We start from the raw sequence: 71764 nt of genomic DNA on the forward strand, positions 1-71764 counted from the left end.
GCTCCATTTCTCTTGCGCGCATGGCACCGTCCGACGCTAGCACTCTGGATCGAACGTCCGAGCGCTAGCAAGTCCCATTTTTTATGTGAAATTCAAGCAACAAAAATTTTTACCATCTGAACCGTGCTCATTAAGACTTTAGTATATGACGTCTTGCCCGTGATACGCTTAAGATACTTTTTACTCCTGCAGGAGTTAAGAATCTCTTGGAATTCCCATCCCATCATAAGTCAGTAGATGGATGGAGAAGTCCTTCCACTACCGGAGACTGGCTCTTTGCCGAGTGCCAGGTGGTTCGCCGAGTGTTATTTTTCGGGCACTCGGCAAAGACGCCTTTGCCGAGTGTTTTTTTTTGACACTCGGCAAAGAGGCTATTTGCCGAGTGTTTTTTTTAACACTCGGTAAAGAGTCTCTTTGCCGAGTGTTTTTTTATGACACTCGGCAAAGAGCTTCTTTGCCGAGTGTTTTTTTTGACACTCGGCAAAGAGCTTCTTTGCCGAGTGTTATTTTTTTTACACTCGGCAAAGAAAATTTCAAAGCACATTTTGAAGCAGTAAATTAATTCAAATGAAAAAGTTTTCAACTACAAAGTTGTATAACTCATCAAGATGTACAATGTTTGTTTTGATCTTTTCTTCATACGACAAAGTGAAAATAAATTTGTTCACAAATCTAACATATCTCTCTTGTAGTTTATGAAACTACAAGAGAGATATATAAGATTTGTGAACAATGTTAGAACGACCATGTCGGATGAACAGATGACCAAACAACCAAAATAAACTTTATAGATCTCGAAAAGTTATGAAACATTGTAGTTGACAACTTTTTGATTTGAAAACATCTTGTCATGCAAAACTGTGTTTGAATTTCAAAATTTTAAAATTCAAATTTTGTAAACTACCTCGGTTGGAAAAACTTCCTAAACTAAAAGTGTAGATCTCGAAAAGTTATAAAACTTTGTAGTTTACAACTTTTTGATTTGAAAACATCTTGTCATGCAAAACTGTGTTTGAATTTCAAAATTTTAAAATTCAAATTTTGTAAACGACCTCGGATGGAAAAACTTCCTAAACTAAAAGTGTAGATCTCAAAAAGTTATGAAACTTTGTAGTTTACAACTTTTTTATTTGAAAACATCTTGTCATGCAAAATTGTGTTTGAATTTCAAAATTTTAAAATTCAAATTTTGTAAACGACCTCGGATGGAAAAACTTCCTAAACTAAAAGTGTAGATCTCGAAAAGTTATGAAACTTTGTAGTTTACAACTTTTTTTATTTGAATTCGTTTAGGGCCTCAAACATGCAATTTACACTCGGTTTAGTATAATATATTGGGAACTAAAACGAAATCCAGACACAAGTGAGAGTGTGGTGTAGCGGTTGAGGATGTACGTGCACAGCGAGAGGTCTCGGGTTCGAATCGCGTCGGCCACGTAGCCATGAAATTCACGCGAAAAATGTCGTAGATGGGTGGGCGCTGGCCGGTGGGGGCCTCCATCGATAAAAAAAATTCTATTTTTTTTGGGTAAAAATTCCTATTTTTTTCGGGTTTTTTTTTCGATTTCAACTTTGCCGAGTGTCGGGCACTCGGCAAAGGCTTTGCCGAGTGCCCGATAAAAGACACTCGGCAAAGTTGGCTTTGCCGTCATTTTTTTTGGCGAGTGCTGTTCGCCGAGTGTTACACTCGGCGAACTATTTGCCGAGTGTTTCGGGCACTCGGCAAACTCAAGGAGTCCGGTAGTGTTCAACAGCCTCTGGCCATCCTATGAACAAGTCAGATGTATAATAAACAAAATCTCATGTAGAATTAAAATAATTTATATTCTAAAAGTACATAGGACTATACAACAACATTTCTGCCCACCATATTGAGTTATTTATTACTCCACGCGCGCGCCAACATGTGTATGCTCATACCAAATGAAGTTGTCACTATCTCCACATAAGAGTATGACTAAATAGGAAACTATATATATGAAGTGGGATGTGTTTTGTGCAACATGTGAAGGTAAAACTGTATAAACTAGAAGGATACCCCACATGTTGCCACTAGACTTATTTAGAGAAAACCGTACCGTTTTATGTATCAGTTAATCCTACATGTTTTTACGTCCATTCTTATCAAAATCATGCAATGCAATCAAAGAATCCAATAAAAAGCTAATAGAATTAGATCAAATTATAAGGTGATGCAATGACAAAAGAAAAAGCAATATATATATGCATGCTTGTGTTGTAACATGGCTTTGGCGGGTGGCGAAGGCCCCCGACAGCGAGGTGTCGCCAAGGCGTCTTCGACCGTCTTAGGGCGGAGACCCGGCGCTATCTAAAGGAACTTTTCCGGCTATGCTCGAAGGGTGCTGAATCTCCTTTCCATCGCGGACTCCGCCAAGGCCAGGCACGCATGCCGCCGACCGCTCAGGCGGGCGTCTCCGGTAATACGGGCGGAGGCCGCCTTATCTCTAAACTAATCAAACAAACGATCTTACCTAAGTATGTGCAGGTACTCAAGCGCAGGCGCTCGCGGTCCGCGCAAACGCGCCAGCATGGCCCCTGCGCGGCCGGGCGGAGACCTGCGGATGATGTCTCCGCCCGGACCGGCAGAGACTCTCCAAGGCGACGACACGCCCCTGAAGGCGGAGGCTAGCTGCGAGAACCATGGCCCCCGTGTGGCCGGGCGGAGACCCACTGGTAATGTCTCCGACCGTCCGGCGGAGACCCGCCGAGGCAGCGGCGCGCCCATGGAGATGAAGGCCAGCGCCGGGGACCCTGGCCTTTCGGCCGAAGACCGAGGTATAGTGGGCCGGCTGCTCATGGAAGCCCATCACTTGAAGACGGTATGGCAGGATTGCCTCGCGAACAAGAGGCTAGCGGCAGAATATTTCAGGAATGTACTGTAGCAGTTGAGCGGCATTGTAATAAATTCTGTTATGTAGTAGTTGAGTGCTATAAATAGAGGACACTTATAGCCGTGCAGGTTGGTTGGTGCACGAATTAATGAAACCATAGCTTTCCGTGTCATTCCCTTACTCACCACTCTCCCCCTTACCGTTCCTATCCCGAGCCTCCGCCCAAGGGCGACGTCAGACGGGCGGAGGCCTCGGTCTCTTCCACGTTGTTTGAAACCGCTAGTTTCAACAGCTTGAATAGCTTGCATAAAGAGGTTGAAAGTTAGTAGGATCAGGATGACATGGTTATTAGTGAGAGATAATGTGGATGACTTGTATGTTGAAACAAAACTTGTAATGGGGATATCTGATACTCATGTAAAATATATCTGGAGGCAAATTTGAGTGTCAATATAATGGCTTTTTCCTGGGGCCACATGTCCGCTGGTCAGCTCATTTGCCACCCAAATACAAAGAAAACTGCAGCCGGGCCTATTTACTCCTGTCTCTCCTATTCTAACGGTAAACGCGTGGTTTCAAAGGCGTGTGTTAGTTACAGGTTAATGGCTGCCGTTGCCTCATGCATGCTTTCCTGGGAAAATCCAAGAGCAGCATGCCCTCCCACCTCCCGCCAAATGCGGCCAATGGCAGACTTTCCCTCCGGATTCAAATATATCCCTCCTCTCGTTTTCAACCTCCCGTCCAAACTTTTGGCCACCACCTCTCCACCCTCCTTCCAAGGGCCACCATGAGGGCGCCACTCCTCTCCTTCATCCTCGTCCTGGCTGTCGTCGCCACCGTGCCCCTGGTCCCGGCGGTGGTGTGCATCTCGCGGTACGAGAAGTATGAGAGCAAAGTTGAAGAAGCAGGCGGATATGGACCACCGGAGAAGGCTACCGAGAAGCCCATGGAGCAGACCATGGACGCGCGAGCCACACCAGCGATGACCGCCAACACCTACGACCAGAAGAAACCCATTGAAGAAGCTGACACGGACACGGCCTCCACTACGAAGGTAAAGAAAGATAAATCTGATGATTCGGATGAATCTGCTCCTAGGAAGGTAAAGAAGGCAAAGAAGGAGAAGTCTGATGAGTCTGTAGATAAGAAAGAAAAGCAGAAATCTGATTATTTGGATGAATCTGTATCTTCCAAGAAGGAAAAGAAAGAGAAATCTGATGGTTCTGGTGCATCTTCATCTTCTAAGAAGAAGTCTGAAGAAGAAGCATCTCTCAGTAGGAAGGAGAAGAAGTCTGGTGGTTCAGACAAACATGCATCTGGAAAGAAAGAAAAGCAGGGCAAGTCGGATGATTTGGACAATACATCTCCCAAGAAAGAAAAGAAGGAGAAATCCATCGATTCGGATGCATCTGCATATCTTAAGAAGGAGGAGAAGAAATCTGGAGCGGACGAAGCCACGTCTCTTAAAAAGGAAAAGAAGGAGAAGAAGGAGGAGGAGAAGAAATCTAGTGATTATTTCGAGAAGGAAAACAAGGAGAAATCCGAGGACTCCACGCCCGTTGACGCCTCCGCTGATGACCGCGACGCATATGTATCGAAAAGTGTCCAAACATAATGATTATTATGTTGCAAAGACTAAGTGGTTATCTTAAATGAGATATTTTATGCAGCTGACGTGATCAGTGGATATGAGAGGGGATGGGAGGATTGGAGAAACGCTGGAATCATGAGCATGTGAGCTAGGAGGTCGGTGAAATAAGATGGAGCGCTTTGCTATGTAATTGAATACCTCATGCGCTCGCTTTTTTTTTTGAGATTCTCATGTACTCACTTTAAATCATATATATAAATAAAAAAAGTTACTAATAGATACAAAGAGGATTGGTTATGCGGTCCGATGTTGGTTTTGCACATGGACATCCCGAATTTGCTTGTTTTTTTTTTGCGACAATGAGCTTCTATTGATTATGAAGCAACATGATTACAATCTTCGGTCTGCATATGGACGATACATGTTGGGGCTAATTGCCACTCACCCAACGTGTTGTCCTCTGAGACTTGCTTAGCTAAACTATGAGCTACATGATTTTATATCGATGTTGCAAAAGTAGATTGGGATATTGCAAAAAGTAGATTGGGATATTGCACATGTTGTAATGGGAATGTACGAATGTTTCAAGTGTATGTCCTAAATGTTTCATCTGTATCAGATGTATGTTGCAAGTGTTTTATCTGTATATTGCAAAAGTAGATCTGGATATTGCAAATACATGCATATTTTAAGCGTATGTTTCAAGTGTTTTAGATGTTTCATACGTATGTTGCTAGTGTTTCATCTCGGATGCTGCATATGTTTGCAATGGCTTTTAAGTGTTTCAGATATATGTTGCGGTGTTTGGGCAATTTCGAACATATGTTGCAAGTATCTCATCTGGATGTTTCAAATGTGGATCGGTGTTGCACATGTTGCAATAAGACCCACCAGCCGCAGCTGCTAGGGCGTCGCCGAGCAGGTGCAGATGGGCGCATGAGAAACCGAGCGGGAGCTTGAGAAGCGGAGGGGCGCGAGCGGTCCCCGCGCGCGGTCTGGCAGCTTGGTTTAGATCCGAGCGGCATGGGCCCACTACTGGGGCGCCGCTGAGGGGGCGCAGACAACTGCGTGAGAAACCGAGCGTAGGCGTGGTGACCCATGCAGTGAGGTGCGCTAAAAACAGGTGGCGCACACTCCATTTCTCTTGCTCGCATGGCACCGTGCGACGCTAGCGCTCTGGATCGAACGTCCGAGCGCTAGCAAGTCCCATTTTTTTTGTGAAATTCAAGCAACAAAATTTTTTACCATCTGAACCGTGCTCATTAAGACTTTATTATATGACGTCTTGCCCATGATATGCTTAAGATAGTTATTACTCCTGCAAGAATTAAGAATCTCTTGGAATTCCCATCCCATCATAAGTCAGTAGATCGGTGGAGAAGTCCTTCAACAGCCTTTGGCCATCCCATGAATAAGTCAGATATATAATAAACAAAATCTCATGTAGAATTAAAATAATTTATATTCTAAAAGTACATAGGACTATACAACATTTCTGCCCACCATATTGAGTTATTTATTACTCCACGCTCGCGCCAACATGTGTATGCTCATACCAAATGAAGTTGTCACTATCTCCACATAAGAGTATGACTAAATAGGAAACTATATATATGAAGTGGGATGTGTTTTGTGCAACATGTGAAGTTAAAACTGTATAAACTAGAAGGATACCCCACGTGTTTTCACTAGACTTATTTAGAGAAAACCGTACCGTTTTATGTATCAGTTAATCCTACATGTTTTTAGGTCCATTCTTATCAAAATCGTGCAATGCAATCAAAGAATCCAATAAAAAGCTAATAGAATTAGATCAAATTATAAGGTGATGCAATGACAAAACAAAAACCAATATATATATGCATGCTTGAATAGCTTGCATAAAGAGGTTGAAAGTTAGTAGGATCAGGATGGCATGGTTATTAGTGAGAGATGATGTGAAAGACTTGCATGTTGAAACAGAACTTATAATGGGGATATCTGATACTCACGTAAAATATATCTGGAGGCAAATTTGAGTGTCAATATAATGGCTTTTTCCTGGGGCCACATGTCCGCTAGACAGCTCATTTGCCACCCAAATACAAAGAAAACTGCAGCCGGGCCTATTTACTCCTGTCTCTCCTATTCTCACGGTAAACGCGTGGTTTCAAAGGCGTGTGTTAGTTATAGGTTAATGGCTGCCGTTGCCTCATGCTTTCCTGGGAAAATCCAAGAGCAGCATGCCCTCCCACCTCCCGCCAAATGCGGCCAATTGCAGACTTTCCCTCCGGATTCAAATATATCCCTCCTCTCGTTTTCAACCTCCCGTCCAAACTTTTGGCTACCACCTCGCCACCCTCCTTCCAAGGGCCACCATGTGGGCGCCTCTCCTCTCCTTCATCCTCGTCCTGGCTGTCGTCGCCACCGTGCCCCTGGTCCCAGCGGTGGTGTGCATCTCGCGGTACGAGAAGTACGAGAGCAAAGTTGAAGAAGCAGGCGGATATGGACCACCGGAGAAGGCTACCGAGAAGCCCACGGAGCAGACCATGGACGAGCAAGCCACACCAGGTCACCAGCGATGACCACCAACACCTACGACCAGAAGAAACCCATTGAAGAAGCTGACACGGCCACGGCCTCCACTACGAAGGTAAAGAAAGAGAAATATGATGATTCGGATGAATCTGCTCCTAGGAAGGTAAGGAAGGCAAAGAAGGAGAAGTCTGATGAGTCTGTAGATAAGAAGGAAAAGCAGAAATCTGATTATTTGGACGAATCTGTATCTTCCAAGAAGGAAAAGAAAGAGAAATCTGATGGTTCTGGTGCATCTTCATCTTCTAAGAAGAAGAAGTCTGAAGAAGAAGCATCTCTCAGTAAGAAGGAAAAGAAGAAGTCTGGTGGTTCAGACAAACATGCATCTGGAAAGAAAGAAAAGCAGGGCAAGTCGGATGATTTGGACAATACATCTCCCAAGAAAGAAAAGAAGGAGAAATCCATCGATTCGGATGCATCTGCATATCTTAAGAAGGAGGAGAAGAAATCTGGAGCGGACGAAGCCACGTCTCTTAAAAAGGAAAAGAAGGAGAAGAAGGAGGAGGAGAAGAAATCTAGTGATTATTTCGAGAAGGAAAACAAGGAGAAATCCGAGGACTCCACGCCCGTTGACGCCTCCGCTGATGACCGCGACGCATATGTATCGAAAAGTGTCTAAACATAATGATTATTATGTTGCAAAGACTAAGTGGTTATCTTAAATGAGATATTTTATGCAGCTGACGTGATCAGTGGATATGAGAGGGGATGGGAGGATTGGAGAAACGCTGGAATCATGAGCATGTGAGCTAGGAGGTCGGTGAAATAAGATGGAGCGCTTTGCTATGTAATTGAATACCTCATGCACTCGCTTTTTTTTTAGATTCTCATGTACTCACTTTAAATCATATATATAAATAAAAAAAGTGACTAATAGATACAAAGAGGATTGGTTATACGGTCCGATGTTGGTTTTGCACATGGACATCCCGAATTTTCTTGTTTTTTTTGCGACAATGAGCTTCTATTGATTATGAAGCAACATGATTACAATCTTCAGTCTGCATATGGACGATACATGTTGGGGCTAATTGCCACTCACCCAACGTGTTGTCCTCTGAGACTTGCTTAGCTAAACTATGAGCTACATGATTTTATATCGATGTTGCAAAAGTAGATTGGGATATTGCAAAAAGTAGATCAGGATATTGCACATATTGTAATGGCTATGTACGAATGTTTCAAGTGTATGTCCTAAATGTTTCAGCTGTATCAGATGTATGTTGCAAGTGTTTTATCTGTATATTGCAAAAGTAGATCTGGATATTGCAAATACATGCATATTTTAAGCGTATGTTTCAAGTGTTTTAGATGTTTTATACGTATGTTGCAAGTGTTTCATCTCGGATGTTGCATATGTTTGCAATGGCTTTTAAGTGTTTCAGATATATGTTGCAGTGTTTGGGCAATTTCGAACGTATGTTGCAAGTATCTCATCTGGATGTTTCAAATGTGGATCGGTGTTGCACATGTTGCAATAAGACCCACCTGCCGTAGCTGCTAGGGCGCCGCCGAGCGGGTGCAGACGAGCGCGTGAGAAACCGAGCGGGAGCTTGAGAAGCGGAGGGGCGCGAGCAGTCCCCGCGCGTGGTCTGGCAGTGTGGTTGAGATCCGAGCGGCGTGGGCCCACTACTGGGGCGCCGCTGAGGGGGCGCAGACAGCTGCGTGAGAAACCGAGCGCAGGCGTGGTGACCCATGCGGTGAGTCGCGCTAAAAAAAGGTGGCGCACACTCCATTTCTCTTGCGTGCATGGCACTGTCCGACGCTAGCGCTCTGGATCGAACGTCCAAGCGCTAGCAAGTCCCATTTTTTATGTGAAATTCAAGCAACAAAATTTTTTACCATCTGAACCGTGCTCATTAAGACTTTATTATATGACGTCTTGCCCATGATACGCTTAAGATAGTTTTTACTCCTGCAGGAATTAAGAATCTCTTGGAATTCCCATCCCATCATAAGTCATTAGATGGGTGGAGAAGTCCTTCAACAGCCTTTGGCCATCCTATGAACAAGTCAGATATATAATAAACAAAATCTCATGTAGAATTAAAATAATTTATATTCTAAAAGTACATAGGACTATACAACAACATTTCTGCCCACCATATTGAGTTATTTATTACTCCACGCGCGCGCCAACATGTGTATGCTCATACCAAATGAAGTTGTCACTATCTCCACATAAGAGTATGACTAAATAGGAAACTATATATATGAAGTGGGATGTGTTTTGTGCAACATGTGAAGGTAAAACTGTATAAACTAGAAGGATACCCCACATGTTGCCACTAGACTTATTTAGAGAAAACCGTACCGTTTTATGTATCAGTTAATCCTACATGTTTTGAGGTCCATTCTTATCAAAATCATGCAATGCAATCAAAGAATCCAATAAAAAGCTAATAGAATTAGATCAAATTATAAGGTGATGCAATGACAAAACAAAAACCAATATATATATGCATGCTTGAATAGCTTGCATAAAGAGGTTGAAAGTTAGTAGGATCAGGATGACATGGTTATTAGTGAGAGATGATGTGGATGACTTGCATGTTGAAAGGGGATATCTGATACTTATGTAAAATATATCTTGAGGCAAATTTGAGTGTCAATATAATGGCTTTTTCCTGGGGCCACTTGTCCGCTAGACAGCTCATTTGCCACCCAAATACAAAGAAAACTGCAGCCGGGCCTATTTACTCCTGTCTCTCCTATTCTCACGGTAAACGGTTGGTTTCAAAGGCGTGTGTTAGTTATAGGTTAATGGCTGCCGTTGCCTCATGCTTTCCTGGGAAAATCCAAGAGCAGCATGCCCTCCCACCTCCCGCCAAATGCGGCCAATTGCATACTTTCCCTCTAGATTCAAATATATCCCTCCTCTCGTTTTCAACCTCCCGTCCAAACTTTTGGCCACCACCTCTCCACCCTCCTTCCAAGGGCCACCATGAGGGCGCCTCTCCTCTCCTTCATCCTTGTCCTGGCTGTCGTCGCCACCGTGCCCCTGGTCCCGGCGGTGGTGTGCATCTCGCGGTACGAGAAGTATGAGGGCAAAGTTGAAGAAGCAGGCGGATATGGACCACCGGAGAAGGCTACCGAGAAGCCCATGGAGCAGACCATGGACGCGCGAGCCACAGCAGCGATGACCGCCAACACCTACGACCAGAAGAAACCCATTGAAGAAGCTGACACGGACACGGCCTCCACTACGAAGGTAAAGAAAAGATAAATCTGATGATTCGGATGAATCTGCTCCTAGGAAGGTAAAGAAGGTAAAGAAGGAGAAGTCTGATGAGTCTGTAGATAAGAAAGAAAAGCAGAAATCTGATTATTTGGATGAATCTGCGTCTTCCAAGAAGGAAAAGAAAGAGAAATCTGATGGTTCTGGTGCATCTTCATCTTCTAAGAAGAAGTCTGAAGAAGAAGCATCTCTCAGTAAGAAGGAAAAGAAGAAGTCTGGTGGTTCAGACAAACATGCATCTGGAAAGAAAGAAAAGCAGGGCAAGTCGGATGATTTGGACAATACATCTCCCAAGAAAGAAAAGAAGGAGAAATCCATCGATTCGGATGCATCTGCATATCTTAAGAAGGAGGAGAAGAAATCTAGCGTGGACGAAGCCACGTCTCTTAAAAAGGAAAAGAAGGAGAAGGAGGAGGAGGAGAAGAAATCTAGTGATTATTTCGAGAAGGAAAACAAGGAGAAATCCGAGGACTCCACGCCCGTTGACGCCTCTGCTGATGACGACGCATACGTGTCGAAAAGTGTCTAAACATAATGATTATTTTGTTGCAAAGACTAAGTGGTTATCCTAAATGAGATATTTTATGCAGCTGACGTGATCAGTGGATATGGGGATGGGAGGATTGGAGAAACGCTGGAATCATGAGCATGTAAGCTAGGAGGTCGGTGAAATAAGACGGAGCACTTTGCTATGTAATTGAATACATCATTCACTCACTTTTTTTTTTGAGATTCTCATGTACTCACTTTAAATCATATATATAAATAAAAAAAGTGACTAATAGATACGAAGAGGATTGGTTATGCGGTCCGATGTTGGTTTTGGACATGGACATCCCGACTTTGCTTGTTGGTTTTTTGCTTTTTGTTTTTTTGCGACAATGAGCTTCTATTGATTATGAAGCAACATGATTACAATCTTCAGTCAGCATATGGACGATACATGTTGGGGCTAATTGCCACTCACCCAACGTGTTGTCCTCTGAGACTTGCTTAGCTAAACCATGAGCTACATGATTACAAGATCTATTGGAATACATCAGAGAAAAATACAGAAAAACAGCACTAAGCTCTCTAATTTCTCTAATGATCGGTACAATAAAAAAAGACGCCAGCCTAACATCACATCTTTTCGTAGCAAGCCAGGGCATGGGCCAATTTTACATGGACCAGGCTAGGCCCAAGTAAACCATGACTGCCATTTAATTTGATCGTTTGCGTCCACAGCTTATATAGATTTTGTTCCCACCGATACAATTTGTACTTGTTCATGGAAGATTCGCCATGTTAATTCGCAAAAGAAAAAGAATTCACTGTGACATCAGCCACGATGAAATTTCTACGCGAGCGGAGATCCGAAGAAGAAAAAGAAGCCATTACGCCGTACAAGCACACATTTCAAATTACGAGAGGATTAAATCCATCCTCCCTCCTTTTTTCTCAATGGGCTTTCTAGCGCCTGCAGTCCGTTTCCTGCACCGTTTGTCCTTCTCCACTTGCATTTATGACAATCAAAATGAGAGGCAGTATATGCCAAGTGTGGAGTGAGGACACAAGTCACACAACCAAGCAACTTGCCCAACTAGTTGCCTTACATGAGAACGACTCGTGCCTATCTTCCAACCCACTTGCTTGCAGCCTCGCAGCATAAGCGTTTGACTGGCTCGTATCACCAGCGCTCCAGAAAATATTTATGCACTGAATAAAATTAAAAAAAAGGTGAAAGGAAAAATAACGTACTGGACTAGCACATATTTTTTTTAATGAATTCTTGGAGAGGACGGTCCAGCTTTAGGCTGCAATGCCGTATATAGACCTCGCCGACAGCACGTCGTTGTATGTTCAACTCTTCTACCTTAATTAAAATGATGCGTAAATCTTTTGAGTATTCGAGAAAAAAAAAAGAATTATCAGATAGTTGAGAAAGAGGCCAGTTTTTCGTTTGCACCCTATATATCTAGCTAGCCCTTCTTTTAGTTGTTCTCCAGCTTTACATCCGAATATAATCAATCCTTAATTAATACTAAAGAGGTAAAATTTCTGGTCACTTTAGATTTTCGTCCAGCTTAATCTAATCCTAATCGGAGTCTCACAGGGCGTCACGGGTCATCAGGTCTAATATTATACTTCAACCTATTTTTCGTCCGGCCTATTCAAATCGTCTGACCCAACTACAAGCCCACGCCCCGCTCTCTTCCGCTCCTGTCTCTGTATCCGTATCCGTAACGCAAACCCCCCCCCCCCCCCCCCCCCCCCCCCCCCCCCCCCCCACTCCATCCTTCCCCAGAAAACACCGCCGCCGCCCCTCGATTCGGAGAAATCTATGTATATAGGTAGTCGAGCACACCAAGAATGGTGGAGGTCAAGAGCGAGAAAACTATGAGCGAGTGGAGGCTGACTTGGAAGTTGAAAGTGTATAATAACCCGTTGCAACGCACGGGCACTTTTGCTAGTATTTCATACGTACGAGAATTCCATGACATTTTTCTATAAAAAAGATGAAGTATATTCCATGGCCTTTTGCGCTTTGGAAAGTTAAGAGCATCTGCAAAAAAAAAAAAGGAAAAAAGAAAAAAGGACCAAGCGCCGCTAAAATCAAAATCAAACTAGGTGACAGTTAGGTGAAAGTGAGAGAAAAGATGGGTGGGTGGATGACTAGATCTGGATGTGCTTGCAGTCGCAGTCGCAGTCAGCAGTCCGCATCCGTGGCCGCAAAGTTCAGCCGGGTGACTATGAAACGTGGGCCACACAGCGTACACAAGTTGCTGGTGGGTTTCTAGTCTGCTGCTGCGAAACAGTGTGTGAGCAGGGAGGTGAACACATCGCCGCCCTGCTCGCCACACGTTCCTGCATTGCTTGGTCTCCTTGGGCAGATGGCTGCTAGCCAACCATACTTAACTACTGCTACAGTAATGACCTACTACTATTAATTAATTAGTTTACAACTGCTGGATCGATCTGTGGCCTAGCTTGCTGCTGCTCTGGATCAGGTGGGAAAAAAGTTTTTTTTTGATAATTACTCAAATATATATAAAAGCTTTAAAGCACAATACACTGGATTCAAAGTTGACATCATTTACATGGTCACAATTATCACTCTCTTCTTCCATTCTACCGAATTTTTCTTAAGATATATAGGAGTAAAATGCACCGGCGGACTCTAAAACTTGTCGATGGGTGTCTAAAAGTGCACATCTGCATACATGAACTAGCTAGGCTCACACTACGTCATAGGTCCAACGTGTCCAGGCTAGATCCGTTTGCTGACATGGCAGTCCACGCTAGCATCATCGATGCCTGACTAGGCCCTAAACTTGGCAAAGTGTCATATTTAGGTCATCCCTAAACTTTAAAATGCATATTCGCATACATAAACGAGGCCCATGCTATGTCGCAGGTCCAAATAGGTCTAGGCTAGACACTTTTAGTGACATAGCCCAGTATAGGGGGCACTCTTCGGCCTTACCCACAACGAGAGCAATTGTGTCGCCATCCGGTGTGGTCAGCATCGTGCAGCCGCTCCTCATGGTCCTTGTCGGCAAGAAAGTTTGGCAAGGTCTCCCTCGGCAACAGGAGCTCGCTGTCGACAAGGATTCTGCTGCTGGTGACCTCTAGGAGGACACCTTAATCCTTGACCATCGACACAACCCTAATTTGAGCAACCCGATCTCGTCTTCCATGTTGATGTCGCCCCTGGGTGCCATGGCCGCCATGTGGCATTGCGACGCGAGAGGAAGGTACAGAGATGGCGCAAGAGCATGCAATGCTGGCTATGCATTGGCATGGAGGAAGAGGGTGCGAGGTTAGCCAGTCGTGTGGGCGTAGGTGATGGACGACGCGGTCATGAAGTCGAGGAAGAGACAATGAGGGAAGTGGAAGGCGTTGAAGGTAATCACGGACGACTGCAATGCACGCATGAGGCGTGGCAATGGCGCTATCTGGTCTTGCTAGTGCCAGCGTGGACCACCATGTCATCAAACGGGTTAACTTGGATATGTTTGGACCTAAACGACACATTCTGCCAAGTTTATTATTAGGGGTCGGTTTTGGCATCAATGGTGCCAGCGTGGACCGCCATATCAGCAAATAGGTCTGGTCCGAACTCATTTGGACCTGTGACGTATCATGTGTCCAGTTTGGGGCATGGACATAGGCGGAGCTAGCTAGGTGGCACGTTGTGCCATGGACCACCATAGAATATGGATTAGTGTTAAAACTACAGTATATGTGTTCTATAATATAATGAATATTGTATTTAGAACACTATTATTTGGCTCATTACATTTAGTTGGACCACCCTAGCATTAAACCCTAGCTACGCCACTGGGCGTGGATGTGTATTTTATTAGGAGGTTAGGGACTAAATGACATCCTGTGCCGAGTTTAGGAGCTACCGGTGTATTTTATATAAAAAAAATAAAGAAAACAAAAGCATATCCGGACGGTCACATCAGGGTTTCACGGCCGGGGGCGCGGAGACAAAAAGGAGCCGGGCGGGCGAATTATTGGACGACGGGATAAGATAAATAAAGGCCGGCCAGGAAAGGGTCGCGGCGGCGTAACGTACGTAGCCGTCGCCGACCTGATTTTTTCAGAGGACGATGCATGTCGGCAGCCACTTGAGGTGTCAGAGTCGATGCGGACGACGATGGAGCTTGCACTTGCAGTGGCAGTCAAGCCCATGCATGGAAGATGGAGCTGCCTCGCAGTACTGTCCAAGTTTGCAGTTAGGTACTTAGGTACTAAGTACTTAGGTACTTAGGTACTTCTGGCACTTGTGTGCTGTTCATTATTCAGAATAGCTAGATTCCCCTGGGTTTTTGTATTTCGTTTTCTTGTATTCATTCACACCCAACATAATCGTATTCCCTTTCTTTTTCTTCCTTTCTTTTCTTTTTTTGAGAATCCCCTTTCTTTCTCTTCCTGTGGGTATCTTGGAAGGATCTCTCTCTTTTTGTTTCAAAATAGAAAAAGGCCGGCCTTGCTTGTGAGTTGGGCTGCTCGCTAGTTAAGGAGGCCTATCGTGCTGGTCGCGTCACTAGAGCTGTCTGGGCCTTGATCCAACTACGGCTGGACCTCAAATTTTATTATTTAATTTCATCTGTTTATATATTTTTTAATTTAGCAGAAATATACGCTGCCAATTAGCCAATATGGCTTCCTGTCATGATCGTCTCCACTCATATGGCGATCCGTATAAATTTCAGTTCGAGTGGCAGATTTATATACCCTTCCGTGATCAATGCGTCGCAAGAAAGACCATAACTTTTTCGCATGTGCTTGGATGAAGATAAAGTTTTTTTTTTTTAAAAAAATGGTGAAACTGACATGTCTATAGTAGTCCATACACTTTTTTTTATATATAATATATAGCCATCTCTGTGCCGAAATAGTTTACTACATATGTACAAATTAAATCTGATGTATATATATATATATATATATATATATATATATATATATATATATATATAAACACTTGTTTTTGCATCCCATGGTCTAACTAAGCGACGATGCAACGATTCTACTATGCAACCTAGCCTAGCCAGATTTCCTAGATTTCACTCGGGAGGGTAACTAGCACGCTTTCACTGTGAAGAGCAGAAGGATTTACAAGAAAATTAGCAAAGGATAACTGTCGCTTTTACACGAGGAACGGAGTTTCTGGGCAAACTAGCAAAGAAATCGTTGAATCTCTTGCTTGGGAGGGACTCCGTCAGGGTGAGGATGTCGACAGCTTGCCCTAGATCAACTAGCAAGGTTAGGGGGTCACCCTTGGTCATCGGATTAAGTGAGGAGCAACAACATTGGGTTTGGAAGAGATTAGGTGAGAGGTCAAAGGTAGATTTGTTTGCATTTTATTAAGTTGCATTGGATAACTCAATGGTCGTGATCGCCATGTAGTTCTAAAAAGGGGGTGGTGTGTCAAACCTATTACAAACCTTGTCAAAATACAATCTCAAACTCAGACTTGTCAGCGAAACCCAACCAAACCTATTTTTGTGGGGGTGAATCTTCTTGAAACCATAATTTCCTCATCTAGACTACAAATTAGGTATATTCTATATATACTTTTTGATCGTCTCAACGAGAGCAATGCAATGACAAACTACATAATAAACTTTTACAAAGTTGACAAATTTGGTCTCGCCAGTTTACCCAAGAAAAAAACAAGATCAGCCTCAGTCGGACAATTTTAATTGTCAACATATGCCCCCAGCTTTTAAGTGTTTCAGATGTATGTTGCAAGTGTTTTGACAATTTCGAACGTATGTTGCAAGCATCTCATCTGGATATTTCAAAAATAGATCGGTGTTGCACATATTGCAATAGGACCCACCTGCCGCAGCCACCTGCTGCAGCTGCTAGGGCGCCGCCGAGCGGGGTGCAGACGGGCGCGTGAGAAATCGAGCGGGAGCATGAGAAGCGGAGGGGGCGCGAGCGGTCCCAGCGCGCGGTCTGGCAGTGTTGGTGAGATCCGAGCGGCGTGGGCCACTGCTGGGGCGCCACTGAGGGGGCGCAGACAGCTGCGTGAGAAACCGAGCGTAGGAGTGGTGGCCCATGCGGTGGGGCGCGCTAAAAACAGGTGGCGCACGCTCCATTTCTCTTGCGCGCATGGCACCGTCCGACGCTAGCGCTCTGGATCGAACGTCCGAGCGCTAGCAAGTCCCATTTTTTATGTGAAATTCAAGCAAAAATTTTTTTTACCATCTGAACCGTGCTCATTAAGACTTTATTATATGACATCTTGCCCATGATACGCTTAAGATTTGGTCTCTCTAGCAACTATATATACCCCGATATCTTAACTGCAATAATTATTAAAGGCCAAATTAATTTTTTATTTTATTGGACGCAGTGTTTGGAAAAGTTTCATTGGGGAACACCACATGAAACATTGCAAAGCGCCGCTGGATGTAATCGCACACAAAGTAAGTACTAGCTACATTTATATATATAATTCAATTAACACCATCCACGCTTTCAATTCATCGGATCTTTTTTCTCGTAAAAGTGGGTTTTGAGGCAAGAACAGGAGAACAACTATTGCGGATACTATGTTTGCGAGTTCATCATGGCGTACTAAAAAAGAACTCCTGAAGAGAACCTCAAAGTACGTTATATAAATATATTCATATATTCACAATTTTTTTATTGCTCATATATATAAGTAATCACGTGACCAACACACACACACACACACACACATATATATATATATATATATATATATATATATATATATATATATATATATATATATATATATATATATATATATTAATACTTTTCCTTTAACTTTTATTGAATACTCTACGGTTGAAGGAAAAAGTCATATGACGTGACCAACTGAAAGCAATTCAAGAGACCATAGCATGATTTCTTAATGACCAGGTCCTAAACCCCGCCGGCGAGTTCTACAATGACGTGAACGAAACATGGAAGCCAAACCAGATGGAGTGAATTTGATATCCCAAGGATATGATAGAATATACAATGCAAGATTTATTTGTAATATATATATATATATATATGTACATATTATATGTACATAAAATAACATACAATATATGTATATGCATGTAATATATACGTTAGTTTCATACTTTAGTTTGTACAAAATGTTCAAACATTATAAACGTGTAGAATACGTATATTATTAGCAGCGTAGAATGTGTATTCAAAAACCTATTCGAAAACCAAAATGATTCATCAATTGAAAATAGAAACAAAAAAAAACAAAAAAAAAAGAAAACCTTTAGTCCCGGTTGGTAATACCAACCGGGACTAAAGGGCCGACCCACGTGGCCAGGCCAGGAGGCCTCTTTAGCCCCGGTTGGTATTACCAACCGGGACTAAAGATGGACCTTTAGTCCCGGGCGCGAAACCGGGACCAAAGGAGGGGCCCTTTAGTTTCGGATTCATGCTCACGGTTCCAAAACCGGGACTGAAGGGGGTTGAGAATCGGGAGTACAACCCGTTTCTGTACTAGTGTGTCTCTCCTATTCTCACGGTAAACGCGTGGTTTCAAAGGCGTGTGTTAGTTATAGGTTAATGGCTGCCGTTGCCTCATGCTTTCCTGGGAAAATCCAAGAGCAGCATGCCCTCCCACCTCCCGCCAAATGCGGCCAATTGCAGACTTTCCCTCCGGATTCAAATATATCCCTCCTCTCGTTTTCAACCTCCCGTCCAAACTTTTGGCCACCACCTCTCCACCCTCCTTCCAAGGGCCACCATGAGGGCGCCTCTCCTCTCCTTCATCCTCGTCCTGGCTGTCGTCGCCACCGTGCCCCTGGTCCCGGCGGTGGTGTGCATCTCGCGGTACGAGAAGTACGAGAGCAAAGTTGAAGAAGCAGGCGGATATGGACCACCGGAGAAGGCTACCGAGAAGCCCATGGAGCAGACCATGGACGCGCGAGCCACACCGGCGATGACCGCCAACACCTACGACCAGAAGAAACCCATTGAAGAAGCTGACACGGACACGGCCTCCACTACGAAGGTAAAGAAAGAGAAATCTGATGATTCGGATGAATCTGCTCCTAGGAAGGTAAAGAAGGCAAAGAAGGAGAAGTCTGATGAGTCTGTAGACAAGAAGGAAAAGCAGAAATCTGATTATTTGGACGAATCTGTATCTTCCAAGAAGGAAAAGAAGGAGAAATCTGATGGTTCTGGTGCATCTTCATCTTCTAAGAAGAAGAAGTCTGAAGAAGAAGCATCTCTCAGTAAGAAGGAAAAGAAGAAGTCTGGTGGTTCAGACAAACATGCATCTGGAAAGAAAGAAAAGCAGGGCAAGTCGGATGATTTGGACAATACACCTCCCAAGAAAAAAAAGAAGGAAAAATCCATCGATTCGGATGCATCTGCATATCTTAAGAAGGAGGAGAAGAAATCCGGTGCGGACACGTCTCTTAAAAAGGAAAAGAAGGAGAAGGAAGAGGAGAAGAAATCTAGTGATTATTTCGAGAAGGAAAACAAGGAGAAATCCGAGAAGGACTCCACGCCCGTTGACGCCTCCGCTGATGACGGCGACGCATATGTATCGAAAAGTGTCTAAACATAATGATTATTATGTTGCAAAGACTAAGTGGTTATCTTAAATGAGATATTTTATGCAGCTGACGTGATCAGTGGATATGAGAGGGGATGGGAGGATTGGAGAAACGCTGGAATCATGTGCTTGTAAGCTAGGAGGTCGGTGAAATAAGACGGAGCGCTTTGCTATGTAATTGAATACCTCATGCACTCACTTTTTTTTGAGATTCTCATGTACTCACTTTAAATCATATATATAAATAAAAAAGTGACTAATTGTCGACAGAATATGCTCGGCAGTCCACCGAGGGGTATCCACGATGGTAGATTTGTCGATGGGGATGCGCGTAATCAGGAACCAGATGGTGACACAAGGCGCAGAGATAGCGATTTAGACAGGTTCGGGCTATCTGATCGACGTAATACCCTACGTCCTGTGTCTTTGGTGTATTGTATTGAGTACATGATGTCGAGTAGAGGACCCCTGCCTCTCCTTATATACTCTGGAGGGGTAGGGTTACCAGTAAAGTAGCCTATTTAGTACTATACAATGTCTTGCGGTACATGCCGAGCAACACCGCGCATGTCTTTATCTTGTGGGCCGGGCCACCTCCGATGGTGCGGCCCATGTCTTGGGGGCCATACCCCCACAGCTAGTCCCTGAGCCTGACAGTAGGTGACGTAGTCACGTGGTGTCAGGGTCAAAAAGTAGAAGACCAGCCAAGCAGGCAGCCAGTCCGCGGGCGTAGCCTCGAGATGAGAACAAGCACATTCACCGCAAGGTGAAGTGTGCCCACTTAGTTCCCGAGGCTGCTAGAAGATGAAGAATGAATCTTGTAGCAGGGTCAAAGAAAAAGCTTGCTGACGTCGTCTGACATGCGCGTATCAAGACCCCAGACGCGCTGCCCAAGATCAGCACCCTGATCTGAACAGCATAGAGCAACTTGATAGCACACCGATGAGACATAGCAAGATCCGAGCACCGAGGGGTCCCCGACGTAGTTGGCGATGACCGAGCACCGAGGAATCCCCGGCGTAGGCGGCGATGTCTGAGCACCGAGGAATTCCCGATGAAGCTGGCGAGGTGCGAGCACCGAGGAGCGAGGAGTCCTCGGCGTCGCTGGCGATGTCCGAGCACCGAGGAGCGAGGAGTCCCCGGCGTAGGTGGCGATGTCCAAGCACCGAGGAGCGAGGAGTCCCCGGCGTCACTAGCGATGACCGAGCACCGAGGATCGAGGAGTCCCCGGCGTCGCTGGCGATGACCGAGCATCGAGTAGCAAGGAGTCCCCGGCATAGGTGGCGATGTCCGAGCATCAATGAGCGAGGAGTCCGCGGCGTCGCTGGCGATGACCGAGCACCGAGGAGCGAGGAGTCCCCAGCGTAGGCGGCGATGTCCGAGCACCGAGGAGTGAGGAGTCCCCGGTGTCGCTGGCGATGTCCGAGCACTGAGGAGCGAGGAGTCCCCGGCGTCGCTGGCGATGTCTGAGCACTGAGGAGCGAGGAGTCCCCGGCGTCGCTGGCGATGTCCGAGCACCGAGGAGAGAGGAGTCCCTGGCGTCGCTGGCGATGACCGAGCACCGAGGAGCGAGGAGCCCCCGACGTCGCTGGCAATGTCCGAGCACCGAGGAGCGAGGAGTCCCTGGCGTCGCTGGCGATGACCGAGCACCGAGGAGCGAGGAGCCCCCGACGTCGCTGGCAATGTCCGAGCACCGAGGAGCGAGGAGTCCCTGGTGTCGCCGACGATGACCGAGCACCGAGGAGTCCCCGGCGTAGGCAGTGATGACTGAGCACCGAGGAATTCTCGGCGTAGGCAGCGAGGTCCGAGCACCGATGTAGCTGACGACGTCCATGTGGTGAAGTGTGCCCACTTAGTCCTCGAGCACGAAGAATCCGAGCGCTCAGGAGTAAGCGGTGTAGCTGGTGATGAAGCATGAGCGACGAACAGTCTGGTCAACTGGTCGGGCGACGGAGTCCATGAACCGAGCGGTCCGATCCGTTGATCGGTGGGGAAGCCCGAGCACCAGGTGATTCGATCACCTAGACGATGATCCTGCAATACAAACATGTAGAACGGGTAGTACATGATGTAAAAATAAATGAGCTCTGGAGAAAAATCAGCAATGATGATGAAACAGCGTATGCAGTTCGGCGATCAGTTGACATGAAAATATATTTATGTTTAATATAAACCGCCCGAACAGTTAGTGTGTAGCTGAGTCTCCAACCCTAGGTAGCCCATAGTCCATAACGTCGAGCACGGAGCCCGTGCACGTGTAGGAGGTACAGGCGTGACCAAGGAGCCATTGCCGACCACCCATAACGCAGAGCGCGGACGCTCGTAGCACTGTAGGGAGGAGCCGGAGACAGAGCCGTCTCTGGAGGCGTCCGAGCATCAACATGACTGTTCGGGGGTTCGGAAAATTGTTTGGAGAGCAAATATGGAGAAAACAACTCGGAGAAACATTATGGCGATATACAAAGATCGGAGAATATTTAGAAGAATATTAAAGCGTGACTTGGCTTTAGACGGAGCGTCTGGTCGGCGACGTATGGCGTTATCTGGTCGGCGTTGACGAAATTGCCTGGCTCTTGAGCTTTCCAAAGTTGCTGGTGGGCGATGCGGCAGGTGGTCGGAGTCGATCATCATTGCGACGTAGGAACAGAGCATGGGAGAAGGCTCTGCATGTCTCGGCGGCGTCGACGTCGGATCAAGAAGATATACGTACGGCGACAAGCAAGGGAAATTGCTTTGTTCGTTATGCATGCACACATGCACGAGTAGCCTGCTTGTCTTGTAGATCGTACGTCTTGGTTGTTTTGCTTGTGGCTGCATCCATGCTTGTATAGATGCATACGGACTCCATGCAAATCGATCGTTGTTTGTAGGCATTGTTCTGCGGTTAACATGTGCTTGATTTCAGATCGGATCTGGCACGCATCGTCGACGTCATCGTGGCCCATATTCGACGGCTTGCTTTTCGCGCAGGAGCCTGGCCCAGCACCGCGCGTGGTGGAAGCAGGCCACAAGCGACGCGGGGTGGTCTGCGGCGTCGTTGGCGGAGAACATGGCGAGAACGCGGAGCCCTTAACATGCAGCACGGAGTGACGATGGAGACGAGGTCGGAGTCGAGGTCCACCCATGGCCGGAAGGGAGCCGAGGCGGCAGTCAAGTTGACGTTGCCTCTCATGGGATTTTTGGTGTAGAAGTTGTTGAAAGAGGCGTTGATCGAGTTGCGCCGCGTGTCGATGTCGAGCCTCTTTAGGTAAGCTCGGGATGCCGTCCCAGCTGGATGAGTTGCCGTGAACGACATTGATCTTGAGGTACGCCATCTGGTTCGCCATAGAATTAGCGCGCATGGTCCCCTACCTGGCGCGCAACTGTCGACAGAATATGCTCGGCAGTCCACCGAGGGGTATCTCACGATGGTAGATTTATCGGTGGGGATGCGCGTAATCAGGAACCAGATGGTGACACAAGGCGCAGAGACAGCGATTTAGACAAGTTCGGGCCGTCTGATCGACGTAATACCCTACGTCCTGTGTCTTTGGTGTATTGTATTGAGTACATGATGTCGAGTAGAGGACCCCTGCCTCTTCTTATATACTCTGGAGGAGTAGGGTTACAAGTAAAATAGCCTATTTAGTACTATACAATGTCTTGCGGTGCACGCCGAGTAGCGCCGTGCACGTCTTTATCTTGTGGGCCGGACCACCTCCGATGGTGCGGCCCATGTCTTGGAGCGGTACCCCCACACTAATAGATACAAAGAGAATGGAGATACATGTTGGGGCTAATTGCCACTCACCCAACGTGTTGTCCTCTGGGACTTGCTTTAGCTAAACCATGAGCTACATGATTACAAGATCTATTGGAATACATCAGAGAAAAATACAGAAAAACAGCACTAAGCTCTCTAATTTCTCTAATGATCGGTACAATAAAAAAAGACGCCAGCCTAACATCATATCTTTTCGTAGCAAGCCAGGGCATGGGCCAATTTTACATGGACCAGGCTAGGCCCAAGTAAGCCGTGAGTGTCATTTAATTTGATCGTTTGTGTCAACAGCTTATATAGATTTTGTTCCCACCGATACAATTTGCTATGTACTTGTTCATGGAAGATTCGCCATGTTAATTCGCAAAAGAAAAAGAATTCACTGTGACATCAGCCACGATGAAATTTCTACGCGAGCGGAGATCCAAAGAATAAAAAGAAGCCATTACGCCGTACAAGCACACATTTCAAATTACGAGAGGATTAAATCCATCCTCCCTCCTTTTTTTCTCAATGGGCTTTCTAGCGCCCGTCCGAATGCCTGCGCCTGTAGTCTGTTTCCTGCGCCATTTTGTGCGCCCAGTCCGTTTCCCACGACGCTTTGCACACCCACGTGAGCCCCACCCCGCCACGAACATCACGAGAAGAGGAGGGGGGCCGGCGGATGCCCAGTCGGCACCTAGAGGAGAAGGAGACACCAAGGTGAGACAACAGAAGGTGAGGAGGGAGATGCAATACCTTGATCTACTTCTGAAGCATCCAGATGCAACACTTACACCATAGAAAAGAAGATAGATGAAACACTTGAAACATGCTTCTAAAACACTTGCAAAAACACCTGAAAAAACTTGAAACCCATTGCAAATGTACACAATATCCAGATAAAACACTTGCAACATATGAGTGGAACGTATGCAACATCCAAATAAAATACTTGTAACATATGTCCGATAACACAGATGAAACATTGGGAACAGACCTTTGCAACATCGCTAATGCTCCATTGCGGGCGTCCATTCCACAGTCAACCGTGCGGACGCTACTAGCTAGGCTAGGCCTGCGGACTGGCCCATAGGCCTACTTCCTCACCTGGCATACATGGTTTTCTCCCAAAAAACAGAGAGAGCGACATTTTCCCCATCTCGCATTGGCTCCACCTCCACTGCACCGCCTGCCCTTCACTCGCCATCTCCGTGGCTGGGACCACTCGCTGCGGGCAGTAAACCCGCACGATCGAAGCGCTACCTACCCTTGCAACATCTAGATAAAACATCTGCAATATATGTATGAAACATACGCAACATTTAGAAGAACACACTTACAACATATGTCCGAAAAATAGATAAAACATTAGGAACAGACGTTTGCAACATAAGTGTACAACCATTGCAATATTTGTAACACATTCCGATGTACTTTTGCAACATCCATACGAAACTGTTGCAACATACCTCTGAAACAACTGAAACACTTGAAACATGCGCTTTCAGAGTTTCAGTGCAATGCCACCTTGCTGCTTGGACAAATGGAGCTCATCGTTGTGGAGCTCGCCTCGGCGCGAAGCTCGATGCCATAGAGTATGCGGAGGTCATTGGTATGGAGCTCGTTGGTGGCACGGACCTCGGCAGTGGCCGCGGTAGTAAGATGGAGCGTGGCCGCGATAGGAGGCGCGAGTCTAGGTGGGGGAGGCACGCGGTGTGGGCGAGCAGCGCAGGCCGGGGCAGCACTAGCAGAGTCCGTCCCACGAGCCGCGAGCAGGAAAGGTGCTAGCGAGCGGATGTCCCACGAGCGGGGGCGGCGCCAGCAAGCGGACATCCCCCTCCGGTGAGCTGGGGGCACCACGGGCGAGGGCGGCGTAGGCGGAGTCTGTTCGATGAGCGGGGTGTGGCGCTGGCGAGCGGAGTCCGTCCCATAGGAGTGGGGTGCGCAGTGCAGGCACGTTCAGACGGTAGTCACGGGATGGATGCCCGTAACATATCATTATCAATTTACATATAACAACCAGATTAATCACACTAGTGGTTCTCACTACCGGAGGTGGCTTCTTTGCCGAGTGCCTAAGGCACTCAGCAAAGGCCGATATACACTCGGCAAAGCCTTTGCCGAGTGTTACACTCGGCAAAGAGCGCTCGGTAAACAGTTTATCGGCAAAGACCTCTTTACCGAGTGCACTTTATCGGGCACTCGGCAAAGGCTTTGCCGAGTGCCAATCCGACACTTGGCAAAGAAAAGTTGCCGTGATGGCGGCTTTGCCGAGTGTCAAGGTCAAGCACTCGGCAAAGGTACCCGTTTTGCCGAGCGCCGTTGACTTAGACACTCGGCAAAGGTGGCCACTTTGCCGCGTACCGCCAACAAGACACTCGGCAAACATGTCACCTTTGCCGAGTGCCTGGCCCGTGGCCCTCGGCAAAGCATGTTCCCAGGTAGTTCCCAGGTAGTCACTTTGCCGAGTGTCATGGCCATTGCACTCATCAAAGTGACTGAAAACAGCCTTTTTATTTGTTTTTTACATCCCATCCAAACAAATAGAAGATTTATATAACAAACATCACCAATATCACATATATATCATCAACAACACATATATATCACCAACACCACATATATATCACAAACGTCACATATATATCACAAACGTCACATGTCTCATAATATATCACAAATAAGTTCACAAGCAATCCAAGTGCTCCATCATCGTCAACCACAATTGCAAATATAAGTACCATGAATAACCACAAGTATCATCACTGATTTGGTGAAGGATTCACTGAAGCATGAGGATCGTTCGATGCCACCGATTGATTCTACACAAAGAAGAAGAGATTGCATGTGTGAGACAAGATAAATATATACCATACATGAATAAAACTTTCATACTCCACTAGATTTGACCGTCAGCATGAACATACAAACTAAAACATTTATACTCACAGGAGTAGAATAGTGAGGAGATGGAGGTGGAGGAGGAGCGAATAGCGAAGGTGGCGAAACTACACCCGTAGCAGCGCCAATACTTTGCATGTACTGAAGAATCTCCGCCATCCTCCGCTGCTCGGCCTCCACCCTCTCCATCTTCGCCTGCATCTGCTCCCGTATCCTCCTCTCTTGTTCTAGCTAGGCCTACAATATATTCACCCCAATGTTACAATAATGCAAAGAAAAAGTATGAAAAAACCAATGAACGATGAATAAACCAGGAATAACCTCGAGTGCCTCCACCCGGTGGTGTGAAGTGTCCTGCCGAGGTCGTATGGCTGAGCTCCTGCTCGTGCTGCTTGCTCGAATCTGGGAGAGACTAGGAGTAGCGGCCAAGTCGATTGCGCCGTCGCCAATCTAGTACCGCCCATGCTTCTTGCCTCCTCCCACCCTCATGATGACTTCTCCATCAAGGTCCTCGGTGCTCGGATCGTACTGTGGCCCATGTACCTCCCTTGTCATCGATGTGTACTCACTGAGGCGGTTGTGGACGGTCGCATTGCTGTACGCCTCGGGCCCGTCCTCCGGGTTGTAGTCGACGTCGGACGTCGCCTTGCCCTTGTGGGCCATAGCAAATGCCTTGAAGATGGAGCAAGGCTGGCCACCATGTGATGCCGACTGCGAGAAAAACAGCAAGATGATTAGAAATCATGCAGAATTGAGCGTTAGAATAAATAAATAAATTCGCGTACCCATATTTCTGCGTATCCGCTAAGGCTGCGGCTGCCTTGATGGTGTGCTACATCTGGCATCATCAAACGCCGCTCCCGGCATAAGTTGTGCGTCTCCTCCCACCCACGTGAGCACCACTTGTCCACCATCTCCGACAATGAGCTTCTATTGATTATGAAGCAACATGATTACAATCTTCAGTCAGCATATGGACGATACATGTTGGGGCTAATTGCCACTCATCCAACGTGTTGTCCTCTGAGACATGCTTAGCTAAACCATGAGCTACATGATTACAAGATCTATTGGAATACATCAGAGAAAAATACTGAAAAACAGCACTAAGCTCTCTAAATTCTCTAATGATCGGTACAATAAAAAAAGACGCCAGCCTAACATCACATCTTTTCGTAGCAAGCCAGGGCATGGGCCAATTTTACATGGACCAGGCTAGGCCCAAGTAAGCCATGAGTGTCATTTAATTTGATCGTTTGCGTCAACAGCTTATATAGATTTTGTTCCCACCGATACAATTTGCTATGTACTTGTTCATGGAAGATTCGCCATGTTAATTCCCAAAAGAAAAATAATTCACTGTGACATCAGCCACGATGAAATTTCTACGCGAGCGGAGATCCGAAGAAGAAAAAGAAGCCATTACGCCGTACAAGCACACATTTCAAATTACGAGAGGATTAAATCCATCCTCCCTCCTTTTTTCTCAATGGGCTTTCTAGCACCCGTCCGGATGCCTGCGCCTGCAGTCCGTTTCCCGTGCCGCTTCGCACGCCCACGCGGGGCCCACACCATCACGAACATCACCAGCATCGAGAAGAGGGGAGGGACCGGCGGATGCCCAGTCGGCGCCTGAAGGAGGAGACACCAATGTGAGATAGCAGAAGGTGAGGAGAGAGATGTAACACCTGATCTACTTCTGAAGCATCTAGATGCATGACTTACAACATAGAAAAGAAGATAGATGAAACACTTAAAACATGCTTCTGAAACACTTGCAAAAACACCTGAAAAACACTTGAAAACCATTGCAAATGTAAACAATATACAGATAAAACACTTGCAAAATATGCGTGGAACGTATGCAATATCCAGATAAAATACTTGCAACATACGTTTGATAACATAGATGAAACATTGGGAACAGACCTTTGCAACATCGCTAATGCTCCATTGCAGGCGTCCATTTCACAGTCATCCGTGCGGATGCTACTAGCTAGGCTAGGCCTGTGGACTGTCCCACAGGCTTTCTTCCTCACCTGGCATACATGGTTTTCTCCCAAAAAAACAGAGAGAGAGCGACATTTTCCCCATCTCGCATTGGCTCCACCTCCACCGCACCGCTTGCCCTTCACTCTTCATCTCCGTGGCTGGGACCGCTCGCTGCGGGCAGTAAACCCACGTGATCGAAGTGCTACCTGCCCTTGCAACATCCAGATAAAACATCTGCAATATATGTGTGAATCATACACAATATTCAGAAGAACACAATTGCAACATATGTCCAAAAAAATAGATGAAACATTAGGAACAGACGTTTGCAACATAAGTGTACAACCATTATAACATTTGCAACACATCTCGATGTACTTTTGCAACATCCATACGAAACTCTTGCAACTTCCCTCTGAAACAACTGAAACACTTGAAACTTGCGCTTTCAGATTTTCAATGCAATGTCACTGTTGACACCGTTTTTTTGCACGTGTCAAAATAATCGAGTGGACTAATCGGCAAGGGGAAAGTTATTGAATACTTTGATAACCGATGAAAGCCAGCTTGTAAAGATGGTTGCCGATAGCTGGTGATGGTCGATGGAAAGGTTGATTTGGACTCGGACGTTGCCGATGAGGTTGGAGGTGTTGTTGTCAATGCCGATGAAGGGAGGCTAGAAGACTACTGCCGATGAAACAGGGAATATGCCGATGAAGGAAGGCTGGAAGACTACTGCCGATGAAACAGGGAATATGCCGATGAAGGAAGGCTTGAAGACTACTGCCGATGAAATAGGGAGTATGCCGATGGGAAGGAGGACAGTGAGGTTTCCATCGTAATTGAGGCGGACAGGGAAATAGATAGAAGTTGATTTCCTTTTCTATATTAGTTAGAGTATGATTCATGTAAGAGTCACGTGTTTCCTTAGATATGGGATTGGTGTCCTAGTTGTGTTTGGTTGTGTCTCTTTAGATCAGGGTATAAATATGGAGTAAGGGGCAATGTAAGAGATATATCAATCAACATCAAAACCAACTTTTACTCCTATTTGCATCTACTTACTTTTCGGCGACTTCGTCAATTTGCATACTTTTTCTTTTTTACGAGTTCTCATTGAATCGGCGAGCTGCATCGTTTCAGTGCGACCTTCGGCGATTCTCGAGTTCCGCGTGAGCACCTCTTGGCCGTGACTTCCGGGCGTATCGCTGTTGTCAGGACTAAAGTGTTCGTATCTTCATCCTTGTCGATTAACAGGTCAAATCGACTGGCACGCTTTGGATATCGATTCGGGTATTAGCCCTTTGTGTTTGCAGATCCACTTTTGCATCAACACATCTTTTGGCACGCCCGGTGGGACAAATCAATCAATATGTTCAATTCCGAGATCGATTCAGGGAACATTATCGCAGTATCAGAAGAAGATCTCAAGGAAGAACAGAGGCAGGCTATGGAAAAGGCTGTAGAAGAATACAAGCAGCTTTGTCTGAGATCATTTAGCTTGAACAAGAGTGGACAAGTCATCCAGAAGCAAGATTTGCCGTTGCCTCGGCAGGTTACCTTTGACTCCAATCCTGGTAAACTTCAAGAGATGGTTAATTCTGCAGTAAATCATGCTTTGATTAATCACTCCAGTGTGCTGTCCAATACTGTTCATAATGCTGTGGTTCGAACTCTCAAAGAAGGACAAGCGGCACCACATTACGTTGGGCCTGCCTATCATCAACCAGAGCCAGCATCTGTCAAAACTCCATCGGCTCCTTCGGCCGTTGTGGGTACAGAAGTTACTTCCCCTCCAGTATTGGCGGGCTCACCTAATGTTCAATCTACACCAATACAATCAGAACAGGTACTACCAGGAGGGCGAGTTCAGCTTAATACAGATCTATCGGCATCAGCTATGTCAGGCCCTGTGTCTCAGAATAGCCAGATTCCTACTAATTGGTGGGGATATGGCATGCCTCCAGAGTCATCTGCTTTCAATCCTAGATTACCTCAAGTGTTTGATGCAGTAGGGAGAGCGCCTATACCATCGGCCGTTTCGCCGATGGCTCAAGTGCCTCAATATGCCGCAACTACTTCTGTGCAACCAACTTCAGGAGGTTTCCAGATACCTATGGTTCAAACATTCAATTCAAGTCCATCGGCGAGCTTACTGCCGATGCAGCAGAAAGTCCCTGCTATGAGTCAAACTGGGGTTCAGTTCATGCCTCAAACCGGTTTTAATTATCCAACAATATCAGCAAATTACCAGCCATCGGTAAGTTTTGTACCGATGAGTTCTAATAATGATTGGTCAGGACAGTTACCTGTTCAACATACAGTTCAGCGAAATCAGCAGGTTGCAGGGATTCAACAAGGTCATATGCAAGCTGGTTTCCAGAATCAAGCATCGGCAGCCCAGCCGATGAATCCTTTCCAACAGGCTAATGGACCACAAGTAACGGCAAATATGCCGATTGCTGGAGATCGTGGGCCACAAAGATATGTGGAGGGATGTCAGCAGGCACCTGTAGAAATTCAACCGGTTCGTCAGCAGGAGGCTGATGCTTTTTGGGCCGATAAGATAGCAGAAATTATGAAGGATCAGTTTGGGATAAAGCCCAAGGTCAATACTTATTCTTATCGGACTCCATACCCTCCTGCATACGATTTAATTCCTCTCCCAAATCGGTACAAGGTACCGGATTTCACTAAATTCTCTGGGCAAGATGATACATCAACAATGGAACATGTCAATCGCTTCATTATTCAATGTGGAGAAGCAGCTAACAGAGATGAATTAAGAGTTCGATTATTTTCATCATCTTTGTCTGGATCAGCATTTACATGGTTCATTTCATTGCCACCAAATTCTATTATTACTTGGGTTGATCTAGAAAAACAATTCCATAAGTATTTCTTTGCTGGAATCCATGAAAAGAAGCTTACCGATTTAGTAAAATTGAGACAGCGTAATGATGAATCGGTAGAAAGCTTTGTGCAAAGGCTACGAGATGTAAAAAATAAGTGCTACAGCCTGGTGCTGGATGATCGGCAGCTTGCCGATCTGGCTTTCCAAGGGTTATTGCCACATCTTAAAGACAGATATGCTTCTCAGGAGTTTGAAAGCCTCAGTCATCTTGTGCAAAGGATCTCTGATCAAGATACTAGGGTTTTTGAACCTAAAAAGAATTGGAGTAAAAAGGTATCATTTGTTGAAGAAGTAGGAGATTCTGACTCTGATGAAGAACCAGTTATCGGCTTAGCTGAGTGGGTTAAGAATAAAAAGCCAATATCATGTCCCTTTGGTCAAAAAGAGCCAGAAAAGTTTACCTTTGATATCACCAAGGCCGATAAAATATTTGATCTTTTGCTTCAAGAGGGCCAAATTAAGCTGTCACCTAATCATGTGATCCCATCGGCAGAAGAGTTGAAGAAGATCTTGTACTGCAAATGGCACAATGCAACTTCACACAGTACAAATGAGTGCAAGGTATTCAGGCAACAGTTACAATCGGCTATTGAATCTGGGAGGATTAAGTTTGGTACTTCCAAAGCCCAGAAGCCGATGAAAATTGATCAACACCCTTTTCCAGCAAATATGTTGGATGCCAAAGGAAAGACCAAGGTTTTGACGTCAGAGGCTGCTGAGAAAAACGCGTCAGTGGACCCCCAACATCGGATAACTACCGATGATGCAAAAAGTAAGGGTTTGCTAGGAGAAAGCAGTAGTTCCAAAAATCCTCCTCGATCTGGCATTGTGATTACTCATCGGAGGCAGCAGGAGGGTTGGCGTCAACGTAATGACCGATATCGACAACAGCAAGAAGTGAGACGTCGGGAGGAATGGAATCGACATAAAGATCATTGGAGATGTCCGTTTTTCATCCATTGCTGGGAAGAAGGTATTAAATTGCCAACTGTTGAAAATTGCCCTGAGTGTAATGGTTATTACGGAGTCAATCGCTCAGAAAGGAGGTTTCAACTTGGTAATCAGGGTTCGTCTGTCAATGAGCCGATCAGAGGCAGAGCATCAGTGCATGATCGGCTGGGGGGCAGACTTAGTGTACATGAGAGGCTTGGTAAACGCGCTGGATATTTTCCAAGGAATCAAGAGGAGCTTGAGGAGATGGCAAACGCAAGAGTTCCCGATGAGGAAATATTCTACAGGGACCCTAATATACGTCGTGTAGAATCAACTAGGACTTGTTATCAGCCGGTTTGGAAAACCAAGTTTCCTCGATGGTGCCCAGAGGGTCTGACAAAGACGCAGAGGAGGAGGATGCAACGTGAGCGTCAGGAGGATTTATACCAAGAGGAAAATTCCTCCAATGAAAAGCCTGGTCGTCAGCAGTGGCAGGTAAAACACAAAAATAAGGGTCCATCGGCAGATGTTAATATGGTATTCATGTTGCCGATGGAGTTTTTGGCACTATCTGATAATGAGGAAGAAGTTGTTCTCTCTGATCAAGTAGCTCAGTTAACACTAGATCCAATGATGGCTGTTTTCGAGAAACCTACCGATGACGAGAGACAGCATCTTAAGGCTTTGTTTGTGAAGGGCAGAGTTGATGGGCAGCCTGTGTCTAAGGTACTTATTGATGGAGGGGCTGCGATTAATATTATGCCTTATGTGATGTATCGGAAACTTGGTAAGGGGGATCAAGACTTGACCAAAACCGATATGATGTTGAAAGATTTTGAAGGCAATGTGTCACCGGCTAAAGGGGCAGTGTGCGTGGAATTAACCATCGGCAGCAAAACCTTGCCAACGACGTTCTTTGTTATCAACGGCAAGGGTGCATATAATCTGCTTCTAGGGAGGGATTGGATTCATGCTAATTGTTGTGTTCCTTCTACAATGCATCAATGCCTCGTACAGTGGATTGGGGATAAGATTGAGGTCGTCCCTGGTGATTCTTCTTATATCATCGCATCGGCAGAATCAGATACTTATGAGCGAACTAAATGCATATCAGGAGAAGCTTGGGAAAAAGAGTTCCTTAGAGTTGCTGATTATGAAATTCCACCGATCCAAGCAGTCGGTTCTGAAGAGGAGTTTTAATGGATAGGTTTGCCGATGATGGAAAATTAGGTCAAGGGTTCACATCGGCAGATGATTTAGTAGAAGTAGATATTGGTGATGGTGATAGGTCAAGACCTACTTTTATTAGTGCTAAGTTAGATTCCAAGTGTAAGCAGCGAGTAACAGATTTGTTAAAAGAATATAAAGATTGTTTTGCTTGGGATTATACTGAGATGCCTGGATTAGACCGATCGATAGTTGAACATCGGTTACCTATCAAATCTGGATTTCGGCCACATCAGCAGCCAGCGCGCCGATGCAACCCTAATGTACTTCCTGACATTAAGGCCGAAATAACTAAATTAATTGAAGCAAAGTTTATTCGGCAATGTCGATACGCAGAGTGGATCTCTAATGTGGTTCCTGTTTATAAGAAAAATGGAAAACTTCGTGTTTGTATTGATTTCAGGAATCTCAACAAAGCCACACCAATGGATGGCTATCCAATGCCGATTGCTGATTTGTTGATTGATGCTGCGGCTGGACATCAAATTATCAGCTTCATGGATGGTAATGCAGGTTACAATCAAATATTCATGGCTGAGGAAGATATTCCCAAGACTGCTTTCAGATGTCCAGGTCATGTGGGGTTGTTCGAGTGGATAGTCATGACGTTTGGTTTGAAAAATGCCGGTGCTACTTATCAAAGAGCTATGAACTTTATTTTTCATGAATACATCGGCACATTAGTGGAGATCTACATTGATGATGTAGTGATTAAGTCTGGAGATATCACAGCGCATTTAGCCGATCTGCGAAAGATACTGGAGTGCACAAGGAAGCATGGATTGAAGATGAATCCTAATAAATGTGCATTTGGTGTATCGGCAGGACAATTCTTGGGTTTTATGGTGCATCAGCGAGGCATTGAAATCAGTAGGAAGTCTATTGATGCAATTAACAAGGTGATTGCTCCTGCTAATAAGACTGAATTGCAATCTTTGATCGGTAAGATTAATTTCATTAGAAGATTCATATCTAATCTGTCGGGTAAGATCAAGGCTTTCAGCCCACTACTTAAATTAAAAGCTGATCAGGAATTCGTATGGGGAGTTGAACAGCAATTAGCCCTTGATGAAATTAAGAAATATTTATCAAATCCTCCAGTGTTAGTTCCACCTCAACATGGGAAGCCTTTCAGGTTATATTTGTCAACTGATGATACAGTTATCGGTTCAGCTCTTATTCAAGAATTTGAAGGGAAAGAACGTGTTATTTATTATTTGAGCAGAAGGTTAGTGGATGCTGAGACGAGGTATTCGGCCATCGAAAAATTGTGTCTGTGTTTATACTTTTCTTGTGTCAAATTAAGGCATTATTTGTTAACTGCCGAATGTACGGTCATATGCAAAGACGATGTGGTCAAGTATATGCTGTCGATGCCGATGTTAAGTGGTAGAATCGGCAAATGGATTTTGGCATTATCAGAATTTGAACTACGTTACGAATCAACTAAGGCAGTTAAAGGGCAAGTGATGGCTGATTTTGTCACTCAGCATTGTAATACAGTGGACTTTCTGGGGATTGCTCCCTGGACACTTTTCTTCGATGGGTCCACATGTGGTGAAGGAGCAGGTATCGGCATTGTGTTAATTTCACCTCTAGGGAGGAAGTATGAGTTTTCATTGCCGATTGTTGCTACAGCAACAAACAATCAAGCTGAATATCAAGCCTTGATAAAAGGGTTAGAATTGCTGAAGGAGATACGTGCCGATGTTGTTGAAATCTTTGGTGATTCTATGCTAGTTATAAATCAATTGACTGGAAGTTATGAATGCCGAAGTGAAGCTTTGATTTCGTATTATGAAAGATGTTTGCAATTGTTGAAAGGATTTAGAGGTTTTCGTCTTGAACATATCTCTCGATTGCATAATGAGGAAGCTAATCGACTAGCTCAGCATGCTTCAGGGTATCAGCCTATTCAGGAAGTGCTAACATCGGCAGTTGATACCGATGACTGGAGGAAAGAGATTGTCGATTATTTAAAGGATCCACATAGAAAGGTTGAGAGACGTATAAGGTTCCAAGCTACCAAATATGTGCTCCTCGATGATGAATTATATTATCGAACTATAGATGGAGTTTTACTTAGATGTGTTAGCAATGATGAATCGAAAAGCTTGATGGGTGAAATTCATGAAGGAGTATGTGGGGCACATCAATCGGCTTTCAAGATGAAATGGATGATCAGAAGGAATGGATACTATTGGCCGACTATTCTTGAAGATTGTTTTAAGTATTTTAAAGGATGCCAGGAGTGTCAAAAGTTTGGTAATATTCAAAGAGCGCCTGCATCGGCTATGAATCCTATAATCAAACCGTGGCCGTTCCGGGGATGGGCTATTGATCTCATTGGTCAGATTTATCCGCCATCGAGTAAAGGACATAAATTTATCCTGGTTGCTACCGATTATTTTACAAAGTGGGTTGAGGCAATTCCTTTAAAAAAGGTGACATCGGTCAATATGATTGATTTTGTGAAAGAGCATATTGTTTACCGATTTGGTATTCCTCAGACTATCACTACCGATCAGGGCACTATGTTTACATCAGGAGAATTTGATGAGTTTGCTGTAGGTATGGGAATTAAAATTTTAAATTCTTCTCCATATTATGCTCAAGCTAATGGTCAAGCTGAGGCTTCTAACAAAGGGATCATCAAACTCATTAAGCGCAAAATTGAAGAAAATCCTAGGAGGTGGCATACAGTATTAAATGAAGCCTTGTGGTCATATCGGATGTCATGTCATGGTGCAACCAAAGTAACGCCTTATCAGTTAGTATATGGACACGATGCAGTATTGCCTTGGGAAATTAAGGTTGGCTCTAGACGAATACGTTCTCAAGATCAGCTGACAGCCGATGATTATAATACTCTTATGAAGGATGAGTTGGAAGATGTGGCGGGTCATCGGTTAAGGGCTTTAGTTAGTATCGAAGAAAATAAGAAAAGAGTAGCTAGATGGTATAACAAGAAGGTGAAAGTAAAAGAGTTTGCCGATGGAGATCTGGTCTGGAAATTGATTTTACCGATTGGGACTAAAAGTTCAAAGTTTGGAAAGTGGTCTCCTAATTGGGAAGGTCCATATCGGATAAATCAGTCTGTTCCTGGTAATGCATATATTTTAGAAACCCTCGAAGGGGTTGTGTTTCCCAGAGCGATAAATGGAAAATATTTAAAGAAATATTACCCTAGTATCTGGATAGATGCATAAAAGTATAAAGTGCCGATACAATAAATAAGATTACACGTTCAACAAGGATTGGATAGCTAATATCGCACGCAGGCGAATCTGGTCGGCTTCCTCCATTTCCTTGATATCGTCATCGGCGGCACCCTCCACAGGCTTGAGTTTTTTCTTCATGGCTAAAGCTTTGCGAGCTTGGATATCTCTTTCTTGCTGAAGGGTCTTGATGGCATCGGGTAGCTGGCTTTCTTCTTGTTGGGCATGAGTTAAGGCTGCCTCAACTTCTTTCAGTTCAGCCAATAGAGCCATCTTCCTTGCTGATAAATCTAAGATTTTCTGCTTAAGTTCAGCGCCCGAAGTCTACAAGTTGCCGATGCCCTTGTGCTTCTCATCGGCAATCTGTTTCAGTTGTAGCATCTCTTCTTTGAGTTGAGCCTGAGCTGCTCTATCGGCAATGCGCTGAGCGGCCCGTTGATATTGCAGTTGGCGGCTTTCTAGGTGAGCTGCTGGGAAGAGTACTTCTTCAACATCGGCAGGGACCTGGCCCCGAATTGTTTTGAAGATTGCCTTTGCGGGGTCCGAGTCATCTACCAGTTGGGCGGTACCTTGTTGTAGCAAGTTCAGGAGGGTTTCCAACTTGGATTTAGTCTCTGCCGATATTGTTCCCAGTGCAAGAGAAGAACTTGTCTCCTCTCCATCGTCGTCAGAAATATCAATGGCAAAGGAAAATAGGCTGTTCGGGGAGTCTTGTTCCTGAGAGAGAGAGAGGGAGATCAGTTAGGGGTAAGTATGAGTATTGTAAATCAACTAGGCTGATCGGTTTACCTGTTTCAAGGCAATTTCTTGTGCTTGACTGGAGGAAGCAACCTGGAGTATGTCGTGTGGGGGATCGGCTGAGCTTGCCGATGGGATATCCTCTGTGACTTCATCGATGGTGGGCTCTTGAGGTATGACGGCCGATGACATTGGGGCAGATGTAGGGATCGGCATAGACCTTTGTCGTTTTGGCTGTGCTTCAGTATCTGTTGAAGCTTTGCGTTTTGCTTGGGCATCGGCAACGATGGGCTGGGGGGCATCGACACTTGTTGGTTGTGAAGCTTGGACATCTGGTACGTTTGCCGATGTACCCAATTGTTGCTGCAAAACAAGTGTAAGAGATGATATTTAACAAGTAAAATGTAAAGTCAAGAAGCTACCTCTGAAGGTTCATCGAAGGAAGTGGTGCTTGATATCGGCGGAATTGCCGATGACGATCCAGTAGTAGCTCTTACCCCCTGATGATTAAGGTTAATACAGTTTGTGATCGGCATAAGTAAAAATAAACGAGGTTGTTACCTTAAATGCTTTGACCAAGGTTGTAGCAGCAGCCGATGGAGTAGCCCTGGATGTAGCCAATTTGGACTTGGAAGTGATGGTCTTGGTACGAATCTTCTGGTGGGTCAAAGCGGCTAAGGTGGGAGCGTTGTAGCCGATCAGCGATGTTGGGAAAATAGGCCGGAGATTGAAGGGTTTCCCACTTTTGCTCACCGATGGTGCTGGGTTGTTAACCTGTTACAAGAGAATCGGTTACTGATATATGAAGGGAAAAGCAGAAGGGAGTTAAAGGAAACTTACCGCGTCGTCAGGGATGGCGTATTCAGGGTCGATCATGTGCCGATATGTGTGAGCAGAAGTTGCGAACAGTTGTTCTTTCCACTCTTGCCACCATTGCTTATATGACTCAGTGATGAAAGATATTGGTGTCCAGGTGGATATATCAACATCTGTAGTATCGGCATCGGGGGAGAGTTGTACTACCTTGTTCCAATCTGTTCCGCAGGTGATTGTTTCCCTGGGTTTGATCACATCGGCAAAGCAGAGTTTGATTGGCAATTGCCCAAAAGCCAATTGGCGGGATACTGCCGATGGGTTGTAAAATTCATAAGTAATGTTGGTATTTTTCCCGCTGCCGAATGTGTTTACTGGAATTGCCCTGGGAGTAATGATAGCCATCATGAGCTCATTATCTTGATTCAGAGTGTTATCGGCAAAGTTGAAAAGAAGGGGGAATCTGTTGTCTTCGTCAATATAAGGCACCCAGGCCCTATGATCACGAGAAAGACCATTGTAGAAGCTTTGAAAGAATCTGCCGATTTGGTCTTCGTTGGCTTCTGTTCCAGGAAGGACAATTATGGCTTCACCAAAATTGAAGGGTGAGCGTGTTGCCGATTCATCATCCCCAAGCACATAGTCTTCAGCAATTTCTCGTGGGAATTGTTGAGCAAAAAAGTCCCATTGCAAACGTTTGTGCATATGGGCATTCAGCCACATGTTGATAAACCACCACGGGCCTCCCAGATTGCCGATGGGTTCGCCGAGCAAAAGTTTCTGAGACACTTGATGAAGAAGATGATAAGTGGAGCTCAGAAGGTATCAGCCAAGAGGAAACCTTACGCCATTAGCCAAAAGTTCAGCTGCAGGGAGGAAGGCGTTGGTTGGTCCTACTGATCGACCACAGAAGATGAATTTTTCCAACCACATATTCAGGAATGTGGCATGTTCCCTCTGGTTAACTGTCCCGGTCTTCTGGTATTCTTGAATGTATCCTGTCCAACCGCCGATGTTGCGGGTATTTACCCTGTATTCAGGCTTTCTACCATAGATGGAGCCTTCATCGGCAGTTGAGATGTCCAAGCCAGTAAGCATATGGATATCGGCAAGGGTAGGAGTGGCTGGGCCATGTCCAAACATAAAAGTATTGGTCGTGTCTGACCAGAAATAAGCAGCTGCAATCATCATTGATTCATTTTTCTGCATATCGGTAATAGATAGCCTAATGCATTGGTCTAATCTTCGTTCTGCCCAGTATACTTGCATCGATCTATTAACTCTCAAGTACCAATCTTTCCACCCCTTGGTGGTTTTGGGCCAAGATCGGAATGTGTCTTTCCACAAATTCAGAGAAAAATTTTGGGCTCTAAAGGGGATTCTGTTAACCTCTGCATTGATCAGATCGGTTGGATCTGGGTTGCCCATTGGACCGAGGCATTGGACGTGCGGTTGATCGGTTGGGATAATTAATTTGTTGCGCAGTTCCTAAGGTTATAGAATCCAGAGAACAGAAGAAAGGAAAAATCACCGACTGAATGAATTTGCGAAAAGATTAAAGTAAAGGGTAATGGAAGTGGAGCGAACCGCGGGGACGTCGAAGTTGATGGCCATGGTCCTGAGGAAACTTGAAGTTAGCGCCGGAGAAGGGTTCTCCTTGGTTGAGGTCGCGCGGTTGTTCGTCGGAGTCGCCGCCGGAGAGAGAAAATGCCGAGGATTGGAGGCTGAAAGTAGAAAATGAGGGTTCCGGAGAAATCTATTTATAAGCCGCCCGGAGTAAGGGTATTTTGGACTTATCTCTATATCGCGCGCATATAGGTCGAGACGGTTCAGAAGGATATGGTAACTGTTCGCACGATAATCAGGGGATTGTACAGATGAGTTGATGACAAGTAATCATGACTTGGAAGGGATATCGATACAGGATATTTTAATTCTGAAAATGGCAGCATTATCATGTTAAGATCTTGCCGATGGGTTATTGCTTCGGTATCTTAACCATAATCAGGGCAAGAGTGGTTGGCGATTGTGCGATATTTACTGAAGTGCGTGAATCAAGATTAGATTTGATTGGATTTGATAACAAATCAAGTTTTGGCTTGGAGAATGAGTTACGGTAATCGGGCGAAGGCAAGCGTTATCTGGAGTAAATTTCGGAGCATTAATGGTTTTATACTCCGAAATTGGGGGGCATGTGTTGACACCGTTTTTTTGCACGTGTCAAAATAATCGAGTGGACTAATCGGCAAGGGGAAAGTTATTGAATACTTTGATAACCGATGAAAGCCAGCTTGTAAAGATGGTTGCCGATAGCTGGTGATGGTCGATGGAAAGGTTGATTTGGACTCGGACGTTGCCGATGAGGTTGGAGGTGTTGTTGTCAATGCCGATGAAGGGAGGCTGGAAGACTACTGCCGATGAAACAGGGAATATGCCGATGAAGGAAGGCTGGAAGACTACTGCCGATGAAACAGGGAATATGCCGATGAAGGAAGGCTTGAAGACTACTGCCGATGAAATAGGGAGTATGCCGATGGGAAGGAGGACAGTGAGGTTTCCATCGTAATTGAGGCGGACAGGGAAATAGATAGAAGTTGATTTCCTTTTCTATATTAGTTAGAGTATGATTCATGTAAGAGTCACGTGTTTCCTTAGATATGGGATTGGTGTCCTAGTTGTGTTTGGTTGTGTCTCTTTAGATCAGGGTATAAATATGGAGTAAGGGGCAATGTAAGAGATATATCAATCAACATCAAAACCAACTTTTACTCCTATTTGCATCTACTTACTTTTCGGCGACTTCGTCAATTTGCATACTTTTTCTTTTTTTACGAGTTCTCATTGAATCGGCGAGCTGCATCGTTTCAGTGCGACCTTCGGCGATTCTCGAGTTCCGCGTGAGCACCTCTTGGCCGTGACTTCTGGGCGTATCGCTGTTGTCAGGACTAAAGTGTTCGTATCTTCATCCTTGTCGATTAACAGGTCAAATCGACTGGCACGCTTTGGATATCGATTCGGGTATTAGCCCTTTGTGTTTGCAGATCCACTTTTGCATCAACAGTCACCTTGCTGCTTGGACAAATGGAGCTCATCGTTGTGGAGCTCGCCTCGGCGCGAAGCTCGATGCCACAGAGTATGCAGAGGTCACTGGTACGAAGCTCGTCGGTGGCACGGACCTCGGCAGTGGCCACGGTAGTAAGATGGAGTGTGGCTGCGATGGGAGGCGCGAGTCTAGGTGGGGGAGGCACGCGGTGTGGGCGAGTAGCACAAGTCGGGGCAGCGCCGGCGGAGTCCGTCCCACGAGCCGCGAGCAGGAGCGGTGCTAGCGAGCGGACGTCCCGCGAGCGGGGGCGGCACCGGCGAGCGGACGTCCGGTGAGCAGTGGGCATCGTGGGCGAGGGCGGCATAGGCGGAGTCTGTCCGATGAGCGGGGTGCGGCGCTGGCGAGCGGAGTCCGTCCCGCGTCTGCGGAGCGCGCAGCGCAGCCGTGTTCGGACGGGAGTCACAGGACGGATGCCCGTAACATATCATTATCAATTTACATATAGCAACCTGATTAATCACACTAGTGGTTCTATTATAACATAATTTAGGGCCTATTTGGTAGGGCTTCTCCCTATCCCCAGCTTAGGCTCGTCCAGAGAAACGATACCAAACGTTTTATAGGAGGAGCCATTTTCAGTGAAAAAAAGAGGAGCCAAAACCGTTTTGGAGACCTCAGGAGGAGCCCAAGGAAGAGCCCTATCAAACACCCCCTTAATATGTCAAATTTGGCTATATCTCCTCACGTAAAATATATATCTAGAGCCAAATTTTAGTGTCAACAACATGCCTTTTTACTGGTGGCACATGTCTGCTGGACGGCTCATTTGCCACCCAAACAGAAAAACTGCAACCGGGCCTATTTCCTGTTGTACATTAATTTCCTCGCCTCCTGTCTCTCCTATTCTGACGGTAAATGTGTGATCCCAAGGCTTCTGTTAGTTACAGGTTTATGGCTGCCGTTGCCCCATGCTTTCCCGGGAAAATCCAAGAGCTGCATGCCCTCCCATCTCCCGCCAAATGTGGCCAGTCGCTGCCTTTCCCTCCGGATTCAAATATCCCTCGTCTCGCTTCCGACCTCTCGTCCAATCTTTTGGCCACCACCGTTTGCACCCTCCTTCCCAGGGCCACGATGAGGGCGCCTCTCCTCTCCTTCGTCCTCCTCTTGGCCGTCGTCGCCACCGTGCCCCTGGTCCCGGCGGTGAGCAAGGGTGAAGAAGCTGGTACCCCCGCTGAGGAAAATGGAGGCTCTATCAAGCCCCTGTCCCTCGACGGATATGGACCACTGGAGAAGGCTGCCAAGAAGCCCAAGAAGCAGATCTTGGACGCGCAAGCTACTCCGAAGATGATCCCCGACACCTATAATCAGAAACCCATTGAAGAACAAGCTGAAACGGCCACGACATCCACTGCTGATGACCAACCCGACAAATATGTGGCGTATCTAGTTCCTAACGAGGAGGAGGAGGAAGCTCCTGCGAAGGTAAAGAAGGAGAAATCTGATGAGTCGGCGGATGAATCTGCTTATCATAAGAAAGAAAAGAAGGTAAAGAAGGAAAAGAAGAAGTCAGATTATTTGGATGATGAATCCACATCATCCAAGAAGGAAAAGAAGGAGAAATCTGATGATTCTGATGTATCCACGTCTTCCAAGAAGAAGAAGAAGGCGAGGACTGACGATTCTGACGAAGATGCATCTCTTCATAAGAAGGAAAAGAAGGAGAAGTCTGTATCTGGCAAGAAACACAAGAAGGATAAGTCTGATGATGATTCGGACAGTACATCTCCCAAGAAAGAAAAGCAGGAGAAATCTGTCGATTCGGATGCATCTGCATATTTCAACAAGGAAGAGAAGAAATCCGGCGATTCGGAGGAAGCCACGTCTCTGAAAAAGCAAAAGAAGGAGAAGAAGAAGAAGAAGAAAAAGAAGGAAAAATCCGAGGAGAACTCGGAGGAGGACGCTGCGCCCGTCGACGTCTCCACGGACGGCCAATATGTGTCGTCTCCCAAGGAGGAAAAATCCAGCGAGGACGCCATGCCGGTCGACGTCTCCACCACCACCGGCCAATACGTATCTTCTTCGAAGACCGACGTCAAGCCCAACGGAGGTGAGCGTCAGATCTCCACCAATACGGATGCGTACGCATCCCCAAAGCAGGACACCAGTAGCCAGCCCAAGGGTGGCGCTTCCGACGAGCTTCCGCCGGCCGCCAAGAGCTCCGCCACGGATGCATACGCATCTCCAAAGCAGCAGGTCGTCAGCAGCAGCCAGCCCATGGCCGGTGGTTCTCTCGACGAGCTTCCGCCGGCGGCCAAGAGCTCCGCCACCCCCAACCCGTACTTATCTTCAAAGCAGCAGGTCGTCAGCAGCCAGCCCATGGCCGGTGGGTCTCCCGACGAGCTTCCGCCGCAGGCCAAGAGCTCTGCCACCCCTGACCCGTACGCGAACGTGCCCAACGAGCCGGTAGCGGGGAAGCCGAAGCTGTCGATGGAGACGTTCTCGGGGATGATCAAGAGGCCGATCGCCAAGATCCTGAGCCCGGTGATCAAGGGCGTGTGCGCCAAGACGGAGTACCCGGAGGACTGCGAGTCCTCCATCGGCGGCCTACCCGGGGCCGCGTCGGCAGCGGCGACGGACAGCGTGGGCGTGCTGAAGCTGGCCATGGAGGCGGTGCGGCAGAAGGTGATCGTGGCTATGAACGCGGCGACGGACCGGATGAACGTGCCGGGGACGGACGCCACGACCAAGGACGCGCTCGACTCGTGCACGTCGTCGTACAGCGACATCAAGACGAGCCTGGACTCGGTGGACGACGCGCTCAAGCGCGGCGACGTCGACACGGCGCACACCAACCTAGACTCGGTGGAGACGGACATCACCACCTGCGACGACGGATTCCAGGAGCACGGCATCCCGTCGGTCATGACCGACCATGACCAGGAGCTCCAGAAGCTCGCCAGCAACCTCCTCTCCATCGGCGCCGCCATCCATCACTAGAAGGGAGAAGGGAGGAGTGGCCGTGCAGGCGTGCACACACGCGTGCATGCATGCATTTGCGTTTTCATCTGAAGAATTCGGTTGTAAATTTGTAAACGAGGAAGAAAAGCACCTCGATTAACCTGTAGCTGCTATGATCCTTTGATTGGACGAGTTCACTATGTATAACAGTATATATGATTGTGATTGTGAATGTTTCGAAAAAAAAAACTAGTATATAATATTTGTGAATTGCCATGTTGTAGCCTTGATACTCCCTCTAATTGTACGGTGACTGTTCGCTGTTGCTGCGATACGGAATTGAAAGAAGAAAAAAAGAAAAAGGTAAAAAGAATAGAAGAAAAGGACATTCCGAGAATTGAACTCGGGACATGTTATTTTAGTTTGACTCGTAGTTTTTGTAAAATATCTATGTTACAACTAGTACAAAAGGCAATTTTAGAGGTGGATTTTTCGATTTATAGAGGCAATACCAACCAACCATATTTATCAAATGGTTTTTTGTTAATGAATCATTTGTAGAGGCGGTCGGCCAGGCTACCTATATAAACTGATGAAAAAGAAGAAGTATTAACTTGTTTGCCTTTATATTCCTTAAAAAAAATACTTGTCTGCCTTTATAAATAGCATTTACAGAGGTGGTCTTAAATACCACTTTATAAATGTTTTATAAATGCACCTTTACCTGCTGGTGCAGCAGGCATTTACTAAGCTTTTTCTATATAGAGAATAAGAAAAAGTAGGAAATATCGTAATTGATGGCAAAAATGTTATCCATGGTCAATGAAGTGTCCAGGTTCCACACCGTTAGTGTTCTAAAAAAACAGTGCGTTCTATGCACTGATGGCTATAATATACCGAAAAAAATCTTTGCGAAATGAATATTTTCCTGTATGGCACTGTAAAAATTCATGATATATCTTTTTTCGAACCACATTATAGATATTTGTTGTGAACCGGCATACATGAATGCCCTACCTTAACTAAGAGAATCTGCTGGTATATCTTAAGATTGACGGAGTCATCTCAAACATATTTTGTTGCCAACGGGCACGTTGCCTACTACTTAAAAAACAGCTTCATAGTTTCACTAGAGAGAGGAGTGGCCATGGATAAATGCATTGCTTTTCAACAGTGACTGATTCCAAGAATTGAACTTAATTAGGACCTCTCACACTGCAGGCAAGATTTTACTACTAGAACAAAAAGATCATCTTTTATACACACCATTTTGATGAATATGGCTGTGTGCTACCTTACTCATGTTAGAACTATTATTCCAAACAACCATATTTTAAGCACACAACACGGATGAATAGAGCAGTAGTAGCACTTTTTTATACAAGAAGGGTCACACTTTATGGATCAGCAACGAGAAATTTTCATCTATAAATTAATTGGTACCTTCTCAAGTGGAATACAAACAACGAGTAAACGAAACAAATCTTCCCCATGGATCAATGAATCATGGAGAGCTGTACTCTAAGATACGTATTGAGAGATTGGAGAAAAACAAAACCGGGATATATTTACAGAAGTCAAGATTCACGTGATTATCAAGTTCAAACAAAGTATTATAAAAAAACCACTATAGAATTGCTGCCATATGTCCTAGTTCTGAACAGGAACATGAACATAGAGTGTGTGGCACAGTAGGTCCAAAGAAGAACTAGATGAAAATAGATAAAAACTCTTCTGCCAGGCAGCCTGACCGTCTCACGATGATGTTCCTCCGGAAGCATCATTGGAGGAACCTCACCTACCACCATCCGTGCGTTGGCATTTTGCTTGAACAAGCATGACGAAACATATGGCAAAAAAAGTGCCTCCGAGGTGTTAATCTTTTCCCAAGGCAGCAGGCTTTTACTTGCCTGAGCTGTATCCGTACTGTATCATGTCATTCCAAAGTTTACGATGCAATTCCTTCTCTTGTTCTGTGTTACAAATGTCTCTTGTCACTTGTAAGTCATCCTAAACTTGGGAGTTTCCATCTATGGTAAAACTATGTTCAATGTTTCATATCCAGTGCTACTTGTTCGAATAAGTCATTCTGAACTTAGGAGTATCTATCTATGGTAAAACTATGTTTAAAGTTTCATATCCTGTGCTACTTGTTTCAATTTATTGGTTCTTTGTTGTTACTCCTCGAATATCTCCATTCTACGAGTTAACAAGGTACTCCAAAAAGCTCGTCAAAGTTTGACTAATATGGCCATGCTAAAGTGACCTCTAGTTTGAAATAGAGTGTGTGTACAACATTGGTATGCTGAAGTTCACGGATTAAATTTGAAGGGCACGATTAAACTTACATACTAATGTACCTAGAATCCACTAATCCGTGTTATGATTCCCCCGCACGCTGGGGGGCCACGGGAGCAGCGCGAAGAGCCGCAAAGAGGACGAAATATATCACAAGCAAAATGAGCAATAAAACTGTTTTATCAAATATACTTATTGATCATTTTGCTTGTGTAGCTCAAATATACTTATTGATCAGTTTTAGATATACGCTGTTTTATTTTTCTGACAAAACTGTTTGAGCTACACATGATCATTTTTTATAATTTTTCTGACAAATAGTTTGATCATGTATGGCCACTCCGCTCAGTATTTTTTTGACAAAACTGCTTGATCATTTTTATCTATATTGCAAACCTGCACGCATGCATGCCCTACCCCTATGAGCACACCTGGATGATTGAGTTGGTAGATTTTGAGACTAACGGAGTCACCTTATGCATTTTGCTGTGGACGGGCAGGTTGCCTACCGCCAAAAAGAGTAAAATAGTGTTATAGTTTTGCTAGAGAGAGGAGTGGCCATACATGAATGCATCACTTTTTCATCTGGGATTGTGATTCCAAGAATTGAACTCATGACCTCTCACACGGTAAGCAAGAATCGTACCACTAGAACAAAAAGATCATCTTTTAAGCACACCATTCTGATGAACATAACAGTGGTACTTTTTTCCATATTAGAACTATTATTCCAAACATCCATATTCTGAGCACACAATACAGATGAATATAGCAGTAGTAACACTTTTTTTATGCAAGAAGGGTCACGCTTTATGGATGAGCAACAATAATTTTGCATCTATAAATTAGTAAGTGGTGTACTTTCTCAAGTGGAACACGGACACCAGGTAAACAAAACAAATCTTCCCCATCGATCACTAAATCATGGAGAACTCTACTCTAAGAAATATGTTGAGAGATTGGAGAAAAACAAAGCCTAAATATGTTTAAAGAATTCAAAATTCATGAGAGTATAAACTTCAAGCAAAAAATAGAAAAAAACACTCTAGAATTCCTGCCATATGTCCTAGTCCTAAACAACAACATTAACATGGAGGATGTGGTACAGTGGGTCTGATGAAGAAGCAGACGATTGCAGATACACCTCTTCTGCCATACGACCAGACCGTCTTACGACGACATTCATCTGGAAGCACCCTTGGAGGACAGGAGGAGGAACCTCACCTGCCGGCCTCCATGCGCCACTACCTCAACTTCATCGATTGCAGCGAAACCAATAGCAGGTGCATGGTTTACCTGCCTGAGTTGTATTTGTCTGTATCATTGTCATTCTAAAGTTCACGATTCAACAATTTCATCTCTTGTTCTGTGTTACACGTATTGTCACTTGTTTCAATTGTTTGGTTCTATTGTTACTACTCCTAGAATGTCTCTGTTCTATGAGTTAACGACTAGAATTCCGCATCTAGTGTGAGCTCGTTAACAAGGAGGAGCAGTCGTCTTGCGGCCAAGCCGCGGGCGGCCAACGCCACACTGCAGGCGCAATCCGTCCTAATGCAGAAGCTCGGACTGGCGGACAATCTCCCACTGAAAGTAACACACGAATGCATAATAGTAATAGTGTATCACACAGATAAAACTCCAAATGTATATAATAAGCTAATACTAGATAACTAACTCCCCCTGAGTCTACATACTCGAACCCTCTCCCCCTTTGGCGTCAAACACCAAAACCTAAGGGTCGGTCGGCGGGGCTGCAGCGGATGAGTCGGGCGCTGAAGTACGTGGAGCAAGCTGGAACTAGGCACCATCATCATCTGACCCTGAACTCTGAACAGACTGACCCTCTGTAGCAGGAAGTGTCGCTGAAGCGGTCTAGGTCTGAGCTAGGGCAGGTGCTGCCTATGAAGCTGCTAGTACGTCTGTCGTAGGATCTGAAGAGGTGACAGACGAGGGGAGCCTCTGAGTAGTCACTACGACTAGGGCTGCTGTAGAAGGACCGGCGGTATGCATATAAGGCGGTGTAGGCATGCCGATCAACTCACTGAAAGATGCTCCAAGACTCCTGGAGACTGACGTGTCAGGCACAAATAGCGAGGGTGACTGCTCCGGTGAGAAACCCGTGTGATATGGAGTGAACTGCGGGGCAACCACGGGTGAGGACAACCACTGGGACACCTGAACTGTGGGTGAAGCAAATGGAGCTGGAGGCAGTCCCTGACTCTGAAGCCCACTGGGCTATACAGCTGGAGTCGTCGTGGTGGAGGCAGGCTGAGCAAGCTAGGGCGAAGGCTGTGGCAGTGGGGCCCCAAGTGCTATCACTACATGCTGCATAAATCCCATAAGCTACTGCTGCATGAGTAACTGCTGGTGATGCATCTGCTGCTGTTGGAGGAGCTGCTGCTGCCTCTGGAACTCGTCCTGATGAGCCTGGAACTATGCGAAGTTGGCAGCGGTCTCCTATGCCTGTTGTGCCTGATCCTGCTGCATCCGCTCAAGAATGGCAATCAATGCGGGGTCCGTCTGCGGTGCTGGTGGAGCTGAGCTAGAACTGTCGGCCTCTGCATCATGTCTGCGTGGAGGCATCTGAGGAATCGGCAGATAGTCATCATCCGAACTATCACTGGACTCGGTCATCCCCTGCTGTGTCTCAAGCTGCTCCTCCTCTATAGCGGCTATGCCTCTAATGATCTCGTCCTACTGAGCTGCTAACTCTGGAACATCTGGACGACGACTGGGCTGAGCGGGTGCTTGTGGAGTGCTATGCCTGATCCTCTATGCCATGTTATATGCGGGAAACTCTATGGTGGCAGCCTTGTACTCTACAACCATCTCAGGGGTCCTGACCTGCACACACTTGAGTATCAAGAAAGTGACCCAATGTGCATAAGGAAGCTGTCTGCGACCCTTGAAGCCCTCAGCAATAGTATCCTCCATCTCTGATAGAAGGAGGTCCCAAATATCGAACACGGTCTGCTGCATCAGGGCATTAAGGAGCCAGAGCTATAAGCAAGTCAGACCCTCTCTATATCCCAACCTGGGAAGTAGTGTCCTCCTAGTAATGGCCTCTAGCACACAAGCTGTAGGAGTCAAGTCACTGGGGTTCCTGCTCGACCCCTCACCAAAGGGCTCTTTGAAGCAATGTCGCACCAGATCTATAGGGGGCACCAACCCTCCATGAGGACGCCTGGGAGGCTCCTGCTGTCCATAACATACCTCATGCAATTTGACAGGCTAATCCTATAGTCTCAGTATCTCCCAGGCCCTGAAACTCATCACCCTATAATCTCTGCCGTTGAATGCAAAGTGAATGAAGTTGTGATGCGGATCAACGTAGAGTGAAGCATAAAACTGTCGAACCTAAGATGGTACATATACTCCTGTCCGGCCAATCAGATCTGTGAGCCCCGGCAAATATGACAAGTAGGGGTGGATGTGCTCTCCAGTTGCTGCCACAATAGACTCTAAATTGCAGACTCTCTGAGATCTGAACACTGCCCCACTGTTGAGATAGGCATTATAGAAATCCTCCTAGAGCGGCATGTAGAACCCCTCTGCTGCTCTCTCATCCCTCCTCAGAGGAAACCACACATCGAACTCAACAAACCTCAACTGGCGAACCTGTCTGCCTGTGGCGGTCCTCAAGTCGAGGTGTACCACTGGAGGCGGACCCTATGGTCTGGGCGGTGGGCGTGAACCCCTGCGCTGTGTAGCTGGCCTCAGTGGAACTGTAGCACTGGTACGACCAGAGCGGCGTAGCTAGGGTGCCGGCTTAGTCTCCTCGGCCTACTGGCCCTCCTGAGTGTCCTGAGCTGGATGAGGCTCTGCTGGTGGGGGCTGCTGCTGTGGCTCCTACTGAGACTCCCCCTGACACTGAGGCTCCTCAATAGCAAGACGATGTCCTACCATCATGATAGTCCCAGGTGGACTACCATGAAGTCGCTCAATCTCCCTCAGTCTGCCCTACGCATCTAGTGCCAGCTGATCTGCTATGACAACTCCACTGCGGGCACCACCTCTCTCAGCACGCTCTGTGGCCTCAGCGACTACAGCTGCTCTCGCTGTCTCTGCGTCGGGGTACTTGCGCTTCTTGGATGTCACTTGCTTTGTTGCTTTGCCTTTCGGTCCTGTAGGCTTGCGAGGCGGGGGCCTTCGATCATTATCACCTGGGCCACCACCAACGTTCTTGGTGCGAGCCATCTGATCTGACAAGAGGATGAACTGCCGCTAATGAAGATCAACTGTCAAACTGACACTCCCGAGGCTTGGTCTCGATCCTTACCCGCGAGCTTGGCTCTGAGTTGACTGCCAACTGTCACAAGAACCTCAACGGCATCGACTCGCTGCACAATGGAATAGATGGATATACAAATAAATACGATATATCTAATAGATGCGAAACCCTAGGAAGCAAGCAATGTAGGTACGAAATTGAGACGATGGGCAAGCTACCTGATGATCAGCGATCTGGAAAAAGAAAAGACGTCGTGCAGGGGAACCTTGGAACCGACTAGGGTAGATCAAAAGCCCTGAATGCGATTGGAAATCAGTGCATTGCAATTGATCTAGCTTACAGGCAAAAGAAATTGAGAGCACTGATTTGGCCTTACCAAAGAGGAGGAAAAGCTAGGGCACAGCAGCTGAATGGCTCTCAGTGGCAGGGGAGCCGACGACGATGCTAAGTCACGGAAGGCGCACGGGTCCGGCTTGAGCGCGCGAGGGGCTCGCTGGCGTGCGCGGCTGGCGAGGGCGCGGAGCAGGGGCGGATAGTGGTGGCATGAGGCTGATGGCGGTGCTGGCACGGGAGGTCACGGCGAGCTGCGGCGGCCCGGGAGACTCGGAGGCGACGGCTATGGCAATTAGGGTTAGGGGCTGAATAGATCAGCAAGGTACGGTCGATTGAAATAAATAGGTCCCCCAATGCGACAAGAAAGGAAACAGAAAAGAGTCCTGAGACCGCGCGAGATCCACTGACCGGACGCTCCGGTGGTAGCGACCGGACGCTACCACCCAGCATCCGATCGATTCCAGAGAGGTCCAATTCCTCTAGAATCAGGACCGGACGCGTCCGGTGGTCCATGACCGGACGCAGGCAGGGTCCGGTCAGTACAGCCTGTTCCTTCTCCAAACGACTGGACGCTAGATCCCTTCCTGACCGGACGCACAAACACAGCGTCCGGTCACTCCTTCAGCAGCTGTTCACCTCCTATGAATTGATCGGACGCTGGATAGCAGCGTCCGACGCAGCGTCCGGTGCACCTTTTCCAGCAAATCTTCAGAGTTCCTCCGCGCTGCCTGTTCCCAATCAAGTCCCAACTTGAATAAGATCCAACTAACCACCAATTGGGACTGATATGAGTGACCTCTCTCAAACCCTCATATTTTTTCAAAATATTTTGCCTTAGGCTATAATTCTTTTTAAGAAAATAGGCAATAAGAGGGCAAATGGAACAAAATGACAAAACAACATCCATGTATATGCAGTACTATGTAAGTAAATCTAGTTGCTTGTCAAGTTTGATCCAAGGTTAAGCTTCTTCACACGCTTTTCGGCGGTTATCTTAACCATGTTAGACAAGCCCTATATGCATTGCCAAAAATTAAACATGTTGTATATTACAATGAATGCAAGGGACAACACAAGCTCAATTTTTAGTGAAGTTACTAAAATCAAGCGCATTGAGCTCATTTCGCAATCTACAAAATATAGCCTCATCTAGCAGTTTAGTGAAGATATCCGCTAATTGATCTTTGGTTCTTACACCTTCTAGTGATATATCATTTTTAGCAACATGATCTCTTAGAAAGTGATGGCGGATATCTATGTGCTTGGTGCGAGAGTGTTGAACTGGATTATTTGCAAGTTTTACCGCACTTTCATTGTCGCACAAAAGAGGCACTCTTTCTAGAACTACACCATAGTCTAGCAAAGTTTGTTTCATGTATAATATTTGTGCACAACAAGCACCCGCGGCAATGTATTCCGCTTCGGCGGTGGACAAAGCCACACTATTTTGTTTCTTGGAGGACCAAGACACAAGTGATCTACCAAGCAAATGGCACCCTCCGGATGTGCTTTTTCTATCAACTTTGCATCCGGCGTAATCTGAATCAGAAGAGCCAATTAATTCAAATATAACTCCTTTGGAATACCAAAGACCAATGCTTGGTGTGTGCTTAAGATACCTAAGGATTCTTTTTACGGCAATTAAATGTGTTTCCTTAGGACTAGCTTGAAATCTAGCACACATACACACACACTAAACATGATGTCGGGCCTAGATGCGGTTAAATATAACAAGCTACCAATCATAGAACGGTAGAGAGTTTGATCAACCGGGTTACCTCCCTCATCTAGGTCGAGATGTCCATTGGTAGGCATTGGTGTCTTGATTGGCTTACATTCATCCATCTTGAATCTCTTGAGAAGATCTTTTGTGTATTTCTCTTGAGAGATGAAGATGCCTTCTTTCATTTGCTTGACTTGAAAACCAAGAAAGAATGTAAGCTCACCAATCATGGACATCTCGAACTCCTTCGACATCAATTCACCAAATTCTTTGCATGAGTCTTCATTTGATGATACAAAGATGATATCATCAACATATACTTGACAAATGAAGATATGCCCATCAAGCATCTTGGTGAATAGTGTGGTGTCGACCTTCCCAATGGTGAAGCCCTTCTCAATGAGGAAGTCCCGAAGGCGCTCATACCAAGCTCTTAGGGCTTGCTTAAGCCCATATAGTGCCTTGGACAACCTATAAACATGATTAGGATATCTAAGGTCTTCAAACCCGGGAGATTGATCAACATAGACTAGTTCATTAATAAAGCCATTTAAAAATACACTTTTCACATCCATTTGATATAGTTTCATTTCATGATATGATGCATATGCAAGTAGGATATGGATGGCTTCTAATCTTGCAACCGGTGCAAAGGTCTCTCCAAAATCCAAACCTTCAACTTGAGAGAACCCCTTTGTAACTAGTCTTGCCTTGTTCCTCACAACAACACCTTGATCATCTTGCTTGTTGCGGAATACCCACTTTGTTCCAATGACTCTTGCACCTTTTGGTCGCTCTTCAAGAGTCCAAACTTCATTGCGAGTGAAGTTGTTCAACTCTTCATGCATGGCATTGATCCAATCTGGATCTTTAAGAGCTTCTTCTACCTTGGTAGGCTCATAGCAAGAGACAAAAGAGTGATGAGCAATAAATGAAGTAAGTTTTTGAGATTGAGTCATTACTCCCTTTGATGGACTCCCTATGATGATATCTTGTGGATGATCTTGTAGGAGAGGTGTATTTCTTCTATTGACCACTTGGGGAGGAGGTTGTGGAGCATCAACATCTTGTGCTTGTACTACCATTTGCTCATGGGAGATATGAGTATCTTCATTTTTAACTCTCCCATCTTTTTCACCATCTTGTGGTACACTTGATGAAGAAGGTTGATCAATGATTTGTACATCATCTTTTGGCTTGATGTCTCCCACCGGAATATTCTTCATAACCTCCCTCAATGGTTCATCACCTACATCATCAAGATTCTCATGTGCTCCTTGGGAGCCATTAGATTCATCAAATTCCACATCATATGTTTCTTCAACTAAGCCGGTGGCATGATTAAATACTCTATATGCTTTGGACTTCGATGAGTAATCAACAAGAAAACCAATATCGCAACGTCTTTGGAACTTCCCTAGGTGTTGCCGCTTCTTGTAGATGTAGCATTTGCAACCAAACACCCTAAAGAAGGAGACGTCCGACTTCTTCCCATTGAGCAACTCATAAGGTGTCTTGCCAAGAAACTTTTGAAGGAATAGGCGGTTTGATGCATAGCATGCGGTGTTGATTGCTTCCGCCCATAGAGCTTCAGGGGTGTTGTATTCATCTAGCATTGTCCTTGCAAGAGTGATCAAAGTCTGGTTCTTCCTCTCAACTACACCATTTTGTTGAGGAGTATAAGTTGCGGAGACTTCATGTTTGATTCCAACTTCATCACAATAGGCTTCAATGTTTGTGTTGTCAAATTCTTTCCCATTGTCACTTCTAATCTTTTTGAGCTTCACTTCAAATTCATTTTGAGCTCTCTTGGCAAACTTCTTGAAGCAAGATGCAACTTTGGATTTGTCATGAAGGAAGAACACCCATGTATACCTTGAATAGTCATCCATAATCACAAGACAATAGAGATTCCCTCCCAAACTCTTGTATATTGTTGGTCCAAATAAATCCATGTGTAGGAGCTCTAGCACTCTTGTGGTTGACATAAAAGCTTTGGTTGGATGAGTATTTGTAACTTGCTTGCCGGCTTGACATGCACTACAAAGCTTGTCCTTTTCAAACTTCACATCCTTCAACCCTCTCACCAAATCATTCCTCATAAGCTTCTTGAGTGAGCTCATCCCAACATGAGCAAGTCTTCTATGCCATAGCCACCCAAGTGTTGTTTTGGTGAATAGGCAAGTCTTCAAATTTGCATCTTCGAAGGTGAAGTCCACTAGATATAAGTTGTTGTATCTAAATCCATTGAATATCACTTGATTGTCATCTACCTTGGATACAACAACCTCCTTCTCGGTGAACAAGCATTGGAAGCCAAGATCACACAATTGCCCAACGGATAACAAGTTAAAGCTTAATGAAGCAACATAGAGCACATTGGAGATGGAATGATCATTTGATATTGCCACTTTGCCCAATCCTTTAACCTTGCCCTTTGAATTATCTCCAAATGTTATTTTCTCTTGTCCATCTACGTCTTCATCTAGTGAGGTGAACATACGAGGATCACCGGTCATATGTTGAGTGCAACCACTATCAATAACCCAATGACTTCCACCGGTCTTGTAGTTCACCTATACACATGAGATTCAAACTTTAGGAATCCAAACTTGTTGAGGGCCCTTCACCTTCTCAACAAGTGACTTAGCCACCCAAATCTTCTTAGGCCTACTCTTGTTGGGGGGTCCTAAGAACATGACTTTCATCTTTCCACTAGAATCTTTTCTAAGCATGTAGTGAGCATTGAAAGCAAAGGGTCTAGCATGCTTGGGCAAGGGTTGTGGCGGTAGAGTTTGACACTCATGAGCAAAATGGCCTTCTTGTCCACACTCAAAACATCTCTTTGGCTTTGGCTTTGGCTTTGATTGTTGTTGTTGAGCTTGAGCCTTCTTCTTCTCTATACTTGCCACATATCCAATGCCACTTCTATCCATCTTCATGACGGTATTCATAAGTAGCTCACTTTGGAGGTGCTTGCCTCTAGCAAACTTGCTCAACCCAATCTTGAGATGCTCTTTCTCTAACTTGAGTTTCTTATTTTCTTCCTTTAGAGCATCATCTTTCTTCTCTTCCTTGAGCTTCTTGTTTTCTTCTTTGAGCTTCTCATTCTTAAGGATCAACTCTTTGTCATGATCAAGAGTTTCTAGCACAATGATGTTGTGGCTTTTCATCTCTTCAAGATCTTTCATGAGCTTATTATCACTCTTGAGCTTGACATACTCATCATAGTCATTACACTCAACCACTTGCTTGCCTTTGCTACTAGATCCATGCTCAATGCTCTCATCAATTAAATCATCACATGAAGTAGCTATATCAATCTTGACAACATGGTTAGTAGCATCATGTGGCTCATTTGGTAAAAATTCTTGAGCAATAACAAGAATATCATAATTAATCTTAAGAGTAGTGAATTCATCTTTTAGCTTGTTGTGGCTAGTGATGAGTTCATTGTGCACCCACTCAAGTTTATCATGTTTATCTTTAAGCTCTTTCTTGGAAGATTTGAGCTCCTTGAGTTTGGATGATATAGCATCATTAGTTTCTCTAAGCTCATCATTAGCCTTTTCCAATGTATCACACTTAGCTAAGAGTGAATCATTTTTAGCATCAAGCTTTTCATTTGTAGCTCTACTCTTTCTAATGATCTTAGTGTATTTTCTTAGTATTTTGACAAGATCATCATAGGTAGGTGAATCATCATCATCGCTATTGCTATCATCATCACTAGCTTGCTCATCATCACTACTATCATCACTCTTAGTTACCTTACGTTCACCCTTGGCCATAAGGCATAGGTGTGTAGAGGATGATGGCAATGGTGGCGGTGAAGATGCAAGAACAATAGCAATGGCGGCCACCTTCTCATTGTCACTATCATCATCGGATGATCCACTTGATGAATCAATGTCCGTGAGCCAATCACCGACAATGTAGGCCTTTCCACTCTTCTTCTTCTTGTGGAAGTCCCTCTTTTTGCCATCTCTCTTCTTATATGGCTTGTTCTTTTTCTTCTCATCTTCATCTTCATTGCTTGAGTCATCTTTCTTGCCCTTATTCTTGTTCTTGAACTTGTCTTTCTTGGGCTTTGTGCATTGATGAGCAAGATGACCAAGTTCGCCACAATTGTAGCAATCCATCTCGGAGATTGGCTTTCTTCTTGAGCTAGTGAAGAACTTCTTCTTCTTGCCATCAAACTTGATGCCACTTTTGTTTAGCTTCTTTAGCATCTTGGCGGTCTTCTTCACCATGAGAGCAAGACTTTCTTCATCACTTGAGCTCTCATACTCAAGTCTTGCTTTGCCCTTATCTTGGCTAGCTTTGAATGTTAAGTCCTTCTCTTTCTTCTTTGTAGAGGATGAGCCATCTTGTGGGGTGATGTGCATGTACATCTCATGAGCATTGATCTTTCCCAAGATTTGTGTCGGTGTAGCGGCGGAAAGATCGCCTTGATGTAGCACGGTCATGATGTGTCCATATTTGTTAATGGGGAGGATACTCAAGATCTTTCTCACAACATCGGATGGTGACATTTGAGTAAGTCCAAGCCCATTGACTTCCTCTACAAGAACATTTAAACGAGAATACATCTCATTAGCACTTTCTTTGGAAAGCATCTCAAAAGAATTTAGCTTTTTAATCACAAGATGATAACGTTCCTCACGCTCACTCTTGGTTCTCTCATGGAGCACACAAACGTCCGACCATAGTGCATGGGTGTCTTTGTGGTTCCTTACACGGTTAAACACATCTTTGCAAAGGCCTCTAAATATGGTGTTTCGAGCCTTTGCATTCTATTTTTCATAGTTAACCTCATCGCCTTGTAGGTTAGTAGCAACCCAAGGTTTTGGGAAGCCTTATGAGGCAGCTCTAAGAATACCAACGTCTAGAGCTTCTAAGTATGCCTCCATGCGGATTTTCCAATATGGAAAGTCATCTCCCTCAAAGATAGGAGGAGGTCCATCCCCGTGAGACATCTTGCTCTAAGCGGTTAAGCTTAAAAACGTGAGCACGAGGCTCCGATACCAATTGAAAGGATCAAGATGCCCAAGAGGGAGGGGGGTGAATTGGGCTAATTCTAAATTTTCTTGCAATAATCAAATCCTACGGATAGCCCAATTAACCCCTTGTGCCTAGAAAAGTGTTTCTATCAAACTAACACACAAAGGACTTGCAACCTATGTTCCAAACTTACTTTAGCATGGCAATTCTATGAATGTAAAGACAAGTATTGAATTGCTCAAAGTAAATACTCAAAGTAAATGCTCAAAGTAAAGAGAGAGAGAGGAACGCAGTGATGTTTTGCCAAGGTATCAGAGAGTCGCCACTCCCCACTAGTCCTCGTTGGAGCACCCGCGCAAGGGTGTAGCTCCCCCTTGATCCGCACAAGGATCAAGTGCTCTCTATGGGTTGATTCTTCGACACTCCATCGCGGCGAATCACCCAGAGCCGCTCACAACTTGAGTTGGGTCACCCACAAGTTCCACCGGGTGATCTCCAAGCTCCCAATCACCACCAAGCCATCTAGGTGATGGCGATCACCAAGAGTAACAAGCACGAACTCTCACCTGACCACGCGAAGCCTAATGAGAAGATGGATGCACACTTGACTACTCTTGATTCACTAACAAGGCTACTCTCTTGGATTCTCAAATCTCAATCATCTCACTAGGACCTTGCTCTTCTTGGCACTCACAAACGTGTTTCTCAGTTGTTGGAATGAGCAAAAGTGACTCCACACACGAGTGGAGCTTCTATTTATAAGGCAGCCTAAAAAACGAACCGTTATGAGCTTCTGCGGGGTGACCGGACGCTCCGGTCGTATTGACCGGACGCTCCGGTCAGTTCAACCCACGAACCAGTGAAAATGAGTTGACCGGACGCAGGCAGGGTTAGGTCACTACTGACCAGACGCGTCCAGTCGCATTAAACCCTTACTGGACTCGACCGGATGCTGAACCCTCAGGGCCCGGTCAGTACTGACCGGACACGTCTGGTCGTAGATTCCCTTCTGTCGGATACCATAAAAAGGGGTACCCTAAGCAGAAACCAAAAAACAGCTCAGACCCTAAACAAAAACTAGCAAGACAAACGGGGTCTCAGCCAAAATCTCCGATTCGCCCGAGGCCTCCTCGCCGAGGCCGCTTCACCCGAGGCCCCCTCGCCAAGGCCTCAGAAGAAGTACCGATTCTCCGATTCGCCCGAGGCCTCCTCGCCGAGGTCTGCAATTTTCCGACTCGCCCGAGGCCCCCTCGCCGCTGACCTCGGGCGACCCCCCACCAAAGGCCTCGGCCGACCCCCTCTCTCGTCGCAGGCCTCGGCCGGGCCACCGATCCTCCGTCTCACGCGAGGCGGGCACGGCAGCACTCCGCTACCTCTTCCTCCTCCCGTCCCTCTGACAAAACGTCGTGTCGCATTAACTTAGCCGACTGCTGCCCCTGACATCAGCCGCATGCTCGGCACAGTACAGCAGAACGACTGACGGGACAGGAGGCAGGACTGGGCAGGGGTTACCCGCCACTGTGCCAACCACTATGCGCGTGGTTGCCGCCCATGCCTCACTGTGCTGCCGACTCCTGCCTCGAGAACAACGCAGCATGGGGAGCCACGTCTGGGCTACTGTGGCCTCGGAATCAGTACCCAAGACCTATAATTCTCTCCAGGGCCTCGGCAGTCTGCTGCGGGGGCTCGGCAGCCTGAGGATCCATGTCCGACGGGCCCCCCGCGATGGCTCGGCCTTGGCACTTGCAGAGCCGCAGCCCCCTACGACGTCATCACACGATGACCAGCACGTCGCCCGCCATGTCCTGCGTCAAGCTATACGGGAGCCTCACTATGCCCAAAACCGAGCACGACAGGCGCGTCACTTCTGCACGACAAGGACGGGGGCACTCCATCGACCATGCCACGAACAGTGGCCGGCTACAGGGCTCGAACACGCCACCTCTATTTATAAAGCGTTAGGTAGCAATATGTGTAGGTCCCAGTTTCTCCCTTAGAGTATAAAAGGGAGGGACTGGGGCCATTTCTAGGGGGGGAGGAACGAGCAGAAAGACGAACACACCGATAGAACCACACACTTCTACGCTGTTTGAGAACAACGCCTCAAACAGCCCGCACCACCCTCGCCGAGACCTGGGGCTAACCCCCTCTCTCACCTAGCTTGTAACCCCCTACTACGAGCACCCCGGTGCAAGGAATACAAGATCGATCTCTCAGACTGGACGTAGGGCCTCGATTGCCCGAACCAGTATAAACCTTGTGTCTCTTTGCATCACCATCCGGGATTAGGGGCACGCAGCACAAATTCACTCGTTGGTTGAGGGACCCCCGGTTCCAAAACACCGACAGTTGGCGCGCCAGGTAGGGGCCTCTGCGTGTCAGCTTCGTCATCCTAGCAAGTTCCGGATGGCAGACCACATACGACCATTGCGTCTCGGCACCATAGTTTGGTTCGGGAGCCTAGAGTTCATGTCTCTAGGGCATGAGTACGACATGGTGCTCCTCACTCCTCGAACCCCACCGTCCGACGACGAAGTCGCGCCCCGGCAGCCCAGGCGTAGGCGGCGCCCGGGCGGCCGCTCTCGCCACGCTCGCCAGGCACGGCGCGGGCAAGGCCACCCCGACGCTACGCGAGCCCAGGGCGGCACGCCACTCCCCGCTGATATCCTACGACCAGCTGTTGGTACGGGGTCCCTGGCTGGGGACCTGTCTGACCTGAGCCTGGACAAAGGAAAATCGCCGGTGGCTTACGGCGATGCCCAGTCGTCTAACCCCGCTCCGCCACTCCCTGAAGAGCCGACCCTGGCGGGGCAGAATCTGGAGACGGCCCCGTCCCCATACCCCTTTGGGTTGAGAAATGCCGCCACCTCTTATGCCTACGCTTACGCTGCCGCTCACGAGCACCCCTCGGAACGCCGCCAGCACTTCGCTCTCGACCTGAGCACCCACTCCGACCCCTCGGACGAGGACGAGGCGTGGCCCGGGGTGGATTTCTCCAAACTCCACAACCCTGGGGCTTTGCGCCAATTCTTGGCCGCAAGCGACTACTGCCTCGGCTATTCCGACTCCGACGACGAAGGGACTTATGATCCATCCCGTGAGTGCTTCCACGTCGGGCTCGGGATGCCAACGGCGGGCGAAGAGGAAGAAAGGACAGGCAACCATTCACCGCCTCGGGCGGGGGCGGGTGATGCCACACCACCGCGTCTCGTAGCCCCGGCAGCACGGAACGAGAATCCCGTTCGCGGGGGGCATCGTCGCCCAGACCTGGAGCAGCTCCGCGAGCTTCAGGCCAAGGTCGAACAGGACCGACTCCTTCTGCAACAGCTCCGGGACACTCTCGAGCAGGAGCAGCGAGGGCGCGGTGAGGGCGGAGGAGCCCGAGGGAGGGCCCGCGACGTCCATCACCGCATCAACGACAACGAGGGGGGAGAGCCACCCCCGATCTTTAACCGCAAAATGCCATGACCCCAAAATGCAGGCATACTGCACGATGGTACGTCGTTTGGAGAACAAGTTCGACGGTCTCGAACTCAACCACGTTGCACGAAAGTTCAACGAGGCCGCGGACGAACTGGCAAAGATGGCGTCGGCACGAACCCCGGCCCCTCCGAACGTCTTCGCCAGAGACCTCCACAAGCCATCCGTCGACTATGCCTCGGCGACGGAAGAGGACCCATCGGCCGAGCCCACCGCAGGGCCCGAGGCCCCCTCTGCCGCCGAGACCCCGCCAGCCGAGCCCGAGGCCATGGCGATTGACGCAGAGCCTCCCAAGGCCGACCAAGGAACGGACTGGCGAGTCCCTCTCCTTGATCGCCTCGCCCGAGGAGAGCTTCCTGCTGACAGAACCGAAGCCCGACGGCTTGCGCGACGCGCCAAGACTTACGTCCTCTGCGACGGCGAGTTATATAGGCGCAGCCCATCTGGTATTCTCCAACGATGCATCACCACCGAGGCTGGCCAATCCTTACTTCGGGACTTACACGCGGGAGTCTGCGGGCACCACGCGGTGCCTCGGACGCTCGTGGGTAACGCCTTCCGCCAAGGTTTCTATTGGCCAACAGCGGTGGCCGACGCCACAAAGCTAGTACGCACCTGCGAGGGATGCCAGTACTATGCTCGACAGACGCACCTCCCGGCCCAAGCCCTCCAAACCATCCCCATCACATGGCCATTCGCTGTGTGGGGACTAGACATGGTTGGGCCTCTGCAGAAGGCACCCGGGGGCTATACCCATCTGCTGGTAGCTATCGACAAATTCTCCAAATGGATCGAGGCTCGTCCGATCGCTCAGATCAAATCCGAGCAAGCGGTGCTGTTCTTTACGGATATCATCCACAGGTTCGGGGTTCCTAACACCATCATCACTGACAATGGGACACAATTCACCGGTCGCAAGTTCCTAACGTTCTGCGACGACCACCACATCCGGGTGGCCTGGTCGGCCGTAGGGCACCCAAGGACGAATGGCCAAGTAGAACGTGCCAACGGCATGATCCTACAAGGCCTTAAGCCAAGAATATTCAACCAGTTGAAGAAGTTTGGCAAGAAATGGCTTGCCGAACTCCCGTCAGTCATCTGGAGCCTAAGAAATACCCCGAGCCGAGCCACGGGATTCACACCGTTCTTCCTGGTCTACGGAGCCGAGGCCATCCTCCCCACTGACTTAGAATACGGCTCCCCGAGGCTACAGGCGTACAACGAACAAAGCAACCGCACTGCCCGCGAAGACGCCCTCGACCAACTGGAGGAAGCCCGAGACGTCGCACTGCTACACTCAGCCAGGTACCAACAAGCCCTACGACGCTACCAAGCCCGGCGCGTCCAAAGCCGGGACCTGAAAGTGGGCGACCTGGTGCTGAGACTGAGGCAGAGCAACAAGGGCCGCCACAAGCTGACCCCACCCTGGGAAGGGCCGTATATCGTCGCTCAAGTGCTGAAGCCCGGGACCTACAAGTTAGCCAACGAGAAGGGCGAAATCTTCACCAACGCTTGGAACATAGAACAGCTACGTCGTTTCTACCCTTAAATTTCCAAATGTTGTTTACATTGTTTCTCGAAATACAATAAAGAAGCGTTCTTTAGTTGTTATAATCTTTCGAGGAACCCCCTTATAGACGAATCGATTGTATAGAACCTAAGGACCGAAAGATCGTCTCAAAGGCGAAAAGGCCGGCCGAGCCGTGAGAACGGCCTATGCCTCTGGGCTACGGCAGCTCCCTCACCACCGTTTCGCCCAAAGGACAGCTTAGGTTCCGAGGAAGTTCTTTGCAGAGAGGTTGTCTATCGATAGGGGCTCGACGTCACTATAACGCAATAAGGGAGACTCGGCTCTGCCTCTGCAAAGTCGAGCCTCCCTCGGGGGCTAAAAAGGGGGAACCCCCCTAAGTCCCGGACACCATTTCTCAACCGTTTTCCGAAAATTTCCACGCCGAACTCTCTCGCGCTCCGACGGGACCTTCGCAAGAAACCCAGAGACCAAAAGCTTGTCTGGAGGTCAAAGGGCCGGCCGAGTCGTGAGAACAGCCCACGCCTCTGGGCTACGGCAGCTCCCTCGCCACCCTTCGCCGAAGGACGGCTTAGGTTCCGAGGGATTTCTTTGCGATCGAGACAGAGGGCACAGACTTAGAAATAGAATGGAAAACGGTTAAGAAACACACATACGCAAATACTTTAAGGGCCTCGACGGCCACAAAAAAACGTCACGATTCGGCAACTAACTCAATCCGGTTACATGGCCCCTTTTGGCCCAGGTCAAAGCTCAAGGATCGGCGGCTGGCGCGGGAGGGACCACCTCTTCTTCGAACAGCTTGGCCAACGCAGTGCCAGGCGCCTCGGCCGCCTCCAACAGCCTCACGACCTCTGCATCAGCCTCCTCGTCATCTTCTGGCAACACATAGCCGTCGCTGACGGCCTCGAGGTTGATGGCGTAGTGCGAGGAGACGACGGCCAGGGCGCGCTTGACACCCGTGTGCAACGCCCCTCGGAGTCTCTCGCGGACGTAGCCGCTCAACGCAATCAGGCGGCTCCCAAGGGAGCTAGCTGATTGGACCTCCTCGATGTCCAGAGCCTCGCATGGCGGACCGGACAGCGCTGCGCAGCGCCTCGTGCTCCCGGACCTCGACATCCAGCGCCGCTTGCGCCGCGACGGAGGCCTCAGCCACCTGGGAGGCTTCTTTCCCCAGATCTACGCCGCAACAAGGGGTCAGGAGTCAAGCGCGAACCAGGACAAAAAGAGCAAATGGAGCGAGGAACATGGTTCAGCGGAACTTACCCTCGGCCTTGCTCTTCCAGGCTGAGACCTCGACCCGAGAGGCCTCGGCCGCCTTGGTAGCCTCTGCCAGGGCGACTTTCGTCGCCTGATGCTCGCTCTGCTCCGCACCCAGCTGCCCGGCTGTGACCTTAGCAGAGGCCATCGCTTCTTGGGCCCAAAGCCTGAAGGAGTCTCGCTCCTCCTCCAGTTCCTTGATCTTGGCCACCAGAGGGGCGGACTGCTCCTTAGCCGTGGCCAACTCTGCCTGAATATCAGCACAACAAAGGCGGAGGTCCTCCACTTCCGCACTCCGCGCCGACAATAGCCCCTGGGCATCGGTAAGCAGGCCCTTTTGGCGCCGGAGCTGGTCCCAGATATCCCTCTCATTTCGTAGGAACACTGATTTCCCAAGGGATCGGGCCTCGAGCTCCTAAGGAGGCAAAACAAAAAACGCACGTCAAACACTACGAGGGGGCTCGGAGAGAAAACAACGCGGCACGAGAGAGGAAAGTACTTACCCGCGTGACACCGGGCAAGTCCTGACCCATAATAGTCATCGCTGTCTGCAGCGACTGCACTGCCAATTGGCGGTACTGCTCGAGGGTGTCCCAATGCCCCCCCTCTGCGGTATCTTCAAGAGCGAACACGGGCTCCCCCTCGGGGTCAGCCCGGTTCCGCCAGAAAACACGCGGGAAGTTCCACCCACAAGGCTCGGGCCGTAGCCGGACAAGAGCCGAACTCCCCTCGGCGGGATCTGGGGCTGGCTGCTCCACGGTACCAGCCGCCTCGACGTCCACCGCCTCCTTCCCATGGGAGAAATCATCAGATGAGATTGCCTGAACCAGGGGCGGCGCCAAAACTTGCCCCGTCTCCATCTCCATCGCCTCAGTCTCGACGGACCCGGGGGCTCTGGCCTCCGCCATCTCTACCTCGATGGCCCCGGTGTCCACCGCCCTGACGTTGGAGGTCTCGGGGGCTCCGGCCTCGCCCTCAATGGCCTCGGCAATAGCAGACGCCCCAGCCTCCTTTTCCTGGGCAGCCGCCTCCTCCGAAACGGCTTCGCCCGATGCCGCGCCGCGTCGCACGCCAGCCTGCGCCTCCGCTGCCTGATGGGCGGAGGAGCCAACGTTCACCTTGAGCGCCTTACGGGGCGCCAAGGGAGGATCTTCCACCAGAAGCGTCTGGCTGGAAGAAAAGACACTCCCAAGGTCAGCATGCAACCAAGGGGCAAACAAGAAGTACTACGGAAGACGCTTACCGCGAACGAGGATGCAGCCGCTTCGACACCGCCAGCCTCCTCTACAACGGCGGCGGTGGTGGCAGCAGCGCGGCCTCAGTGTCCACCAGTACCAGCTGGCCTCCGTCGGACCCCGGCACCTCCTCGACCCTTCGCGGAGATAATGGGGTCGCCCCCACCGTCACCCGCTCCACCTCCACCGTCGAACCCATCGGGCTGACGGCACGCTCCTCCGACACCCGCGCCTCGGGTGTGTCGGCCTCGGCCCCGGGACGGGCCGCCACTGGCCCCGGGTCACCTCCTCCTCCTCCTAGGGGCGTCAGGCTCCTTGCCGGCGCCCCGGGAACCATCTCCCTGATGTCGGGGAGGTGTTCCAGGCAGGCCGTCCCCACCTCGCGCCCGCCGCCGTCGCTCGAAGAATCCGACACCGACGACGAGGGAGACGGCTCCAACGGGAGACCGTCGAGACTCTGACGCCGGCGACGGGCGTCCAGCTTTTCGCGCGCAAGGAGCTTCTTCGTGCGCTTCGCCTCCTTGGCATCTTTCTTCTTCTTCGCCTCCTCGGCGCGCGCCCTGTTCACGGATCGCCGCCGGGCGTCCTCGGGAACGGGCGGCGGGGAGCCTCGCACGTCTCTCATCCCCTGTGGGAACGACGAAGTAAGACGACAGACAAAAAAGGTGAAAAACAAGAAGGCCGCGAGAGCCTCGGCAACATCCAACTTACCAGCGAGACATACCCCCGCGACGGGCGCATCGGGAATGGCGTCAAATCGTCGATCTTCGGCTTCCCGTCTACCGCCTCTCTCACCCGACGCAGGATCTCGTCGTCGGTAAGACCGAAGGCGGACATCTTGACACCGGCGATCGAATCGCCCGGGGTCATCTCGAACAGCCGCCGCCGCCGGGCCATCAGAGGCAACACCCTCCGGCGGTGAAAAGCCACCGCAACCACGGCCGCCGAAAGGCCGTGGTCCCGCAGCTTCCCCAAGGCCCTCAAGAGCGGTTCCAGCCTAGGCTGATCGGCCTTGACGACGCCGTATCCCCATTTTTCCAGCTGGCTCTCCACAACCCGCCCGGTATAAGGGGGAAGTCCTCCGCCGTCGTTGCGGAGGTAGAACCAGCCGTCATACCAACGACGATTGGACGTTGACAGCTGGGCCGGGATATAGAGGGACTGCCGGTCTTGGCGCACGTGAAGGGTGCAGCCGCCGGCCCTCTGCGCCTTCCGGGCCCCCCTCGTTCCCCCCGGCTTGGTGGTGAACGTCGCCCGGAACAAGTGGAGCCACAACTCCCAGTGAGGAGCGATCCCCAAGTACCCCTCACAGACGGCGACAAAGATGGCCGCCTGCGCAATGGAGTTGGGGCTGAAATTCTGGAGCTCCACGCCATAGTAGTGCGGGAGCGCCTGCATGAAGCTATCCGCCGGCAACCCGAGGCCTCGCTCGTGGAAGACGGTGAAGCTCACCACGTAGCCGTCGCGCGGCCTCGGCTCCGACTCGCTCCCCGGAGCAATCCACTCCGGCTCGTCGGGATCGGTGATCGGGCGAAGAAGACCGGCCTCCACGAGCGACTCCAGCTTCTCCTCGGTGACGTCAGACCGCTCCCAGGGATCCGCCGGAAGGATGACGGGACCACCTGCCATTGCGCGGCGGGGGATGCTGCTACAGCGGTAATCTCTCTCTCTCTCTTTTTCGGTCTCTCTCTCGCCCTTCTCCTCCCCGCTCTATGCTCTCAACGACGGCACGGAGGCAGCAAAAGCGAATGCAGAAAAGGTAAGGAAGGGGGGAGGACGAGGCTGTTTGCGTATTTATGCAGGGACGAGCCGAAACCGACAGGCGACGAAATCGGGGAAGTTTTCCCAAAAAATCCGCTGCGGTTACCCAGATCCGGTCTTATCGCCCACGCGCCCACTCCCTCCTCATTAATTGCGCGTGCAGTTACGTCCCGTCGACTGTCACCACGTCGCGCCCAACCGCAGCAGCAGCAGGCGCCGTTTCACCTCCCCGAAAAAGCTGCCTCAAAAGGCGCGCCTGCCGTTGCTAACGGCAGGGAGAGAGGCAACCCCCACCTGATCCCTTTCAGACAAAGGAACTGGGCACCGAGCCTACTACGGTCCAGGGGTTCGAAGGCTGGGCCCTCAGGGGTTTCGACAGCCGCCCCAGGGCAACAGAGTCAGGGGCGACTACGGGCGAGCCTACGCGAGGCCGAGGCCCAAGCAAGCGAAACGCTTGGGACGCCCTGTGTCGTGTCCGAGACCGGCAGGGAAGTCTCCGAATGGGATCCCACCGTAGGGAGGCACCGAGCCACCGAGGCCCAGCGAATGGCCTCGGCACCCACTAGAGAAACCCTCCGGTACTCTTGGAGCGCGTCTCCGGACCGCTAGCCGACCCCCAGCGAATGGGGTATGGGCCTCCACTCGGACTTACCCGATAACAGCTCACCGGAAATGCCGTCGCTCGCGCCCACCGAGGGTAGCGTGGCATCTTCCACCCCTCCTTTCGAGCGAAAAGGAAGCACGAGGGTCGAACAAAAAGTCAGGAGAATCCCTGACGGCCCTCTTGCTCCGCGCAGAGGCTAAGGGACTCTTCCTGCAAAACATTGCCGAGGCCCAGCGACTTGGGCTCGCACACGAGGGGGCTCGGCAATACAAACCCTCCTTCCGAGCGAAAAGGAAGCGCGAGGGTCGTTCAAAAAGCCGGGAGAACTCCTGACGGCCCTCTTGCTCCGTGCAGAGGCTAGGGAGCTCCTTCCGCAAAAGACGCCGAGGCCCCGCGACCTAGGCTCGCACCCGAGGGGGCCTCGGCCGACAGACCCTCACGCGCGAGGGACGAACCAAAAGACAGGGGGACCTCTGACCGCTCTCTCGCTCCGTGCGAGAGACTCGGGGGCTCCTCCTGCAACTTTGCCGAGACCCAGCGGCTCAGGCTCGCACACGAGTGGGCTCGGCAAACAGCCCCCGTCCGAGCGAAAAGGACGTGAGGGAGACGGACAAAAAAGCCGGGAAGACCCCTAACCGCCCTCTCGCTCCGTACGGAGGCTCGGGGGCTCTTCCTGCACCCGAGATAAAGACAAGCGAACCAAGCCCGTTACGGTCCAGGGGTTCGAAGGCTGGGCCCCCAGGGGTTTCGACAGCTGCCCCAGGGCAAAAGAGTCAGGGACGACTACGGGCGAGCCTATACGAGGCCGAGGCCCAAGCAAGCGAAACGCTTGGGACGCCCTGTGTCGTGTCCGAGACCGGCAGGGAGGTCTCTGAATGGGATCCCACCGTAGGGAGGCACCGAGCCACCGAGGCCCAGCGAACGGCCTCGGCACCCACTAGAGAAACCCTCTGGTACTCTTGGAGCGCGTCTCCGGACCGCTAGCCGACCCCCAGCGAACGGGGTACGGGCCTCCACTCGGACTTACTCGATAACAGCTCACCGGAAATGCCGTCGCTCGCGCCCACCGAGGGTAGCATGGCATCTTCCACCCCTCCTTCCGAGCGAAAAGGAAGCGCGAGGGTCGAACAAAAAGTCAGGAGAATCCCTGACGGCCCTCTTACTCCGCGCAGAGGCTAAGGGACTCTTCCTGCAAAACATTGCCGAGGCCCAACGACTTGGGCTCGCACACGAGGGGGCTCGGCAATACAAAACCTCCTTCCGAGCGAAAAGGAAGCGCGAGGGTCGTACAAAAAGCCGGGTGAACCCCTGACGGCCCTCTCGGTCCAGGCGGAGGCTAAGGGGCTCTTCCCGCAGCATCGTCGAGGCCCTGCGATCCGAACTCGCACCCACGGGCCCAGCAAACACAATGTAAACTCCTCACTCGAAAGAGAAAAAAGCCCCTGGAGAAGTGAAATCACTCCTCCAGGGCCTCGGGGGCTACACCCGGCGGGTGCGCTCGCGCGCACCCACCAAAACCTCGAGTACGAAACACCATCCCGACAGGAACTATCAAGGGCCGATTCTCGTCAGAACCTTAGGGGAAGTGCCTCCACTCCCCCCAAGGCTCGGGGGCTACTGTCGGATACCATAAAAAGGGGTACCCTAAGCAGAAACCAAAAAACAGCTCAGACCCTAAACAAAAACTAGCAAGACAAACGGGGTCTCAGCCAAAATCTCCGATTCGCCCGAGGCCTCCTCGCCGAGGCCGCTTCACCCGAGGCCCCCTCGCCAAGGCCTCAGAAGAAGTACCGATTCTCCGATTCGCCCGAGGCCTCCTCGCCGAGGTCTGCAATTTTCCGACTCGCCCGAGGCCCCCTCGCCGCTGACCTCAGGCGACCCCCCACCAAAGGCCTCGGCCGACCCCCTCTCTCGTCGCAGGCCTCGGCCGGGCCACCGATCCTCCGTCTCGCGCGAGGCGGGCACGGCAGCACTCCGCTGCCTCTTCCTCCTCCCGTCCCTCTGACAAAACGTCGTGTCGCATTAACTTAGCCGACTGCTGCCCCTGACATCAGCCGCATGCTCGGCACAGTACAGCAGAACGACTGACGGGACAGGAGGCAGGACTGGGCAGGGGTTACCCGCCACTGTGCCAACCACTATGCGCGTGGTTGCCGCCCATGCCTCACTGTGCTGCCGACTCCTGCCTCGAGAACAACGCAGCATGGGGAGCCACGTCTGGGCTACTGTGGCCTCGGAATCAGTACCCAAGACCTATAATTCTCTCCAGGGCCTCGGCAGTCTGCTGCGGGGGCTCAGCAGCCTGAGGATCCATGTCCGACGGGCCCCCCGCGATCGCTCGGCCTCGGCACTTGCAGAGCCGCAGCCCCCTACGACGTCATCACACGATGACCAGCACGTCGCCCGCCATGTCCTGCGTCAAGCTGTACGGGAGCCTCACTATGCCCAAAACCGAGCACGACAGGCGCGTCACTTCTGCACGACAAGGACGGGGGCACTCCATCGACCATGCCACGAACAGTGGCCGGCTACAGGGCTCGAACACGCCACCTCTATTTATAAAGCGTTAGGTAGCAATATGTGTAGGTCCCAGTTTCTCCCTTAGAGTATAAAAGGGAGGGACTGGGGCCATTTCTAGGGGGGAGGAACGAGCAGAAAGACGAACACACCGATAGAACCACACACTTCTACGCTGTTTGAGAACAACGCCTCAAACAGCCCGCACCACCCTCGCCAAGACCTGGGGCTAACCCCCTCTCTCACCTAGCTTGTAACCCCCTACTACGAGCACCCCGGTGCAAGGAATACAAGATCGATCTCTCAGACTGGACGTAGGGCCTCGATTGCCCGAACCAGTATAAACCTTGTGTCTCTTTGCATCACCATCCGGGATTAGGGGCACGCAGCACAAATTCACTCGTTGGTTGAGGGACCCCTGGTTCCAAAACACCGACACCTTCTCTAGAACCTTACTGGAGTCGACCGGACGCTGCCTTTTAGCGTCTGGTCACTTGACCTCTCTAGCGTCTGGTCGCACCGAACGTAGACTGCTGATCATATGAACTGACCGGACCCTGCGGCCAGCGTCCAGTCGCACCGGGGCCAGCGTCCGGTCAGCATTTGACCCTCCATTCACTTCCAACTCTCGATCATATGTGAATGAAGTTTGCTGCAAATGATCTTAGGCATTCGTAGGAGCTACCTAGAGCTAGTTTTAACAAGTGTGCACCACACCTAACTCACTAGACTCAACTAGGTCAAGCTACCCGTCCATACCCCCCTTAATAGTACGGCCAAAGGAAAAACAAAGTTCTAAACTACTCTAAGTGTCTCTCCAACTCCAATCGACACTTAGAACTAGTCATCCTTAACCTTGTCGTCCATCCTTTGAAAACCGAAATGATTTCCATTGTAGGGGTATGACAACTTTGATTGCCCGATCGATCTCCATTACCATGACCTAACTTAATTGCATATACAAAACACACGTTAGTCATAGTAATCTTGTATTGTCATTAATCACCGAAACCCAACTAGGGGCCTAGATGCTTTCAAACATAATTTATAGAGCAGAGGATAAGAGCAATGATCGCCTGGACCGTCGTTGTATGCGTCATTTCTGGGCATTCATCGACGCCGTCGAGCTGAAGGAGCTCCACCTAGTCGGCAGGCGGTTCACCTGGTCCAGTGAGTGGGACCAGCCGACTCTAGAATGGCTGGACCGTGTCTTTGCCACTATAGGCTAGTTGCAAGCACACCCGAATCATGTCCTCCGGGCGCTTTCCACGAATTACTCCGATCACTGTCCACTGCTGCTGATGGCAAACGTGGTGCCTTGGGCAAAAAAGAGGTTTTGGTTTGAACCCCACTGGATCAAATTCCCGGGTTTCATGGAGGTTGTGGAGTCGACCTAGTCAGCAACTCTGTTGCATGCTGACCCGTTCTGTGTACTGGATTACAAACTCAGAAATGTGGCACGGGCGCTGAAGAGCTAGAGTGATAAGAAGATCGGTAGTGTGCGGATGCAGTTAGCCATGGCCCGAGAGGTAATCATACGTCTGGATGTGGCTCAGGAATCTAGGTCGCTTTCTTTGTAGGAGTCGCAACTTCATAAGTCGCTGAAAGTCCGCATGCTCGGTTTGACATCCCTATTGCGTACGATTGCCAGACAGCGCTCAAGATTGTTGTTTCTGGCTGAGGGTGATGCAAACACCAAGTTCTTTCACCTCATGGCTTGCCACCGAAAACGCAGAAACTTTATACGGTCTCTCCACATTCATGGCAATGTGATTGTCGGTGATGAAGGAATGGCTGATGCTCTGTACCAATACTATGACCAAGTCCTGGGCACCATCTTTGTTCGCTCCCTGAGATTCGACCTTGGGATTATTGGGCTGCCATCAGTGGACCTATCCAGCCTGGAGGTGTACTTCACTGAAGCTGAAATTTGGGCAGTGATCTCTGGAATGCCGAATGACAAGTCGCCAGGGCCAGATGGCTTCACAGGCCTCTTCTACA

General features: G+C 48.3%; 4 protein-coding genes and 1 long non-coding RNA gene across 6 annotated transcripts; 4 read left to right on the plus strand and 1 right to left on the minus strand.

Moving 5' to 3' along the window:
- Positions 1-3639: 3639 nt before the first annotated feature.
- On the plus strand, positions 3640-4467 carry LOC136480855 (uncharacterized). Its single transcript, XM_066478291.1, has one exon. The coding sequence runs from the start codon at positions 3640-3642 to the stop codon at positions 4465-4467; it is 828 nt and encodes a 275-aa protein (XP_066334388.1).
- A 2536-nt stretch (positions 4468-7003) lies between these two features.
- LOC136480856 (uncharacterized) lies at positions 7004-7636 on the plus strand. The gene has a single exon (XM_066478292.1). The coding sequence runs from the start codon at positions 7004-7006 to the stop codon at positions 7634-7636; it is 633 nt and encodes a 210-aa protein (XP_066334389.1).
- Positions 7637-18491: 10855 nt separating this feature from the next.
- On the plus strand, positions 18492-19313 carry LOC136480857 (uncharacterized). Its single transcript, XM_066478293.1, has one exon. The coding sequence runs from the start codon at positions 18492-18494 to the stop codon at positions 19311-19313; it is 822 nt and encodes a 273-aa protein (XP_066334390.1).
- A 17571-nt stretch (positions 19314-36884) lies between these two features.
- LOC136483173 (uncharacterized) lies at positions 36885-37656 on the minus strand. Of its 2 annotated transcripts, XR_010765332.1 has the most exons (4): positions 37534-37656; positions 37395-37472; positions 37024-37335; positions 36885-36951 (listed from the first exon to the last, which is right to left on the minus strand). It is a non-coding gene; the product is annotated as an uncharacterized lncRNA (long non-coding RNA). The 2 variants fall into 2 exon arrangements; XR_010765331.1 differs by lacking the exon at positions 37534-37656 and having other exon boundaries at positions 37395-37525.
- Positions 37657-41937: 4281 nt separating this feature from the next.
- LOC136482885 (uncharacterized) lies at positions 41938-44081 on the plus strand. The gene has a single exon (XM_066480045.1). It carries the CDS (start codon positions 41960-41962, stop codon positions 43823-43825), a length of 1866 nt encoding a protein of 621 aa, XP_066336142.1. The 5' UTR covers positions 41938-41959; the 3' UTR covers positions 43826-44081.
- The last annotated feature ends 27683 nt before the right edge of the window (positions 44082-71764 follow it).

Source organism: Miscanthus floridulus, chromosome 9, assembly GCF_019320115.1.
Source record: "Miscanthus floridulus cultivar M001 chromosome 9, ASM1932011v1, whole genome shotgun sequence".
NCBI lineage: Eukaryota > Viridiplantae > Streptophyta > Magnoliopsida > Poales > Poaceae > Miscanthus > Miscanthus floridulus.

What these genes read in the sequence shown, in the direction of transcription:
- LOC136480857 (XM_066478293.1), top strand. Translation starts at nt 18,492, where the DNA reads ATGAGGGCGCCTCTCCTCTCCTTCATCCTCGTCCTGGCTGTCGTCGCC.
- LOC136480855 (XM_066478291.1), top strand. Translation starts at nt 3,640, where the DNA reads ATGAGGGCGCCACTCCTCTCCTTCATCCTCGTCCTGGCTGTCGTCGCC.
- LOC136482885 (XM_066480045.1), top strand. Translation starts at nt 41,960, where the DNA reads ATGAGGGCGCCTCTCCTCTCCTTCGTCCTCCTCTTGGCCGTCGTCGCC.
- LOC136480856 (XM_066478292.1), top strand. Translation starts at nt 7,004, where the DNA reads ATGACCACCAACACCTACGACCAGAAGAAACCCATTGAAGAAGCTGAC.